The sequence below is a fragment of the Tachypleus tridentatus genome, chromosome 13, assembly GCF_004210375.1.
Source record: "Tachypleus tridentatus isolate NWPU-2018 chromosome 13, ASM421037v1, whole genome shotgun sequence".
Taxonomy (NCBI): domain Eukaryota; kingdom Metazoa; phylum Arthropoda; class Merostomata; order Xiphosura; family Limulidae; genus Tachypleus; species Tachypleus tridentatus.
In genome coordinates, this window is record NC_134837.1 from 250751873 (window position 1) to 250823961 (window position 72089).

General features: G+C 33.6%; 2 protein-coding genes across 6 annotated transcripts in view; both read right to left on the minus strand.

The window, feature by feature from the left end:
• Nucleotides 1-11906: 11906 nt before the first annotated feature.
• LOC143236509 (uncharacterized) lies at nt 11907-50284 on the minus strand. The gene is made up of 15 exons (XM_076474807.1): nt 49872-50284; nt 47129-47286; nt 45706-45828; nt 44712-44792; nt 41771-41942; nt 36202-36356; nt 32962-33079; nt 31688-31951; nt 29673-29762; nt 26174-26391; nt 23907-25794; nt 23145-23250; nt 21045-22453; nt 16029-18906; nt 11907-14540 (listed from the first exon to the last, which is right to left on the minus strand). Exons 3-15 carry the CDS (start codon nt 45784-45786, stop codon nt 13949-13951), a joined length of 8052 nt encoding a protein of 2683 aa, XP_076330922.1. The 5' UTR covers nt 45787-45828; nt 47129-47286; nt 49872-50284; the 3' UTR covers nt 11907-13948.
• A 12707-nt stretch (nt 50285-62991) lies between these two features.
• LOC143239319 (atos homolog protein A-like) overlaps nt 62992-72089 on the minus strand; it is an 11654-nt gene continuing 2556 nt past the window's right edge. For 2 of the 5 annotated variants that reach the window (XM_076480284.1, XM_076480281.1), the window contains 5 exons: nt 70066-70263; nt 68716-68829; nt 68015-68141; nt 66592-66869; nt 62992-63332 (listed from right to left, as the gene is read on the minus strand). In XM_076480284.1, coding sequence (XP_076336399.1) covers nt 68818-68829; nt 70066-70263 — 210 coding nt within the window. In that variant the 3' untranslated portion in view covers nt 62992-63332; nt 66592-66869; nt 68015-68141; nt 68716-68817. Of the gene's footprint in view, nt 63333-66591; nt 66870-68014; nt 68158-68715; nt 68830-70065; nt 70264-72089 lie in introns of all 5 variants that reach the window. The other 3 variants (XM_076480282.1, XM_076480283.1, XM_076480285.1) reach the window with 3 other exon arrangements.

Consider the following 72089-nt stretch of genomic DNA (forward strand, 5'->3'; position numbering starts at 1 on the left):
TTCCTAATGTGCTACTCAGACACATCTTCAGAAGGTTTATACAATTAATGATGTGAAAAAGTTGGGTTAGTGTCTTATTTATCTGAACATTTTTCTACACGTACACACACATGCATTATATTTACATATACGAATAGTAACATATATCAGGTCAACCCATAAGTAATGTCCGAACATTTATTACAGAAAACGCATCATTATTTCTGTCTTTGTAGAAGGCTTTAATGACTAAAATATGTAATGGGACGTAATTTATTGATGCATGCACATAGGTATGTTAATATACAAGTTGAGTATGTATTGAACCGATTTTGGAGCCTCACCATGTCGTTGTAACCCAAGTCGCAAGGGCTGTTCATTCTCCGTCTTATGATCGTGCGTATTTACAATAGTCCTGTAGTGAAACTTCCATTGCCAAAACCTCCGTTGTACGGCTGCCATTTCCAAAACGCACTTTCCTAGTTTACAAAGACGAGGTTTGCCGGCGCCCATATTATGAGTCCGATTTCACAGAAATTTATAGGTCCTGTGCCAAAATGTCTTCGTATGGAATAGTATGAATACCTGTTTCATTCTCCAGCTGCTTAAGTTATGCGACAATTGAACAGTTGTGTTGTAGAAGTATATGATGTCCACACGGCATGTATCATTTTTTTTCAGACAGAGATCCTTCTTGATTGTGATGCGTAGTGTTGTTGGAGCACGTGGGTGGCATTTCTCACTAACTGGTGCAAGACGATGCACTTGTCAATATTTGGGTACGACTTGTTGCAGGTCTTTTATTAAATAGTCCCAGTTCCCAAGTTGATTTTTTTCAATTTAATTAAATAAAAGTATCTGCTCGTTTTGAAAACTAAATTTCCAACCTAAGCAATCTTTATTACCTGAAAAATTGAATATTTTGCTTCAGAAGGGCTGTTCTATGCCATTCCCAAACACGATCAGTTTTAGATGTCATCCCACAACCTACGTCACGTTAAGTGATATCAATATGTATTCGTAACGTATGCCGTTCCACCATGTCTTTATATTAGTAGCATGGTCCAAATCATTTTATTGTAACGTAACATACTCGACTCTCTGTGGTCATTGCACTGTTTGGTTCAGACGGCCACTAGGCAGTTTCACAACTTTTCAAGTTTATTATCATGACCGTGGTTTATGTTAGCATCTTCCGTGTGTTATATTTAATGTTTTATTCTGGGTGATATCCAGATTTCTGCACGTTCGTCTTCTCAGGGTTTAATGTATATTATCTGTTGTGAATACAAATTTATTGAAAGTAATGTTTCTAAACAAACGTAAAAGTGGATTAAAAAGGTTTGGTTATTTGACTGGATGGCATCTAGTGTATACAAGAAGTTAAATTACATTGACATTGCACAAATTAGCAAAGTAGCGTATTTAATTGTCAACTTACCAAAACTGTTTCATACCAACAGCAAAGCATTCTTTGTTTTCACCTTCATCGAACGTAACCATTTGGAACTATGAGTAATTGTGTATGTTTGAGTATGATTAGAAAAACGACTCTTATTGCCGTTAGTTGGTCAAATTTTAAAGTCCACCACTTTGGTTAGCATTACTTTACTGGGCATCTGCTGTCGTTGTCTACACAATACCTTTAGTTGTAAGTGTATATAAGATGTATACAGACTTGTAGTGAGGGTACTCATCACAATACCTTTAGTTGTAAGTGTATATAAGATGTATACAGACTTGTAGTGAGGGTACTCATCACAATACCTTTAGTTGTAAGTGTATATAAGATATATACAGACTTGTAGTGAGGGTACTCATCACAATACCTTTAGTTGTAAGTGTATATAAGATGTATACAGACTTGTAGTGAGGGTACTCATCACAATACCTTTAGTTGTAAGTGTATATAAGATATATACAGACTTGTAGTGAGGGTACTCATCACAATACCTTTAGTTGTAAGTGTATATAAGATGTATACAGACTTGTAGTGAGGGTACTCATCACAATACCTTTAGTTGTAAGTGTATATAAGATGTATACAGACTTGTAGCTAGGGTACTCATTAAAATCTATGCTGTTTGTTATATTGATGGATTGGTTTGGTCTGCCTACAGCCAAAGAAAGGTTTAGTTAGAAAGTTTGTTCTTTCAACTTGGAAAAGGTTAATGTTTATAGGTTTGTTCTGTTTACGGACTGTTTAACTTAATAGGTTTGTTTGTTTTTGAATTTCACACAAAGCTACACGAAGGCTATTGACGCTAACCGTTTCTAATTTAGCAGTGTAAAACTAGATAAAAGGCAGCTGGTCATCACCACTCACCGCCAACTCTTCAGTTACTCTTTTACCAACGAATAGAATAACATGTCTCCAGGGCTGAAAGGTTGAGCATGTCTGGTGTGACGGGGATTCGAATCCGCGACCCTCAGATTACGAGTCGAACGCCCTAACCACCTGGCCATGCCGGACCTAATAGGTTTGTTTGTTCTGTCTATAGAGTAAGAAAAGTTAAAGTTAATAGGTTTTTGTTGTTGTTGTTTTCTATTTACAACCTAAAAATGGTTAAGTTAATAGTTTTTTTGGTACTGTTTATAGGCTACGTCAGTATTTGTTGTTTTTTGTACTATCAACAGCAGGGGTGGGCATCTTCATGGCCACTGTCCACATGTAGCCAGTGGATAGCACAATTGTGACCAGCTTGAGTTTAGGAATCAACTTTTTTTTCGCAAATTTAGCAATCAGCAACTATACTGCCCTACGTCATCGCTAATGTCGCGCACTTCATGACTGCCACAGACTTCGCCCATTTTGTAACGTCAGTTTGGTTTAGATGTTTGTTATCGAGTATGCGTTGTTTTGCATGCGCTTGCAAACATATCTTTATTGTGCAACTTTCAAGTATTTAAATATATTTTGTTTTTAATCCCATAATATGAATAAGTGGATAATTCGAAAACGAAAGAATCCTGATGATGGTGAACACTCAGAAAATAAAGACAATTTAATTTATTCTGGCATTACTGTCGATAAGAGAATGACGCGTGACTGGAAAAGAATTTGATGAATGTTTGGAGTTGAAATTTGCAGTGATTGAAGCAAATAATAAGCCAGTGTGTCTTCTGTGTAACAACATTTTTGGGAATAATAAAGTATACAATTTTAAGCAACACTTTAACAATTTTCACAACCAATTTGATGTAAAATTTCCAGTTGATAGTAAAAATAATATGAATAAAATTAACCGTCTGAAAGCACAACATCATGAACAAAAGGAAAACATACAAATATTTTTTATCATCGATAGAACTAGTTACATTAGCTAGTTATAAAGTAGCTTAGATTCTAGCTCAAAATAGTAAATCATTTTCTGATGCTGAATTAGTAAAAGAAATATTGATTGTGGTCATTGAAACTCTGTTGGAGAATTATGATTCAAAAATAAAATATTATATTCTTCAAAAGGTAAATAATTTGTAATTAAGTCGAAGAACAGTTGTCCACAGAATGCTAGAGTTAGCGAGAGACATAGAAAATCAGTTGCTTGAACAACTATAAGACTGTTTGTGTTTTTTAACACTAGATGAGTCAACAGATGTTAATGACACTGCACAGTTGATATTTTGGGTTCAATATGTAACTTCAGATCTTCAAGTGAACTACAAGATCGAACATGTGGTAAAACATCTTTGAAAAAATTATTGAAATGTCAAAAAAAATTCAATTTGTATTTTAAAAAACTGATTTCTGTCTTAACAGACCGTGCTCCCGCCATGACTGGGGCAAAATTAGGATTTATTTCACTTTTGAAGCAGTATTTCATTGAAAATAATGTGAAGTCCACGCTGCCATCTTTCCATTGTATTTTGCATCAGGAAAAGTTATGTGCTCAAATGTCTAAAAGTGATGAATTGAAAAATATGATGGACATTATTGTAAAAATTATGAATTATATTAGAAGTGGAAGCTCTCTCATCCATCGACAGTTTGTTGAGTCTTTGAAGAAAATCAATGACTGTAATTTTGATGATTTTACTGATTTTGCAAATGTAAGATGGTTAAGTAGAGGAAAAGTCTTAGCACGATTTACTTCCTTATTTCCTCAAATAAAACAGTATCTTGTTGAAAAAGGTAAGATTGAAATTTTCCCTAAAATTGAAACTTTGTCATGGCAGTGTGATTTGCACTTTCTATGCGACATGATGGTAAACATGAATAATTTGAATACGAAGCTTCAGGGAAGAGGTAAAATAATAAGCAAGCAATTACAGTCTGTTCATGAATTTCAATTAAAGCTAAACCTCCTTGCGGAACAAATACAAAAAAAAAATGATTTGACACATTTTGCAAAGTTGAACAGTTTTCTATAACAAGGACTATAATTTCTCTAATGCTTAAGATGATTTCTACGTAAACTGGACCAAAATCTATCTCAAAAATTTGAAATTGATATTTGAAATTTTGCATGATCCATTTTAATTTGACTTAGGAAATTTCAGTAAGGAAATTACATCTTTTTTGTCTTTGGGTAAGTGTGGATTTGAAGACGAGATCCTTACCCTGCAAAATGTAGAACACATAAAAGGTAAACAAAAATGTTATATCAGAGAGATGTGGCTCTCTATTCTGATAAATGAGAGTCTTTCAAATTTAAAGATAGCAATTTTAAAATTATTTTCCATGTTTGGATCCACATGGGTTTGTGAGTCAACATTTTCTACGCTAGATTTTCTCAAGTCTAGATACAGATCTTGGCTTACTAACATAAGTTTAGAGGTAGATATAAGATGGTCATTGAGCATAGATATTAAGTCAAATTTTACAAAACTTGTTGATGAAAATCCCCATCAATTTTTACATTGAAGATTAGTTGGGATTCAATTATTTTGATTAAACTTACATTTTTATTTTAATAGTGTGGCCAACGTTGTTTTCATTAACCACAGTTGTGGTCATTATGAAAAATAAGTTGCCCACCCCTGGTCTACTGTCTTCAGTAGCTCGCGGTAATAAACACTATATCAAAGTTACTTCGCGCCTAGTTGACTAAGAAGACCAACAGTAACATGTTTTGAGACTGTAAGAAATTCCTTTTTCTGTTGTTTTTCTCTGAAATGTCGCACAGCGAAGGTTTATTACGTTCGACATCCAGAAAGAGCGACTTCCTAGTATGGCAAGAATCCAGTTATTTCTACGTAAACTTACCTTCAATTTAACAAAAAAAACAACGAGAAAGAAAGATAATGTTTTTCCAGAACAGGAGATATAGGACTCACTATTACCGGTAACATTCTCGTTCTCACGATCAAACGAGAAAGGTGTAACCAGCTAAAGCAGTTAAGGCCATTTACTTAAGGCGTAGTCAAAATAGTAGAGGGTTCTGGGAACGAGTGTATTTGCCTGAGGAAACGTCGTGTCTGACTGATGACGTTCTTGTGCCCTATAATCTGCTAAATTTGTAACTTTAAATCTTTTCTAGAAGGTTTTTCTTGGCATACTGACATTTATTTTTGGTCATAAACGGATCAGTACTTGATATGTCGAAGGACAAGAGAAAGACAGTTAAAGATTGTTATACGTCATTCCAAGGTGCTCTGCCGGCCGTTTCCAATGACGATAATAAAATTCTAGTAATAATAGCAGTGAACCATCTTTCCAAACGAGGGTGGGTCAAACTAGAGCTGTCTTTTTCACTTTTTTTTTTTTTCGAGAGTATAAAAGGAATAGATTTTTCCCTCATTCGCACAATACTTTAGCAGAAATTAAATTGTTTCATTGTTACCATGGAAACTCTTATAAGTTAATTGAATCTCACCATAAAATAGTTTCAAATTGTATTACATGTAGATAGTTTGTTTTTCAATTTCGCACAAAGCTACTCGTGGGCTACCTATGCCAGCCGTCCCTGATTTAGCAGTGTAAGACTAGAGGGAAGGCAGCCAGTTATCACCACCCACCGTAAACGAATAGTGGGATTAACCGTCACATTATGACGCCCTCACGGCTGAAAGAGCGAATATGTTTGGTGTGACGGGGATTTGAAACCGCGACCATGCCGGGCCGATTAAAATGTCTTCAGAAAATCTTATATGGTTAATATTCTTGAGTTAAACTTCAATCTCTCGCATACCAAAACTCATTTTAAAAAATGTTCCTTGCAGAACTAATGAAATATAAGTTATTTAATATCTTTATATTGCGCAGTTTTTGCTTTTGCAGAAAATTATTAAGAAAATCCTATTAAAACAATTTTATGAGTGGCATCAACAATGAAAATGATTTTTTTTTCATTAGATTTAGTCTGTCTACAGGTATTGCGTGTGTATGTTTTCTTATAGCAAAGCCACAGAAGGCTATCTGCTGAGTCCACCGAGGGGAAGCGATCCGCTGATTTTAGTGTTATACATCCGCAGACTTACCTCTGTTCCAGCGGGGAATTATTAGGACTGCATTGTATACGTTATACGCTAAAACAGATAATTCATTTATATTAATATCTATCGACAAAGCTAAAATCATTGAATAAACTGTCGTGATATTAATAATCTCTGAATGAAAATTGATTATATTTATTGCATTGCTTTAACTGGTTCACAGTTTAATCTGACACTTTGTACCATATTCTTCGTACTGTTTTGACTAGATCGCAGTCTAATCAAATACTAATTATCAGTTCAACCAGGTACTTTTACCGTGATTCTCGTATTATTTTAACTGGTTCCCAATTTAACACCAGGCATTTAGCACCATATTTCCGTACTGTTTTGACTAGATCGCAATTTAATCAGGCGTTAAGTATCAGTTTAACAAGGAACTTAGTATCATGATTCTCGTATTGTTTTAACTGGTTTGTAGTTTAACCAGGCTCTCAGTATCATGTTGTTGTTTTTTTTATGCTTTGTGACTAGGTGATAACTCATCCAAGCACTTAGCAATATAACTTTTACACTGTTTTGACTGAATCTGATACCAGATATATATTGCAATCATGACTTGATACTGTTTCGCTATAATGTCTGTAGCTATAATAGTTTGACTAACCTTTCGAGATCAGTTTGTCGAGGATCGTGATAATGTACTGCACCAGAAAATGACAACTTTTTTCGTTGTAAATCTGATATCAGTTGTCCATCATAATACGTACAATTAAAACAAAAACCTACAAAAATCTAAAGCAATATTTTTGTCCATTAAAAGTTTATGAGTTTCTTCTATTATACGTTTTACGTTTCTCTTCAATAAAGCTGGTTTAACAGTTTATGTGTCAGTGAATATGGTGAAAGATTAATTTGCTTTGCCTCTGAGAATACTGTACGTGTTATAAAGTAACTACATAATGTAGCTAAACAGGTTTCCTTTTTATCTTAAATGGTTATTTTCTTTTATTTTGTAACATGGGATGTTGGCAACGTACTATAGGTGCTCTCGTAGTCGTGGTTAAAAAAAAGTCTTTTACAACAATATTACCTACCTTACTGTGATTGGCTGCATGTAAAGAGACAGGCGTATTTCTCGAATCTCCAAAAATTCATCTTTTTCTAGAACGTTAAAACCCGAAGAGGATATTTTAGGAACTTTAAGTGTTTTACTTATCCTTTATATTAAACCTAATATTTCGTTAAATACAACATTTCATAGGGGAAAAAAAAAAGCTTCCTCTTATGGCTATTTCGTTAAACAAAAATTAAGTTTTGGTTTGTTTGTAATTTCCCGCGAAGCTACACGAGGGCAATCTGCACTAGCCATCCATAATTTAGCAGTGTAAGACTAGAGGGAATTCAGCTAGTCAACACCACCCACCGCCAACTCTTGGGCTACTCTTTTACCAACGAATATAGTGGGATTGACCGTCACTTTATAACGCTCCCATGGCTGAAAGAGTTAGCATGTTTGATGTTTTAGACAAAGAAATGTATGTAAGCACACGTTACCACCCAAAAATTGTATTCACTTTCTTGCTGTGATTTATTTAAGTTATAATGTATTCTGGGTAACAATAAAATATCACAGTGCTATATCTTCAGGAACGTGACATTATAATTTTCAGATATAACTCGTAAAATTCGGGGTCTAACTAGATTATAAATATTGTGCCGGGCCTGACTATTTATTTATATCTCCTTCTCACCAAGGAATTCTTGGTGTAGTGTAGAGAGGTGTTTGTTTGTTATGTTTGAAGCTAAGCATAAAGCAACACAACTGGTATCGAAACCTGGATTCTAGCGTTGTAAGTCCGCAGACATACCGCTGTGCTACTAGGGTCTAAAGTGTATGCATGTGTGTCATACTTTCATAGTCTGTCCAGATTCATCCCAATGTCAACTGAGACCCTGCAATCTATCTCGATTTCTCCCACTGGATGCTAAAATTGTACAATCTGTCCAGATCATTTCCAATGACTGCTAGGTTCTTATATCGTTTATATATATATATATATATATATATAGTCTGTTTTTACAGGTGGAGCTCTTTTGCGAATTAAAACAGTTTTAATTAAATAACCTTGTTCGCAAGTTTGGAGATTGAGCTTGTGAACAAATTTCGCTCATCGTGTAAAAATTATCTTTACCTCTTTTTACTTTCCATGTTTCGTAATGATCGGCTTAAAGAAACAAATAGGTTTATGCATTATCAAAATCTGAACATGAGCAGACGACATATATATCTCACAGGTGGTAAGTTTTCGGTGTAGCTAACAGGTACCGAAGTTAGAGAAAGCAAGAACGTGTGCAGGCCTGGCATGACCAGGTGGGTTAAGGCAATCGACTCGTAATCTAAGGATCGCGGGTTCGATTCCCGGGCGCACCAAACATGCACGCCCTTTCAGCCGTGGGGGCGTTATAATGTGACGGTCAATCCCACTATTCGTTGGTAAAAGAGTAGCCCAAGAGTTGGCGGTGGGTGGTGATGACTAGCTGCTTTTCCTCTAGTCTTACACTGCTAAATTAGGGATGGCGAGCACAGATAGCCCTTGAGTAGCTTTGTGCGAAATTCCAAAACAAACAAACAAACAACAGCATATCACTGGTAGGTGGTGCGTGAAAATACTTCTACGTATTGTTGAGAACTGTCGAATTTAGTGAACTTCTAGAAAGTGCACATAATCTACTGTCTTCGTGTCATTGTCAAAAGGAAAATTCACGGGGTTTATTGGTCGAAACAAGCGTAAAACAGTGGAGAAACTTTATTTTCAAAAGTGGGTTTATTCCACTTAATTTCTTTAATGCTACTATTGCTATAGTAACCACTGGTTATACGAGTACATTATTGAAAAATAAAAGTTTTAGTACCAATAAGTTGCAAGAAGACATTTATCCGTCTTTGAAAAAAAGGTTAGGGGAGCATGCCCCGTGTCTTGTATGTTCGTATCTTCGCGGGGATGCGAACCCGCGACCCTCGGATTACGAGTCGCACGCCTTAACACGCTTAGCCTTGCCGGGCCATATTCTGTACAATGTACAAGTTAATAATTTACATAACATAAAGAAACTTTAAAATAAGACTGAACTAAACTTTAAACGTATATGCAAAAACTGCTCGTTTGGGTTGTTCGCTCTTCTATGTAAAATATTTTCTCAACCCAAATGAGCCGTTTTTGCATATATATTTCTCTACAAGTGGGTTTTCTCGACATCACTGATTAAACTTTAAATGAACTGGGAAGAAAACTAATGTATTTACTACGTATATCAATAACTTATACAAATATTGCAGTTTCCACAATAAACGTCGTCGTTTCTGCGACCTTGACCTTTGTCGTTTTCATCGCAATTTCTAAGGTCTGTATTTTACCAGATGTTACTTACAGCGCCCTCACAATTAAGTTTTGTATTTTATTAGATATTATTCACGTCGCACAATTGCGGATTGCTTTTGCTAATAGAGTTATGAAATCTGTAAGTGAAATAGCTATTTAGACGTATTCTATTTTGAAAGTCAGGCCTATCGATGAACATTGGCAACGCTAACATTGAAACAAGAAGAAATAAATAATTTGATGTATTGGACTTTCCATTATTATTTTTACTGAATAATGCATAAGAATCGATAGTGTTTCAAATTACAGCCAACATATTAATGAAGTGACGTACCGGGGAAATAAAATTAGCTATTTTCACTCAACAGTGTTTCAGTAATAATATTTTTAATTATCTTTTTATGTTGGAGAAAAAATGTTTGGTCTATATGCATATTTCTTAAGTTTTGTAATCAGTGGTTATTTCTTTCTATTGTCTTTTATGTTTGTTGTTAAGCGCAAAGCTACAGAATGGGCTATCTGTATTCTGTTCACCACAGATATTGAAAACTCGGTTTTCAGCGTTATGAGCTTTCAAGCTTGCTACAAAAACAGTGGGTGTAACTCTTTCATGTAATAGAACCTAATGTTGTAACTAAAATAAATGTAGTTTGAAATTTCTAAAGCTAGTTTGACACTTATGAAATATAACAAAAATTTGACCGTAAGATTATAACGCCCCCGCGTCTGAAAGGGCAAGCATGTTTGGTGAGACTGGAATTTGAACCCGCGACCCTCAGGTTACGAGTCGAACTCCTTAACCCACCTGGCCATCCCAGGCCTAGATGGAAGGTAGCTAGTCATCACCACCCACTCGCCAACTCTTTTACCAACGAACAGTGATATTTACTGGGGAATTATAACGCTCTCACGGTTTAAAAGCGTGCATGTTTGATGTGACGGGAATTCGAATCCGCAACCGTCAGATTAAGAGTCGAGCGCCTCCTAACCCCCTGATCATACTGGGCCTAGTGGCTTGAGTATTGCTATATATCTTATAGGTTGATTCGGTTAATTTAAGTGGTCTACGGTTTCTCTACTCTTATAGGAGCTTTGAATGTTTTATATATTTTAAAATTCAATCTTGGTTTGATGCTTTCTCAGTTTCATTTCCGCTACGTATCCACACCCTTGAGTAGAGCATCACGACTTAGTTTTTATGTTAGCAGCTTTATAACATAAATGTTGTGATCAGGTTGGTTTACTTGGTTTTCTTTCTAACAGACTTTCTTTTTTCCGAGCTTTAAAATAAACAGAGGAAAATACAACATAAGTGAGACAGATTGAGCCTGAAATGGTACGTAGATTCGACAATGTCATTATAAAAAGTATTAACAACAGACAACAGGATAAAGTCTTGTATCGTTCTGCAGTTCTGGAAAACAGAATATCAGATTTTATGTAAAAGTCTGTTCATACAGGTAAAATACTGTGTATCTGTTCTTTAATTTCCCGTTTTACTTGTGTTTATTGTGAAGTCGCTTTGCACTCTGAGTTATTAGTTTATTTGATTGACTTTCATTCTTTATTGTGTTTAGTTACACCTTGGGCCATCCTCCACCTCCTTTAGGGTGGTTCAACAGCAAGTCTGAGGCCTTACAACACTAAACATCAGATTTTGATATCTGCAGTGAACACGGATCAGATAGCCCGTTGTGCGGGTTTGTGTCTTATAACACGCCTGCCTTTGGATCGTTTTTTTTTTTAAAAGAATTTTCGTTCAAAGTTACACTAAAGGACTATATGTTCCCTTGACATCACGTGTTCTTATTTTTTATGGTAGATTATTTCACAAATACATCTTTACTTTTGTGTTTTTTTCCAGTTATTGTCGAAACCCTGGAACCAAACAAAACATGCTTAACCTTGGACCTGGAGTGGTTTATGGTTGCCAAATCAAAATATTCTGAAAATTATGTTTAACTGAATTATTTATACAGAATTATGTTGTATAAAGTAACTTTCCGCCTCTTACACTTTCACGTACTCTGCATCAAATCTAGGTTATTTACTGTAAAATAAATCTTACAAAGAAACTAACTAAACTGAAAGAATGTTAATAACAGGTGAAGTTTCTTTTAAAAAAACTACATTATTCATGCCATCTTTTATTTATACAATACTTGTAACAGAAATTCAAAATAATAAAAATAACACGGATAACAAGAGAGAATACGAATTACAGCAGACAATTAACAAAAAATTTAACTTCAAAATAACTGAATACAAAAAAGGCTGTACATTATTCCAAAAACTTAAACATCAGATAATTATATTTTGTAAATAGAACTGTCTCAACAATAAACAGTCACAGCATTTTCAACAAGTGAATTCAAACTAAATATGAAAGAAAATTTAAAAGATGAAGATGGAAACATAAAAAAAAACAGTACGTAACCAATGGAAACAAAACCTTTCATGCAAGTGTCGACTAGAAATATCCAACTTTTTAAGGAACTACAATACCCACATCAAGAAAAATTTAAATTAATTATGACAACAAATGTTAAGGTAACAACTGGTAATTTTTGATTTACAAATACAGACATACACAAAGAATATTTGGACGTGCAATACCATTTTCTCTTGTAAAACTGAGCTTTTTCCAGTCTTTTGCCACAGTACAATAAGTACATTTTTTATTCAGCAAATTAGACAAATTTTTTCTGAATATTTACGTAAAAATACCATAAGTTAAGAAATAAATTTAAGTGAAACATTTTTTTTCTTCCAATAACGTACAAAATTTAATGTTTTAAGGCCAGTCAGTTCCACTCATACAAAGAATTGCATTATTTACAGTAGCTCTTTTAAGAAAGACAGAAAAAAAAACGTGCGAGAAAACGTATAATTTATATTTTTAAATAACTGTTTCAGGTTGATCTATATTCCTGTGTCTTCACATGCACATTACCAGCTGTAATGACAAGTTTTATTCTGTAGACATTTCTCAAAACAACAAACACTGCATAGTGTTGACAACGTACATCTATACAAGAGTAAAATATTTTCTTGAATAATTTGAGGTCTGCGAGCCAATTACTTGGCTAATATTAAGTTGTACTAAACTATTTTAGATAGCAATATACAAAATATTATACTGACAAGTATATAACATTATATTTCACAATACAGAAACCTTAACCCTCGTTTACATAAACCTGAGTATTCCAGGATTAACTTACGTCAGAACACAAGTTCAACGTTGGTTAAAAAATACAAAATTAATATATGAAAGAAACTGCAAGTTATCACACACATAAAATTATAGGAATGGGAGAAAAGCATTAAAAGTCACTTCAGGACGAATTTCGTGAAATAATTTAAAAAAACTCTTATTTTTGCAAAAAATAATATGACTGTTAAATTACAATTTCTGCAAATACATATTACAACGTAAAAAATGTTTTAACTATATTTCTGTTAACTTGAAATTATGTTGTTTTATTTTACTTACTTTACAACAGAATATATATTTTAAAACAAACATTCAATATTGGATCATAAAATTCAGCTTTAACACATCTTTTTTTTTCAGGTTTTACACAAAAAAAACTGGCAAATTTAACAAAATGTTGACCCCTTAACCATAGCAAAAAACAAACAAATAGGGCATTCAACAACCTACGAACTTTAGTACACAACTAACCATACGTTGCTTTTTTTAACGTCATAAACCTGTCATATTTTCCACGTGTTGAAACACAGATCAAAATTCTACAGGCTGAAGCACTCTGTTAAACCTTAAGTGTTGAAAATTGGGTCATGTGACATTAACACTAATTGGCAGGCAAATATTATTCATATCTGGAAGCCAATTTGAATATTTAAGATACAAAATATTATTAACATCGTTTTAAATTAATAAAAACATAGCGTTTGCAGACTAGAAATATTAAGTAAAACTCTCATAGTTCTTTAAGCTTTTAGGGTTAAGACGTTTAACAAATTTCATTAATCAGCCTGACGTAGTTGCCATTATGTAACATTCTAGGGCTTTCTGCACTACTATATTTACACTGTAGAATAAAGTTATACCTTACCACTTAAAATATACATACAGAATTTGACCTAATAATGTATTGACAATACAACATTTGCTTCCAATCACTGGCTCTTTATCAACATTCATAACATAATCTTTTTGAAAAATCATTTGGCTGTTGTTATGATTACATATCCACAGGTCTTTGTTGAGCCAGTTTCACTGATGATGGAGTATAGTTGAAAGGTGGAACCACTGCTGAAGTAGGCCCAGCCCTTGAACTGCTAAAGAATGAAAGCCGTCCATATCGTTGGTCAGAGTCGAACACTTTTCTCCCAACCGAAGTTGGAGAAAGATAAACTTCAGGACTTTGCATATAATGTGCAGCGTTTGGTGATCTGAAAGCTTTTTCTTCAACATGTTCAGTCCGTTCCTCAGTTCCTTCTGAAAAAGGCATTATTTTAACTTCATTACGCCTAATGTGTCTATCTGCAGAAGATACTCTAGACATGTCACAAGCAACAGCTCGTTCATCAATAACCTCACTAGCAGAATTTATAGTTGAAGAGGCAAAAAAAGGTGGGTTCTTCTTGGTTAATGCCTTATTCCTAATGTTAATACTTTGCACATTAGATTCTTCATTTTGGTATTTGATTGGGTCACCAGATGTCAGTTGAGAGCTGTGTGAAGTTTCTTGGTTCACAGAGGAAAGCTTCTCATATGTTGAACTTCTACTTAAACCAGGGGTAACAGGAAACACAGAATCAGATGACTGAGCCCTGACAAGAAACAAGAACAAAAGTACATATAACCATGTTATCCACTAAACGTTTTTTTTTGGTTTTTTTTTTCATTTCTACTTGATGTAAAATTTGTCTCTTTAGCTGTCAGCTCATTGTCATCATGGGTGTTTAGATTGTCAAAATGTTTTGCATGCAAAAGTTTTGTTAATTTTGATTGAAGATTTGTGGTTGTTAAACCACTTTCATATAGTTGTTCTGATTTCGCCTACATACTGAAAGTTACATTTTTAGCATTGGATTAAACAAATAGCCTTTTTTTTTTTGTTAATACTGAAGTTGTTATCCAGTTGACATCACCCCCACAGTAACAAGTGCTGCCAAGCCTGTACGTTCATGGTGCAGACCAACGAATTGTTATTTTTTCTAAGATGAACAACAGGAACTCCAGTGAAATAGATTTTATCCAATCATTAAGTTAAAGGAGGTAAATGTTTATTTAGTATCTAAGGTAGGTTTTTTTTTAATTTTTCACATGAAAATATTGTTAGTTTTGTAAATTTGTTAAATCACAGTGATTCAATGTTGTAACACATGAAATTCTGGTGGTACAGTTACACTGGTGTGTGTGTGAGATACGATTTTTGTCACTAGGATATATCACGACTTGTGAAAAATGCATCAAAATTTATTATTGGATTTTGTATTACATTTAGTGCTTTTCTAAACTGAAATGAGATTTTATATAAGAATGTACTGTGTTAAGTCTAAAGTTTTCAACCAGTCAATGTGATATAGTTTTTGTGTTTTTATAATGTGTATTTAATTTTAAGGCTACTTCATCTTAATAGATTTCATGACACGTTTCACGTAAAAGTTTACATACACATTAAAGATTGTGTTCAAATCAGATGAAACCAACTATTATTTAAAAGTTGTTAAGAGTTAATAAACAGTTCTAACACTAAGTATTTTTGTCTGTTCTGATGATCTTTCAATATAAGAGATCACTATATTTGTAGTAGGTTTTAAAATTATTTCTTTTGTTTTGTTCAATAAAATGGTTGGGATACCCATTACCTTTCAAGGTTTTTACAATATGTTAGATTATTTTAATCTTATCTGATTCATTTCAACAAAGATTTTAAAACCTTACCATTAACATTTTAACAACTATAGCTTTGTGAGAATTAGAATTGTGAGAGTTAATTCATTTTCATGCAAATATAACTTTGTATGCATAGTGTATCTATGAAAAAGTACAATAAGCTATGGATACAATGAACTCAAATTCTAAGGATCCTTTAAAGGCCCTTGGTGGATAGCTAGAATTCCTGATTATAGATTAATGCACTATGATGCAATCATCAATCGCCCATTTAAAGTGTATCCCTATGTAACCTTTGAATTTTAAAGTAGTCACACAAAGAGATAGTGATTTACTGATTTACAACATTACTATTTCTGCATCTCTTTACTGATGTAAATTCTCAGTGTTGACTTCATTATGATGCTCTGTAAACACACCTGGTGGGGAAAGGTCTTCTTGTAGATTGTGGTATTGATAAAGACCCACTGTTGTTTTTTGATCCAAATGAACTTTTCTTCTCAGCTGATTTTGTACCAGCATCGGATCTCTTCCACATGGATGCAATCTTACTTCTCACTTCTCTTCTTTTTCTAGGATTACCTGTGTGAAGTGAAAGCGTTCCTGAAGAAGATGAAGAAGAAAGACTCCCATTACTTGTAGAATAAGTACCCAAGACAGGATGACTGTACCTACTGTTAACACTTGAACTTCTGTTCACAAAGCTTTTTAAGCTTACAGGTCTTTTAATACTTTTAACAACATTCCTTGTCCCTGAAGGTTCACTTGACTGAATTTGACTTCCAGGACAAGAATAATTAGAATTTCCCTCTTCTATAGTTTTGCCAATTTCCTGAGAACTCTTGCTTTTACATTGCAATCTTCTAACGTTATCTGAAACTTCAGATTTTCTTGATGTAGTCTGTTGTACATTTGCAGTTTTCATGGGTGATATTTGGGGTGCATCTTGAGTTGGTTTATCTTTGGTGAAGGTGCCTTGTTTAACCAAGGGTTTTGGTTTAGATATTTCAGTATCTTGTTCATTTTCTCCACATGTTTTGGTGATATTTTTATCTTTAAGAGTAGTATTTTTTATTTCATGAGAGTCTGTGGAGAGTAAACTTTTAGATTTCTCAGGTTTTGATACTGTTGGTAAATTTGTCTTTAGTGGTAAAGAAAACAACTCCAGATTATACTGAAATCCACATTTATGGTTAGTAGTAACAGCCAAGGTTCTAGTTGGTCTCACAGAAGGAGAGACTGACCTTGTGGCCCTTACTGTCATTGAGTGGTTTGCATCTTTCTTATTACCACCACCACTATCAACAGCTCTTGGTAACCTAATTGGAAGCATGCTTTTACCAACCTTTAAAAATCTTTGTCTTGATGTAGTTTCTTTTCTTGCTCTTATTTGTTTCAGTATTTCTTTGGTTAGTGGTTGGTTAGGAAATGTACGTTTTTCATCAACCTCCAGTTCTTCCATCGGTCCTTCTTCTGAATCATTGGAAACTAATGACAAAGTTTCATCTTCCAGCATGGTATCTTGAGATTCAGCCTCATCAGTAACTGTTTGATTTTCTTGCATTTTATTCAGTGTACAAACTACTAATGTTGCATTTACCTTTAAAGCTTCTTCCTCAACTTTGGATATCGAAAGATCTGATTTTATGTTTTCCGTGAGACCATCTTCCATCAGTGTTCCTTTGTTATCAGATACAGATTCACATTCATCAAGGACATAAGTTAAATTTTCTGTACTACCATCTTGCTCATCTTGTAAAGAATGCAGAAGAGGAACTTTCAGTGTCTCAGTAGAAGGAAAATGTGTATGAACATCATCTTGTGGAAGATCATCAACTAGTTCCATGTCAGATACTACACTGTCAGAGCCAAAGTCAGTAACATCTTCTGCTGTTACTTCCACTATATCCTGGTAAAATGAAGGTGGCTTCACTTGGTCTATTATCTCAGAGTTGTAACTGCTTTTCATACTTCCTGTCATGATGGTGTTCAATTCCTTAGAATACATTTGAACCACAGATGCTGCAGCATTCAAACGGTCAAGAATGTCATTATCTTTTGTGCATTGCACTTCATTGGTGAATTGTGATCTGTTTTCTAATACATCAGAACTAATACTGTTTAGACTCTCACAACTTCCAACAAGTGATATGTCATCCATAAAGGAAGGAGGATTCACGTTTTCCAAGATCTCGGAAATTGTGCTTCCTTTCATGCTGAGGCTGTCTATAGAATCTGCGAGTAGAGATGTCTTGTTCTGGTCCGATTCATATGCATCAACTTTATTTGCTTCTGAACTGGTACACGACATTTCCCAAACATTTTCTTGCTTATTTTTGTCTTTCTGCATTTTGGATGCTTTGTTAGTCACTCTGGAGTCTTCTCTTATCAGATCTTCATTCTTTGAAGAATAGGAAACAATATCGGAAAGGCCACTACTCATCATACTCAAAGATCCTAAATCAATAAATATAGATGGAGGTTTGGCATTATCAATATCTGACATGCAACTGATAGTGCTCTGTGTTAAGTCATCCTGTACTTCACCTTCCACCCTCTCTACAATCTTTAAAGCCTCACACTGAAGAGCTGTTAACTCTTCTGTCCTAGTAAGAGAGCATTCCATAGTTGATAAGTTTATTTTTTCTTTCTCTTGAAAAACATTATTTACCTGTTTTGCCATTTCCTCAGATGCTAGACTAGAAATAGTAAGTGTGTGAATCTGTTTTTTTTGTTGTACATGCTCATTGTGTTTTACCTTTCCATACATTGTTGAGTCTGCATCAATATCTCCATTTAGCTGTATTTCCTTTATATTTTGATCTAAGTTTTTAAGCTTTCCTCCTTCGGATTCTTTTGTTAGCTTGTTGTCATAATTTTTTACAATGGATGATGACTTGTACCCTTTAAAACCTGACTTGTCTTTAGGAATTCCTGAAATCATATGGGTTTGCAATAAAGGTTGTCCAGAACAAACAGCTTCATCAACAGATTGAACATTTGAAGACTTCGTGAAACAATTTCTTGAAAAACAAGTAGGGATTTCTTTATTCTGAAAATATGATGTTTTGTCCTGGTGCACTTCCTCAGTACTTTTGTTCTTCTTAAATGATAAGGGACATATTTCTTTTGTTAAATACTGGGAAACTGTCCTTTGTCTCTCCTTAGAGACTGACACAGGCTTTAGGTTACCAGAGGTTGGAATGTCCTTTGATGTAGAAACTTCCTGTTTTAAATTGGCTGGAATCACAGGTCTGTATGAAAACTGTGACATACTGTCATCTGGGCTTGTTGTACCTAGGAAAAAAGTATGTTTAAAATATAAAGAATAAAAGTGATATACATTGAAAAGTTTAGTTTTAATACAAAAGTATTATATAGAAAATACAAATTTCACTTACATTTCCAATTTTGACAACATGTCTAACTAGGTGTTTAAAACAAATACAAAAACCAATTGATATAATTTCCTAAGTTTATTGTAACTGGTTTAAAGTATAAGGATTTCTCTCTCTCCATACAATAGTCAGTGAGTGTAAATATATTATCTTTTTAAACTTTTTCAATGTAAAACAACAATTTCTTACTGAAGTAGCAGCTGAATTATTGAACCATATAACAAAATCAGAAATACCGGTTTGAAATACGAACCAGGTAAAAATAAATTGTAGTTTCTTCAATTTTACCTATACGTGCATAGTTTGTTAGCTCTCAAAGGTTCTTCACTTATCTTTTAGTATTATAATTTAAACAGAATATACTGATAAATTTTATATAAAACATATACAAAGCTCTTTAATAACTGTCTTCTTTGTCTCTAATAGAAAATATATAACATGTTGAACATTTTTTTCACTGACCAAATTTCTGTCAAAAGTTAGAAAATGGAATGGATGAAACACATTTGGCTTTGGCTCAGTTTTTTTCAACAACTTTTATGATTTAATAGCATAAGACTATAATAATAAACATGCTGTTAAATTTTAACAGCAGCTTTTGATTTGAAAATTAATATTGAAAAATTAACCATCATTTCTTACAAAGTACATCGATCCAAACTAGTATGTTAAAGTGTTACACACATTATACTGTTTCTCATTTGTAAGTGCACTCACATAAGAACAAGAGCTCTGGATTTTAATAACAATGGAACAAAGCAAGTGAGGCATCACTAGATATTTGGATGCCTTGAACAAGTAACTGTAATAATAAATAAAAAATAGTGAAGTATAAGAAAACTTGTTCATAGCAATTATGTTTATAGAATAAAAACAGCTCAAGGAGACACACCAAGAAACTTGTTGCCATGTGATTAATTTATAGCTAGTTTATTAAAGGCTTTGCTTTATTTTAACTATAAACAATCTAGTCAGTGCCTGTGTTCTCCACTCACCCACTACATCCTCACTTCAATTAAATAAATCATATAACAGCAAGAAGTATCAGTCAAACTCCAAGGGCTAAACTGAGAGAATCCACTCAGTCTGCCTGCAAGTCAGCCCATGATCACATTACATAAGACATAAAAAATAGTGTAACATGAAAGTGACTTTCAATATGTTTGTAGTTTCTAAACTTCATGATGTAAAGTAAAGAAGGAAGTTTACAACATAATTTTACAATGCTAAAATCAGGGGTTCGATTCCCCTTGATGGACTCAACAGATAGCCTGATGTGGCTTTGCTATAAGAAAACACACACTCACACAACGTAATTTAAGAAAACAAATCCCATTTTTCATCTTTAGAGAAAAACATATAAACTATGTTACCACTGTTATTGCATGTACGCAAACAAACAACAGTAGATATTACCTTCACACACTCACACTTTAAAATTTTACTAAAATTCTAGCTCAGTGTTATTTCATGTGTATTTGATTGTTTTGTGGATGGATCTTTGCCACTTTAGTCTCCCATTTTCTCTACAGTATTCAATAACAATAATCGCAAAGACTTGTAACCTTTGGTTATGTTTCGATAAAACCACTCAATCCACTATTCCTATAACAAATATATAAAAAACTGTGATGAAATTTTCATAAAATTTTGTAATTCATTGCTGGTTGTTCAGATTTTGACAGAAATGAATTACGAAAAATGTGGGTTACCTTGGACATATGATTAGTTACATCCATTAAAGCATTTACAGCAAACCTGAATTTAAGAGAAAACATTGTCAGTTTTATAAAATGACACACAATTAGTGTATGTTGTTTCAACATAATCTCAATGTAATTTAAGTTTCTTCAAGTACAGGTAAGAGTAAATGAAGTAGAACAACCAAAATCTGAAAACACTTAAAAGAGAATTGGGTTTACCTTTCTAAAAACACTAACATTTTATATGTAATTTTTATGTAACTCACCAGACAGAACATATTTATCATTTTGATGAGTAGAATAACTGTTCAATCTGTGTTCTTCTGCTCTTCACCACGAGAGCTGAGAAAGTCATTTCTAGTGAATGTTACAGGTGTTCCTTCGACCACATGAGCTTGATGCGAGTCATGGAATGAAGACTTTACATCAACTCTAGAAGATGACACTAAGTTTTTAGCTGGCTTAACAGAGCTTCTTCTAGATGCATGGGACTGATGAGGATAATGATGTTTTTCCTCTTTCATATCTGAATGAACCCTTCTGTTGAGACAGCAATGACTGTGTTTTGGTTTCACCGACTTTGGGGGAACATAGCGTGGAGTTTGACGTACACCTTCCGGGTTTGAAGCTTCAGATGTTGCAGCATAAGAAGATTTTAGAGTTTTGACTAAAATGTGAGGTAGTTTTGATTTGGTTGTTACAGGGGAACTCTCGACAACCACAGAACTAATAGCTTCTGAAGATAAAGGAGGTTGAAGATTAGGCATTAAAGACTGAATACACCGGAACAAAACCATGTCACTATCATCGGAAAAAGCATTATTACCTGATTGATTATCATACTTAGAGAAACTATGTGAATGGTTGCCTTTCTTTTCAAATGCACGAATTTCACCTGTGTCAGTAAAGGTGGTAGCATTTGAAAGGTTCGTGGAAATATTTTCAGTTTTGTACACTTTAAAACAGTCCTCACTAAACCTGTTGTGAGTATAATGAAGGTTAGTAGTTTTGTCACTAGATTGTGCTGCTCCAAAAGAAACTAGAGGTTTTGGGATAGTTGTTACATGATGACTAAGCCTTGTATCATTTGATTTAATAGGAATACTACTTGGTTTTGGATGATTTGATGATGATCCAAGACTACTGATATGGCTGTGAATCCTGATAGTATTTTGACAGTTCAAACCATTATTATTTGGCATTCCAGAACTGTTGGGAGCTCCAAGATTATCCTCCTTTTTAATTTCAAGTCTGTCTGTATCATCAATCATTTCTTTCTTTTCTGCAGCAGAATAGACATCTTGGTGTGTAAAGATTTGATCTGGGATGTGCTGTTGGGTGGTGATGAAATTTCTAAACACATTGTCCACCGTTTCACAGGAAACTTCAGCCGTCTCTAGAATTTGTTTTTCTCTTGGTTCCTGCACTGAAGCTGAGTGACTGTTATCATATCTTAAGGAGCTTAAACATGTAGCTCTGGAAGATTCATCTAGAGTTCCTCCTATAAGTAAGTTTATCCCTTCTTTTTGTGTGGCGATTTGTTCTTTCTTCTCAGGGTCCTCTTGGCAGATATTTGGATTATTGCACACAAAAGATGATGATTGTGTGTGAAAGATAGTTGTTCCTGAGCAAGGAATACAAAATGCTTCTGGTAAGTCAAATAGAGCTGCTTTAGGGATAGGAGAATGAGCAGATGGCATAGTGTGACTGGGGAATCTTGAAAAAGCTTTACTAGTACTATGCCTGTAATATAGATAATACAAGTGTTGCTACAAATTTTTCAATACCAAATGTTTTTATGATTTATAATTTTAGTTGATTATTTAAAGGTTTTAATTAAACTATTCTTAATCAACAACAAACTAGAATTTATTTTATTCAAACAAAATTATATCTACCTACATAGAATGGTTATGACAGTAAATCTGTCTGTTTAGAAGTAATAAATACATTTTCCAAAATCTTCTTTCCCTCTCCCTCTTACATGCAGTAGCAAAGGTTTTACCATTAACTGTGACATTAAATGATATTGGACAGTAGAACAAACTAATTTCACTTTTAATCTACACCCAAAAAAGACATCACAGCAATTTAAACTGTAGTATCTATGATATTAATCCAAGTACTGTCATAGTAATATTCGTTTTAAAACTGATTAAGCTGAGAAAAAAAACAAACATAACTAGACCACAAAACTTCTGGCTATACTCTGACTAAAGAGCATGAATATCATCCAGTCGTCTTCAAAAACAAAAAATGAAATCAAATGATTATGTGATAATTCATTTTTACTGCATATTACATTCTTCCTTGAGGTGCAATTTTTAACCCTTAAATACATATTACAGAATTATAAAAATACTACTGATCATGATTACATAATTAATGTAGTTTCTGGTTTTCTTTACTTAATAATAAATGTTATTCCTCTTACCTAACTTCACTAACAAATGGGCTACGGTCATTCTGAATGGAATGTTGATTTGAAGCACTTACGGAACCCAAAGAACTAGATCTTGAGAACACTACTGCAGTTGCTTCTGCTCCAAATATAACCGTTTTCAGAAATGAGGAGGAAAAAAACAAGCAGCAATAAATATAGGAAAAAAACAAACTTTGTCCTTAACTGTAATAATTTGGTGAAGAAAACAACAAACTAAAGTGTTCAAGATAACTAGTTACAAATCTAAAAACATGCTCTTGGACAAAGGAATGAAGACAACACAAAAATATTTAAAAAAATAAAACACACAGGAATATACCATCAAAACCAATTCAAAACTTGTAATTACAAAGTAAAATCCAAATATGTTATTTTATTGAATGAAATTACTTTTTGTGACAGCTGAATCCCAAATCATACATATATCATGAGAATTATAGAAAATCATTACAAAAATATTAAAACTGAGTTAAAATCACACTGAAGGTAAGAATACTCTGAAATAAAATAAGTTCTGGCACAGTCTTCACCAAAATGTGGTATTATATTTTACTGTAAGGGTTAATTTTCACATTAATGTAACCCTCTCCAAATCAACTTTTTTTTCTTTAACAGTATGAACAAAGTATAGTACAAAAAAACTTTCAGCCTTCCATGGTAAACATTTCTGTAAATTTGTCCTTGTTCCTTTTTAATTACTCCATGTGTTGCAAAACAATACTGGAAATGCATGCTATATAAAACTATGGTTACCTTTTTTGTCATTTTGACAGACATGAGAGTTCTCTTCGTAGTCATTCTTCAGCTCCTGGTCAACAAAATGATGGTTGACATTCTTGCTGCAAACTTTTCTTACAGGATTAACAACAGGTTCAGAATCAAGGTAATCTTGAAAGCCTGCAACTGACGAAGCTGTTGAAAAATTCAATGACCCTTCAGTACAATACGACTTAAGTGAGTAATCATTATTTGATGGCTGTTTGTACCTATCCTGAAACACTCCAGATTTGGGTGAAACTAAAAATGGCTCTCCATACTCCTCAGCTTCTTCTAAAATTTCTCCATCGTTTTGGATGAAATCTGTTGGCTGGTCCTTGAGACCCAGATTCAACTCCGAGAAGTTTTGCAGTTTATGTACTGGTTTGAAAACAGCTATTTCTGTATCAGAGCTACAACACACTGAATAAGGGCAAACTATTTGTTGCTCTTCATGTTTTATTGTATTTTTGGACTTATTAAGTTGTGAAGGTTGTGCGAGTGCATTCATAATTTCATTAGTGTGTTTTAGACTGGAATTAATTACATTATCACAAGAACTGTCATGTTCAGCATCACTTGATTCCCTATTCTTAACTAATTTTGAAGATTTTGGTAACAGACTAGAAGAGATAGATGTTCCACAGTCATCCTCTGTAACAGATAAATGATCTTCCCAGCAAGTGCATTTTCCATCGTATCGAGGTCCAGAGAGTTCACTTTCTGGTGGTGAAACAGGAGTCTCCTCTTGAGGTCCTGATGATGTAAAAATGTCTGATGTGAGGTTATACAACTGGCCTTCAGATTCTAAATGGTGTTTTATATTGTTATAGTCTGTTCTTGAAAGGTTTTCTTCTAACCACTGTACTTCTGAATCTTTTTCAATGAAATCCAAATAAGACCCATCTTTTTTGGAAGAAGAAAACACTTTTGTATTATCCACTCCCTGACTAAACTCTGACTGTGAACTTCCGAGACTGTCATGACTTTTGGAGCAAGGAAGTGAATGTCTGCTGGTGGAAAGTTGTCCTGCAACACTGTTACACATTTGTGTCGGAAAATGAATAAAATGCTTTGTAGTGCTTGCATTCTGTTTATTGGAACTCAAAAGGAATTTACCAACCAACTGAGAATGGCATGTTGGACTTGTTTTGGGACTGTCTATGTTGTCATACGTTTCTGATAAACTTTGATCTATTTCAGATTCTAAAGCTTTCATTTTTCGAACATGTAATGAGGGCATCTTGTCAATTTTGGATTTAAAATGACTGCATTCTGAACTTGTCGAGGAATTCAGAGAAGTCACAGAAGATTTTAAGGAAAGAAGATTTTTAAGAGCAGCTGAACTTCCCATTGATATCATTTTATGCTTAGAATGAATCAAGTTCCGAAGCATTCCAACAGCTCCCATTTCCCAAAGTGTTCTTTGATCTTCAGAACAACGAGCAGACAGGTTCCACAAGGTACCACATGCATTACTAACAACTGTCAGACTAGGAGATTTTAGGTGCTGCAGAAGAATTTGTATGGCATTGTGTTTTCTTAAGATCATACGATAGTCTTCTCGAACAGCAATGTGACTAGAAATGTTCCTAAGAATGCCACCCCCATTCTCTATGATTGCCAACACCTTTGAAGGGCTTTTATAGGTCAGAGTACTGACCAAAAAAGCTAATGCACCATCTATTGCACAGATTTCAGCTTTGTTACTACTACTATGGGCCGAGAGATTCCAGAGAGCTGACAATATACTCTTTAATGTAGATTCTTTGTTCGCTTCAATAGCAGCTTTCACAAGGGTACTGACACTCCCAGCCTCCCGCAAAGTTTGTTTACTTATAGCATCAGCCCTCCATGAAAGGTTACGTAGGACGCTAGCTGTGACCTAGTCAAGAGGAGCCATTATTGATAAGTTAACATATACAAAATGAACATGCTTTTACTATAACTCCATTTAACTACCTATCACTTTAAAAATATAAAGAAAAAAATATATATATCAGCAGTTAATTAAACAGAATGAGAAAAAATCATAAACATTTGATAAATATTTACATTTATTCCAACATTTTAACTCAATTTTCAAGAATCTAAATTTCATTATCTAAGTAGCTAAGAAAAGATAATATACAAATCAATAAATATTCAGTGATTTATTGTTAAAACATTTTCACATTCCTTACTTAAAATAAATCTTCTGCTAAGAGAAAACACGAAATTTCCTTCTAAAAGAAATAAAGAACGAGCACATTCTATGTTCCCACCTGCCGAAGATCTTCTGATGATGAATGTAGCTGAGCCACTAAAGCATGTATGAATGCTGTCTTTGAACAGAGAAGAGCTTTATTTGTGCCATCACCAAAAGTGAGGTTGGTTAATGCCATGCAAGCATAACGTCTCAAAGTCACGCAATAGGGGTCACTTGTATTACCATGAACTTCATGATCAACTTGGATAAGTTCTGCTATGGCATGAAGGCCTCCTAGTAAAAGATATTAGAAATTAGCAGCAAGCAAGTACAAAGTATATATACATAAACCCCCACAAGGAAGGTTTAGTACGTTATATTGAAAAGATTTAACATGTAAGTCAACAAGTAATGTGACAACCACAACTGACACAAACTCATGGTAGAACCACATTTTGACACTGTTTGACATATTACACATAATTCGTCCTTTCAATCACAAAACATTTATACACTCAAGTCATCGAAGAGGGATTTAGAATTTACAATACAGGAATATTCCTTGTATTTAATGGTACTGGAAACAAAGAAAACCATCCAGAAAGAGAGCTGCAACAAGTCGTCCCACAGATTCGCTAAAGAAAGTGTAGCATCATGTAACAAGTTAGAAGCCACTAACACAAAGGTCAGTGACAAATGCTTTCCATAAGTTCCATGAAATTATGCAACAGAAGCAAAAAATATGTCCATACTGAATAGACTCACAAGTCAAATATACACAGGTTGCTTACACAATATATTTGTTCAATTATAGCATACCATACAGAGTTGGAGAATGAAAATAGTATTTGTGCTACTTGTACTTTTAATATTTCAACCTCACAATAGAGCCTTTTACAATGGATTCACACTGTGAAACTATTGACAAGACACATAATCATCTCATCAAGCATGAGCACACATGATGATATGGAGTGTAGGATGTTGCAAGAATCCCAAATCATTTTAACATATTGTATCCAGCCTCTGTATACATACCATACTGTGCCCACAGACTACAAATATCCATTTGACCACAAAAAGAAAAATATCCATATGCCAACTTAACAGCTCTATACAGATAAGTTAAAATGATTTTGCAACAAACAAACATTTCAGTGGTATTTTGGTTTAATATACACAACCTAATAATAAGTAAATAAATACTCTCAAGTAACTACAACACATTAATAGACGTATAGCTCAGTAAATACCAAAGAATACAATAGAGCCTTTTACAATGGATTCACACTGTGAAACTATTGACAAGACACATAATCATCTCATCAAGCATGAGCACACATGATGATATGGAGTGTAGGATGTTGCAAGACTTCCAAATCATTTTAACATATTGTATCCAGCCTCTGTATACATACCACACTGTGCCCACAGACTCTACAAATATCCATTTGATCACAAAAAGAAAAATATCCATATGCCAACTTAACAGCTCTATACAGATAAGTTAAAATGATTTTGCAACAAACAAATAAATACTCTCAAATAACTACAACACATTAATAGACATATGGCTCAGTGAAGACCAAAGAATACTGGATGTCGTGCCAAGAACAAGAACATGCTATACAGAGGAATAATGGGAGGGAAGTCAACGTAAGTGAGAAGTTGCAAAATCTATTGAAACACCAATAGTTAAAATGAATACAGTAAGAATGTTATTCCAGTCATGTCCGAAACAAGCAATTTCTACTTGGGTCAGGTGCTTGAAACCAACAAAACGACTCTTCATGCACTGATGAAGAGTGACTCGTGTCAAATGGCTGCTACTATTGCAGTACAAATACAAATTTACCACAATACATTCTTCATAGCAAAGGTTGCATTGGTTAAGTACATAGATGAAGGCAACTCCTTCCAGGTTGCATTGTATGTTTACAGCAGTGAATATCACAATTCCTACCTCTAAGACATTTGAAAATTTTCAAGTCAAGTCCAAATTCACATAATTCTCAGAAAGTGGTTGCACCCGAGTTTTGAATAAACTGTATACAAGCCACAACAAAATCTGATGATATTTTCGTTGAGATGCGAGGTGCCATTTGGGAAACTGGATAGTAACAACTGATCATATATATGAAGGGAGAGTCATTTCTGCTCAATACATCACAATTCTTAAGTAAAGTCTTCTTCCTGTCTGTGCCAGTTACCAGCTCACTAAACAAGATAGTGTTTTTGTGCACAATGGTTTTTTTTCCTTCTTATTTAGTATAGGTAACTAAAGACTGGCTTAAAAGTTAATGTATTACTGCTCTCTTGCAGTTCATCCTTGATTATTCATTGTAAAAACATCTGAAACAACTAACTTCTAGGACTCCAACATCCAAATTCCTTGCTAGAAGTGCAAGTGCAACTGCAATCCCACAAGTAAAAAATTTATTTCTTGCAAATAATGCCTTAAATTTTGCAAATCACAGATCCACTAAGTACCAATAGAAACCTTGTACCCTATATGTTTCATGTTTGTTTAATTAATAAAAATAGAGTGGCACTCAGTAGAATGCATACCTCTGCCATAAGCAGCCCTAAAATATATGAAACTGTATCCTTACATCTGTCGTTGTCAATGAACTCACACCATTTCAGTATGGCAATGAGAAATAATATTCTACACATGTGCCCACTAAGTTTCATGAAAATCCAACCATTTTGGATTGAGTTACAGAAAAACAGTAGTGTGAACAAACATAGGTCCTCACGTTAATAGAGAAAGAATTCCTTTTTTAACCTACATGACCTTGATCCTCCACCAACTAATCACTTTTAAGTTGGATAATAGTCTAAACATATCCCAACTTTCATCCAAATGCATTCAGCCATTTTCGAGCAATCTTTGACACACACTCAAACAAATACACATTTGAAGAAAATATACATTATTCTTGAAGTTGTCTGTAACAGTCTTTAAAATTGTAAATATGATAATTAATAAAAAGATAGGAATAATAAGTATAACAGGAAATACAATTTTCTTCTGGTAGTTAGCAGAAAAGAAAAACAAATGATATCATTTAATGAAAGCAAATATAATGTATATATTTTGATTGCTTGTTTTTAAGCACAAAGCTAAACAACAGGCTATCTATCCATGCTGTGCCCACCAAGAGTATCAAAACATGGGTTTTAGTGATACAAGCCTTCAGATTAACCACTGAATCAGAGGGAGGGTTATAATATATACCACCTAAAATATAAAACATCATAAACTGAAGTATAAGTTACATTATCCACTTTGACCTTTATAAGTTTTTCTATGACCTACATCTGCAACACACACAACCTCACCAGTTTTAGAAATAAAACTGGTAAGCACACACACACACACAGAGACCCAGAGATGCTAGGCTAAACATGAAATGTCAGGAACTATGCAAGATTAAAGTAACATTGTTTTTTGTTGGGTTTTTTTCCTCTTAAATAGAAATAAATGCATTTTTTTACCTTTATTTTCATCTTTAGCAATTCAACCTAAAAACTTAATGAATGAAATAAATATTTTCTTCACCAAAAATTACCTAGTTGGCACATAGCATATCTGTGTTCTTTATCAAAAGAAAGTTTCATAAGAGCAGCAATAGCTGGTCCGGGATGTTGATTTGAAGCCTCTAAAGAAGAAAATACAATTATTGCAACAAATATTTCCTCATTGCTTCTTGAACAAACACATATACAAAACCTTAAACAGCATGTCTTGACTAATTTCTCAAACCTTAAAAGTCCAGTTGTAATAGTTCATGAGCTCAGGAAACTTTGCTTGTATTCTCTACAAAACAAAAACTATTTTGGAAGGTTTTTAAACTTGCAAAAAAAAATCAAAAAAAAAAATAAACATGTAATTGTATTAACCTAGTAACTTCCATTATCTCACGAGTAATTAATAAAAATTAGTACTTTGCAAGAAAAAGCTGTCTACATGACCACTACAGATCATGGTAACTTAGGGGAGGTGCAACTGCTTTATCCCAGGGGTTAAAAAACATTCTTAAAAGTTGAAATGAATTTAATGTAAACCAATATTAAAGTTACCTTCACGTACACATAGAATCTATTAACCCTGTCTCTACAAGTCTTCCTTTGGTTGTGAATCAAAGGCCATGTCATCACATTTGTACTCGCATTTAAAATTGTGTTGAACTACAATTTTAGGAATGTAGATCAACAAGTTTGGTAACAAATTTTAGATTATAATTCAAATGTTAGTATTACAGATTAGCTACTTTCTTAACTTAAAAGTAAGTATTAAAATAACACACCTAAGTATCACTTGTGTGTCACATCAGTATACTGAATGCAGCATTGGCTCAAATTAAATGTTTATGATGTCAAAACACAAAGTCTATAGTTTCTTACAGGTTAGAAACCCAATTTACAGATATCATCAAGCTATAACATAAAATAAGAACATCCTATCTCTTCTATATGTTGAGATATCATATTTACTGAATCAAAGTGGTCATGCCACCTACGTCCATTTTTAAAAAGAATTGCTTATGTACATGAACTTCTGTCAGAATGTCCCCCCAGTGGCTTTCTCAGCCTCTCTGAAGTACTTGAGTAGCAATCTTGTTCTTCTGATGCTATATTCCGAGGGGTAAGGTAAGACTTCAGTGAGCCTGAAATTTCATTTTCTTACACCTAAATAAAGTTACTAAGCTTGATACATTAGTGGAATTCTGTAGTACTGATACAGTAATTTATAATTTTTTGGTTATCTTAAAATATGTACAACCCTCTAAAAATTTGTTTCATTTCACCTCCTTCACATATAAAATTTGATAAGGCTTAGCAAAGCAGCCTATGGCAAGCAGCAAATAAGTGCAAAGTTCATAACTAGAAGAGATAACTCTTTGCTAAACTTCTTTATTTACTGCTCTGTGTTTAAGAAAAATAAGTTTAAGAACTTAATTATGAATAGTATTTATGTATATCTATAATGAATTATATCAGAAATGACTGTATTTTACAAAATACTAGGCCACTAAAACACAGCCAAGACAGGTCACTTTGTAAATGTTAATTTTATATTTTTGGATATGTTAACATAAATGCACGTGAGCCAAACCATTGCAACTTCTGTAATGTTAACCAGGCATGGCTGAAAGGCCAGTAAATAAAAATAATAAATATATATAAAAATGTGTGATGTCATGAAAGTTAAGCTCTTTAGACTATAAATATTTCTGTTTTTGCATTATAATATGTAGTGATTCTGGAACAAAAAAAGCATAATTTTATATTTATTTCTTAATTCTTTACAGTGGTTACAAGTTGGGTCAAATTGACCAAACCCATGCAGTTACAATAGTGAAAATAACGGATAAAATATGAAGTTGTTTTTTTTTTAAATACATTTGACAACTGTTTAGAGTTTATAATTATTTCACATGTGAAATCTTAATATATGTTCTAATGTATAATAGTTTCTTTAATATAAAAATGAAAATTACTTTCCATGTTACATAGTCAACATTTTGAAATAAAAAATTTTAAACAAATGTTTCATCAAAGCCATACTACACAAAATTCATACCACAAGTGCTATGGTTTGCACCATTTACTACAATATCTCTCAGATTATCACAGTACTCTCTGATTTGCTCCAGCAAACGGAGGACTCTTGCTTCCCGGCGACCTCTTTTGTCATCAGGGTGAGAATAAACAATGTTGTGCAAAACCTGACTAGCTTGTTTCCGAGTTTTATGTATCCTCTGTCTGATTATATTAGTGTCTTGTTCATCAGAGCGGGTAGTCTTCTCATTGCCATGTAATAACTGAACTAACAGAGGAAGACATCCTGTAAAGAATGTGAAGTTTAAATCAGTATATAATAATGAAAAATGCATTCACCCTGCTGTGAATGACTGTACCTAAAATATAGCTTTAGTCATCATAATGTTTAAGTCAAGAAATAATTTTTATGTAGACAATACAAGAGTTTTGATACTTTTAAACATGTGTAACAAGACTTAACTATGTGTCTTACTAAATATTAACATTAGCAGTATTATTCCTACAACCATTTAAAGTAAAGGTACACTAACTTCAAAACTACAATAAAGAAGTACATCTAAACAACAGTCAATTTTTAATCTGTTAGCTTATGCACATTGCTGACAATTTTATGTATTATAAAGAATATAAATATGCTACCAATTGATTCTTAAGAAGTTACATCTCAATTTGTAAGGGCTGTCAAATATACATTTATGAAGAATACATTTGAGTGCATTTATTTTCAGGCTTTCTAACCTAAAATAAATAATAATGTACTTCATCTGCAATTTCTTTTATTAATTCAAAAGATTTACGATGCAAATATGATTTTATTTCACAAAAAAAATAAATAAATGACTAAACAAAGATAAATTAACCTAGAAAACTTCTCCAAGTTCAATAACAAGTAAATACCTCAAAATTAAAAATGAAAATGCCAGATTTATTTTGACATCTGATAATATTTTCACAAACAAAAACTCAGTGGTGTGAGAATTATTTTAAACATACAAAATATGCCAGGTTTCAAACACAAGAGACATTAACCTACACAGAAATTATCTAACATTAGTTATGCATGAAAGGTTTAGATTTTTTTAATTCACATTAATTTTTGTGACATATTTTTGATGTTTAAATTATGTGCATGGAAATATTTCGAAAAAAATTACAAAAGCAAACAAGATTTGTGCTACTAAACAAATATTTTGAAATAAAATTATTTTTATTAGCTTAATGTTGGCATCTTGTTTAACAAATTTGTTCTTAATAAGTGATAAAACAGGAAAAATCGAGAATGTCAAGGTGTACCTGCTTGTCTCATTACAATACAGTTTTCTTTTGAACTAGACATAAGTAACAGCTTCTGACTCACATCCTCCTTGTTATGAGCACCAATCATTGATAATAAACTGTGCACCATCTCCACCTAATAAGAAAAATTTAAAAGAAACTCAAGCTAAAGCAAGCAATAGGCACATTATGTAATAGTTCTTAAAATACAATTTGAGTAACAGGAACCCAAATAAATACAGTGGTTTGCAAGTGCTTGGAATATCACTTGTGCAATATCCTTCTAACAGAAATTAGTGATTATCAATTTTATATATATGTTCCATTAACACACTAATTACAATAATTTTATTGAATACATACAACTGTCTTTACACACTTTGGTTTATAACCTTCTGAATTAAAAAAATATATAAAATAAACTTAGAATTATGCATCTCTTGTTAAGGTGTATAGACTTCATAAATTAACAAACAGAGAAAGCAGATTTAAGCATTCATTAATTTTAGTATCCTTATGAAATAATGAGGAATTATACAATCCAAGGTATTTTCCATTCTGTGCATTTTCAGGAATAAAAAGCAAAACTCTGATAAGGAAGGCAATTTGTGTCTGTTCTTGAAACTGACAACATACTGGACACTAACTGAATAGTGGTGGTGTCCATGACACTCTCATGCTATAGTGTCATATTACACTCTTGCACTACAATGTCATATTACATGCACTTGCATCTTGTCACCAACACTCTTACACTACAATGTTGTATTACACACATTTTCATGATGTCACTGATACGTTTAGAGTAGTTTTGTGTGTTACTGACACTTACACAATTGTTCTGCTCAAGTAACACCCAAGGTAAGCACAATAAAGATCAAATCATTTATTCACCTAATATCAATTTCTTTTCATACAATTCACTAACAGTAAGGGTCCATACACTGCATTATATTGAGTAATTTTAGGTTTCTAACTGTTACAACATTCACTGTTAAATACACAAAATACCTTGGTAATAACTAATTGGATTGATTGCAACACTTGACAGTTATTTTGCTTACATGTTTTGTGCGAGTCGTTTATTATTATAATCTCTGTGACAAATTATATCACAAAACCATGAGCAAAATGATGAATCAATGGTTTAGAATAGCATGTTTTAGAAAGCTAATGGGGTACAACCTGAACCCTTTCAGTAACCATACAGTTAAAAACTTTAAATACACCAATGAACTTAATTTCTAAGTTTTCAATAACAAGGACTCAAAATGAATTTATTAAAAAGTATTTATTCTGGTGATTACTGTGTGTCTGATAAAATTGAGAATCTTGTTATGAAACAATTTTAACAAAATCTACAGATAACTAATGCATCTTTTGTTTATTTCATGACTGGTAAAAATTATTGAATTGTTTTTTCCCACAAATAAAAAAATTAAAATAGAATAACTTTCTAAATAATACAAGTTGAGTCATCATCCTGAACTAGATGGCTAAAAATGTTTTCTTAATACTAACAATTCCTAAGTAAAACCATAAGTTAAAAGCAAATTCACAGCCAAGAGATTTATGATGTTTACTGTCTCTTTCTTATAGGAAAGCCATATTGGGCTATCTGCTGAGCCCACCAAGGGGAATCAAATCCCTGATTTTAGTGTCGTAAATCCGCAGACTTAACACTGTACTAGCAGAGGGCAGATGTTTACCGAACAAATTCAACAAATTTACATGAATGACCCTATTGGTCCATATATCAATTTCATTTTTATAAAAACATTGAGAAACGCTTAAATTTAAGCATATAAGTAATAAATTAAATATGTGCATCATTTCTTGAAAAATTACTTAACATTTAATAGCATGAAGGTTTTTCTGTGTTTTACCCGACATAAAACACAAAGACACATGACTACACCTAAACCGAAAATGCAGAAACAGAAAAATACCAACAAAAGATATGAAGGTATTCAACACATTTTATATCAAACAATATACATTCTTATCTTTGAAAGAATACTACGGTTTGGTAAATTCAAGGTAAATCACACACAAAGCAAACTTCCTAGTCCAAACCATTTATAACTAGCTGAATCTTATATAGATATGATTAGTTAGTCACATAACATATGAAAAGGAAGCTTTCCTACAATTCCAGTAATGTACAACTACAGGTTAACTGAAATCACTACACTGCTATCTGTAGAGAGAACTACAGAGAAATTAAAATGTTCCATATTGTTCTGCAATGTTATCCCTGTAAGTAGTCATTTAATTTAGAAAAGTTCTATTTTGTTGCTTGGTAACAATAATACACAAGCCATGTGTATCTAATATCAAAGTCAGCCCTGAAAAAGCTAATGAAAGCTGTTCGATTTGGCCAGCTGTTCCACATCACCTCAAAAAATGTTTCTAATATAAATCACAACTCTACATATCTCATACCAATGCAAGTGAAAGAGCTTAGCAGTGTGTTTGAGATCATGTAAAAATAAAATAGTTATGTTTCTTTTTGTTTTACTGAAAAAGGCAAATCTAATACAATACCAGCTATTATTTATTTCAAGAAGGTAAAATAAAAAAACTCATTGCATTGTTTTATTCACATATGAATAATATATAATTATTGTAACAATCCCCAACAATGCTTTACTATATAGTCTTTCTCCAAAATCAAAATGCCTAAACCTGTCTGATGACATTTACAAGACCTTACAAATGTTGAAAAACAATAAATATTTAGACAGTTAGAAAGTCTCTTTTTCTCTGTCTGTCTGTCTGTCTGTGGGTCTGTGTGTGTTGTTCTTTAATGATAGTTTATCATCAATAAAGGGAAAACAATGATCAAATCAAGCTACCTATGTAGATTAAAACAAAAAATAATATAATTAACTTAGTATGCCATTATAACTGAATGCATGCTTTGTTATAAAACCAAAACTCACACTAATTATGGTTAAACTGATTTATCAGTTTAATACCTTAGCTGGTATCATATTTTCATTCGTAATCCTAACAGTACCTCACAAGGGAGATGCAAAAATTGATCCTCATAATAAAACATGTACACATAAATAAAATATTTTATCCAATACTGTTAACGAAACTAACTTTAAAGAAAAAAAGAATACAACTTTCTTATGAGTAAGATATAAACAAGCAAAACTCCCCACCATAAGAGCAGGGCTGTTTATGCTACTGTTTATATATTCATTAGTAAATTTAAAACAGAAGAATTACATGCTAAAAGTCTTCTACCTTAGTTTCCTGTTGCTGAGCAGACAAGGATCTTGTTATAGGTGGTGTACTGGAAGCTGTAGAGCTAAAGCTCATAATACTGGAAGTTTCCCGATTCAAATCAGAACCAACAGAACTACTTTCACCTACATTACATGGTCCACTGTTCCACATCACTGCAAGTAAGAAAACTGTCTTAAGTTTTATAGTTTGAGAATTAAAATGAATTTTAAATGAATTTTTACTCTAAAATACTGAAAGCTTTGCTTGGTGAATTTTGACTCATGTTGTGAACAAAACATTGCTAAAACTATGATTTTTACATTGCCTCCCAACTTATGCTATTAACAAGTCACATAAGAGTTAAGTTACCACTTATTTGACATATGTTGTATATTAGTAAAAATCATAACTTCCAATAAGATATATAGATATGCAGAAATAACTTCAGTAATCACAATTTCTCATCATCTCTACAGATGTTACACATTTAGAAGAAACAAGATTGTGTACTGGTTGTATCAATAAATATCAAAATAGAAAAAAAAAAAACAATTAGTGGATTGTTCTTTCTTTAAAACCAAGTACTTTTCATCTTTCTTAAATAATTGAAGAAAAAATAAAATACTTTTTGTAGATTTAGTCCTTTCTACCTAATTATTCAAAATATTTTGCAATATTTTATAAGTTTTTGATGTTACAAAGGTCAAGCATTTTGCCAAAACTACAAAAAATGCAAAATTTGTTTTTTATCGATTCCTTTACCAAAAACATTAAAACATAAAGGATAAAATGAAATACTTGTAAAAGATGAATCAAAAATCCCGATTTTCCGCAATGTGATGAAGTAGGTATGAAGTACTGACTAACCACTGACAAAAGGTGTTTAAGCTTATTTGTAACCATTTATTAGATGATATGATACTATGATATAAAGGTCAAATAAAGGTAATCCAAAATTCTAAACCTAGGATAAAGTAACTATTTTCCTATATTGAAAATGTATTTCCAATAGTTAATTACGTCCTCTCATAAGATTAGTTATTCTTGTTCAGTGCTGCCCTCTACATTCAAACCTTTTGAAGCATGCCACAAGCCTTCTGCTCCTTCCCAACATGTCTTTCATGTAAATCAGCATGTGTCACCTCTTATTCAATAGTAGCATGGCATGTCCACATGATGCATGGTGCTCCCTCTACCAAACATGACACAAACAGAGCAACTGGAGGAGGAAGACAGACAACTTCTGGTGATTGGTTCACCAGAATCCAAAACCTCAACACTGGGAGCTGACTTACATGTGAAGATAAGATGAGGGGCTCTCAATCAAAGAGGTAAACTGCAATTATGACACCTCAGCTCTAGTGTGTATGTACTGTGTATCAGCAGGCTATGTGACCCGGTAAAGCAATAGCTCCACACCACTGTTTGTGTAAAGGAATCAGGAGGCCACATCATCCTGTAAAGTGATGGTTTAGCTCCTGCAAGTGTAGATTGTATTATAAGACCATGTTAATCAAGAAGGTAATGGCTCAACTCCAGTGTTTGTGTAAGTGTTATAAGAAAGCCACATCATCTCTGCATATGATGGGTCAACCTTGGTGAATGTGCAAAGTGAGAGAGCAAAAGTGAGCATGGTGTACAGGGTGAATTTACAATTAATGAATACCTGGTCAGACACTACGCACCACTGAGTGGAATACATGTGAAAAGCAGTGAGATAAGGGCCCCTTAGAGGTAAAAAAAAGAGTGAATAAACTTTACCTGGTAAAGTCACACCAAAGTCTAAAGAATGACCACATATGGTAGATGAAACCCTGACAAGAAGGAAACTACAAGATGTTATAAACAGGGGAGATTAACATACAAGGAATGGTCCACACGTCATAATGCAGGATTTCCTGTACTGGATGATGAAGACGAGAAGCAAAAGAAACAGTAACGGGTAAGATGGGATGGAAGGACAACTAAATCAAATCTAGGAAATAGAATAAGCCATTAAAACCAAAAGGTAAAGGAAGAAGGTGAAAATCAAAAAGGAATGATAATTACCAGGGGTAAAGAGTCAGAATCATGTATCCTAGGAGATAACAAAACATTTTCTAGAGGAATAAAGCGTCCTAACTAGACACATTAGCCTATCCAGATTCTTTGAAGGGTAAAGATGGGAAAAATAAAGAAGGGAAATAAGGGGAAAGAAAGAAGAGCCCTCCCAAGCAGGAGGAAAAACTAACCACATAAAAGAAAGACTGGTAGTTGAAAATGGGTACATGAATTTTCAATGGTAAACAAACCTGAACATCAATGTCCACAGGCAATGAGAAGAAATTATGTAATATGGAAAAGATGCAACACTGAACATTAGAAAGTGATTGAAATGGGGGTAAAGTACGGAAATTACTGACCACATGAATGACTCAATCCAGAAAAGTAGGACACCAGTGGGAGTGATATAACCTGAAGGAACACCTAGCATGGGAAGAACGAGGGAAATAGAAACACTATGAAATTGAAAAAATGAAAGATGTAGGATAAAGATTGTCTGATATCCAGAAGGCAAGGATAACAAAGACCCACAGTCAAAGAACCAGATAAATATTTCTGCCACAAAAGCCAGGGTAGGCCAGTTAGCAGGTAAGCCCTGTGACAGTATAACAACTGTGGATGATCAGTTGCTATTTTCTGTACACCAGGTAAAATGGACTGATTGGAGTTAGCTAACAAGGAAGTGACACAAAGTGTGAAACCAAACATTTTGACAAGAGCCATATAAAGAAGTTGGTGTGAAGATACAGAACATGACGGTTTTAATGTAAAACATGTGACTGAGGTAAATTAAGGAGAAACAGATGAGGAACACAGGGTAAAGAGGAACAGTCAACACAATCTTGAAAATCAAGACTGATCTAGTCTATAGGGAGTATTCATGATGAGTTGACAAGGAGTGGAGTGGACAACAAATTACCCAAAGAAGTAACAGGATGGATAGGACACACAAATATACTTGTGGGACCAATCCAGACAGTCTTTTAGGAAAGGAGAAAGGTAATAAGGGTAGAAAGAAGATCTCGATCAAGATTCTATTGTTCATAAAACACCCTCTGAAGGGATCATGAATGGGCATAACAGAGTGTGACCAGTGATGTCATGGAAGACTAATCCCTAAAACAAATACAACTTTACAAGCAGTAACTGAACAAGCCAAATGGGCATGATCAACAAGAACTCCATTATACTAAGTCAGGAAGGACAAGGAAGAGCTTAACAGATATACTGAATTGAAAAAGACTTTCAACTAAACAAGACAGTGAGTGGGTGAGAGGAAGAACAGCACATTACAGTCATCACAGAACATAGCTGACAAGTAATAGTGGATGATTCCAATTCAGAAGGAATCAGAAGAAGTCATACAGCCATGTTATAATAAAATCAGAGACTCTGTGAATGGAGATGACATTCAAAAGCCTGAACAATTGTACCAAATAAATAAGGTGCTGAAGCAAGTCTGAAGGAAGAGCCTCAAATGGAATAGCCAACCCAAGTGTTACAAACTATAGATAAAGATGAGAAAAAGGTGTTATCATTATACGAGACAAGCATAGGGGATATCCATAAATAGTATCCATAATCAAGGAGAAAACACCCATCTAAGTGAAAGAAGGGACTCCTAGGCAAGCATATTAATATGAAAAGGCTGAACCAAGAGCAATCAATTACCAGTCACCAATCCCTGGTTGTCTTAGGGACAATGAAAAGGCAGGCAGGAAAAAAAACCAGAAAGGATGGGAAACAGGTTCAATTTCTTGATGCCATAGCAACTACCAACCAGTTACTGACAAAAGCTGGTTGGTCAGAGCAGCTCAAGGAGGAGAGAAGGAAATGGAGAAACAAGAAACCAGAGGTGGTAATTTTTGTTACAATACTTATAAGGGTGGAATGTTGGTGGGCTGATCATCACACACAAGGCCCAATAATTTCTGGGGCTGTATCAAAGACAAAGGGGACCATAAGATAAATCAAGGGTAAACAGAACCCAGCCAATATAGCACTATGACCTGCAATGCCCCAATAACAAAAAAAACTATGTATTTGAAACCAAGAGATACACATAATTCAAGAACCTTCCCCCAAATACGTAATGAGAACTCCAAGAACTACTGATATAATATTAATAGACAGCCTGATGGGAGAAAAGGACAAAATACATTTAACATGAAATTGAATATAAAGAAAGAGGAAAAACTAATAGTAACAAGTGAAAATTATGTGAATAATAATGAAATGACATAGAGAAAACATCAGAAACTTGACACACAATTCCATGAATACTGAAATAGGCCTAGGAGACACCATAGGACAGGAATGGTAATAATCAGCATATTCTAAAGACAGAAAAAAACAAATTCCTCATCAATCAACAAGGGCTCAGAAGTGTTAGTGGGAGCCAAGAAGAAAGCTGGAGATAAAGGATGTCTATATAACATTCAATCTCCCAATGCATAAAAGTGAATCAGTCTATCATCAGATCACCAATACCTGAGGCCTATAAACCTGAGTTGGTAACATGAACTCTGGAACTCATTGCATAAAAATTACACCAAGTATGAATGCATAAAAAAGCAACTTGAATGAAGTGATAAAAACTAATATAACAATAGAGTTGCACAAATCAAATTAAGGTGAAAATTAACCACTTGTGACAAGTGTAACATAAAAAGAAAAGTTCACATATATAGGGCAGCATTGAATGAGGATAGCTAATCTTGTGACAGAGGTAAGTACCACATCACAAATACACCAGTATAAAAAGTTCTAATACATAATGATATTACTCCAAAAACGTTATTTTCCTTATAGGTTTTGCATAAATTTGAATGACATATATCAAAAATACATTACTTTAACACAGGATGAATTATAAAATTATGAAATACACACACACCAGCAGCAGCATTTTGTATGCATTTTTAAGGGCAAATCCACATCTGGATATCTCGTGATGACGAGAAGCCAACTTGAAGTAAAAATACATCTCAGGACAACAAGTATGGGTATCAACACTTTTACCAATAAAGCAGAGAACAATGTGTCAACGTTCTTTGTTTACCTGAAGATGACCTCAGAAGGATGAAACGTATTCCTCTATTATATTTTAGTAAAAGTGTTAATACCCATATTTGGCTATCTACTGTGTCTACTGAGGATAATTTTAGAATTGCAAATCCAAAACTTACCACTGTCCTGCCTAGAAATGACAGCATTTGAATGACCTAAATTTGATCTTTATATCATGAAATCATGTCAGATAACAAATGACCCCCACTATGTCTAAACATTCTAATATCAGCAGTTTTTTTTATATTCAACATTTACTTCACAACTAAAGGGATGATCAAAATTTTTAAAACACACCCTGTAATATTTCACCAGATGAAAGCTAAACTGGAATGTCAAATTGTATTGTAATCTCTAACAACTTATCAGTATATTTTAAATAAATAAAATAGAGAGAGAATGAGATTAGAAAAACCTACAACCAGTTTAACTTTTAAAAATCTTAACAAAACCAAAATTCAGAGGCTGAGCAAACCTCTATCAATAGTCCAGTCTCCTTGATAAACAGAAGACAAATTGTTGCTGGAATCTTCCAAGGACAATGATCCTGATTCCTTCAACTCCATGACAGTACCTTCTTCACAGCTGTTACACTCAGTGTGATATTTTGAGGTGAATCTATGATTCATGCTTCTGTTATTTCCATACTGTTACAAACAAAATAAAAATAAGTTTTTTTTGTATGTCTTTGTACTTTCATACAACTTAATATTTAACTTTTTCCTTTTTTACAACAAGAAGATGAATTAATAATCAGTGATGTCAAGTAAACCCACTTGTAGAGAAATGTATATGTAAAAACGGCTCGTTTGGGTTGAGAAAATATTTTACATAGAGGCGCAAACAACGTTTTGACCTTCTTCGGTCATCGTCAGGTTCACAAAGAAAGAAAGAGGTAACTGACCAGAAGCTGACCACATGTTTGAAAGGGGTTGTGTAAATGAGTGTCAGAATGTAGAGGGCGTGCTTAGATGTTTGAATATATAATTTTATATTATTTATTTTATTATTTATGTTCACTTCTCTACATAAAATATTTTCTCAACCCAAACAAGCTGTTTTTACATGTATAAAGAAGATGAATTACTTATTTATTATGCTTTAAAAATATTTTTGATCAAATCTATTTCAAATGCAAAATTTCTTAATTACTGAGAAATTAGTTAGGACTAAAACCTTTTTTGCTGTTATAAGAACTAAAATGACAATTTACATTTTCAGTGGTTTCAAAACCCACCTAATCAGCAAAATAAAGAAAATAGAAAAAAAAAACACACTACAAGCTGATATTTTCTTTCTCCTAGTAATTTCCAAATGAATTTATAAGAATAGTCAAAAACTTAAAACATTAACATTAGCTCTGAATTAGTACTATTGACTTCCAGTTCTTACATCATACAGAATTATTTGTAGGCTATGTAACAGGAGTATTATACCTCAAGCTTCAACCATTGAAGGGTTCCACATGAACCATAGGATTCATTTAACATTACACTACCAGTTAATTTAATCACACTAATATTCAGAAAATACGTAATTATTTGTCATTGTTTTATTTTATCACTGATATGCCAGTACACAATTTTGAAAATAACTAAAACCTAGGAAGAAATACGACACATTATGCATACAATTGGACATGTATTTTGCCTGTCTGTTTTAAAGCTAAAGATGATTGATTGTATAACACAATACTAAAATAATTTCAGGATATATGAATTTGACCATGCCCTCCCTTTCTTGCATGTGTATAAGATAACTGTTACTTTAATTACCAATGCATCATTTAAGATAAAACTTCCACTTAATGTATTCTGGTTAATTATTGTTTTTAATTTATTTTAGTAAAAATAATATGGTTATCAGTTTTGTTTACAACAGCTATTTGTAGCTTACCAGCCCAAAAATTACTCAAAAAAAAAAAAAAAAAAGTGTAACTTTGTAACAACTACTTTGATACAGTTAGGCTTCATTCATTTCCACAATAAACAAAAAACTGGATTTAGTTATATTTCAAATCTTTTAAAGTCATTATAATTTCTAGCTCTTTTTAGTTATATATTAATACAAAAAATGTGTAAACGAATGGTTGTAAGAAAACTCTTTTCTCCAGTTACCATTACAAGCCAGCTATTACAACTGTTCCTATTCCATCTTTGTCTAATACTTTTTCCCACTTTTTTTTTTAACTTTAGTTCATTAACGTTTTACACTTAATAAGACAGACAGTTTCTGAAATTTTATTATTCAAATATAAATGTAACTTCTCAAACTACAAATTAAATGAGCATTTGGTCAATACAATTCTCATTAGAACTAGAGTTGATAATATATTACCTACAAGCATTGTCGCGTGCGCGCGTGTTCTTACAGCAAAGCCACATGGGGCTATCTGCTGTGTCCACCAAAGGAAATCAAACCTTTGATTTTAGCATTGTAAATCTGCAGACATCCACTGTATCACTGGAGAACACATTGTTTAGTGTAGCATAAAATAACTCATTAATTAAAATTATGATTAAATTGATTAATGTCATGTAAATATTCAAATAACTGAAATTACTGCTTCTGATTATGACAGTTCTCAATTATGTAAAGGCTCGGCATGGCCAGGCATGTTAAGGCATTCAACTCCTAATCCGAGGGTCTCAGGTTCAAAACCCTGTCACACCAAACGTGCTCGTCCTTTCAGCCGTGGGGGCATTATAATGAAACGGTCAATCCCATTATTCGTTGGTAAAAGAGTAGCCTAAGAGTTGATGATGGGTAGTGATGACTAACTGCCTTCCCTCTAGTCTTACACTGCTAAATTAGAGACGGCTAGTGCAGATAGCCCTCGTGTAGCTTTGTGTGAAAAACAAACAATTATGTACGCTTATTTCTTCTTCTCATTATTATGACATTCAAGTAATTCCAAATCTTTCAGCTGAATCCATTAATTTCATTAATCAAAAATAGCCTACTAACCAACATCAGCATTTCCTGTTATTGGTATCTATTATAACTATCCAATTCTCACGTGAGAATAATCATTTAACTAAATGTAGCTGATTCATGAACATGGCAAGTGATCACTTAACAAATTACATTAATTACCAAGCTCCAACTTGAATCAACAAGATTTGGCTTGCTAAAATGGTTTCAAATTTTCTTTTTTCTTCAGTAATTGTCAGCCAATTGGCTACAAATAATAACTAGTTTAAATAAAACTGATAACCATATTTCTTTTACTGTGTTAATCATTAAAGAGATATACTCTGGGATATTTTTTAACCTAAGCAGTGATAGAAACACCTTTATTTTGAATTCTTATTTAATTTATTTAAAGGATCCAATTAATTTAATTACATACACCTTCAAGTTTTTTTTGTTTTAATTATCACTCACAGATGAGCAAATTAAATGAAACATCCTACCTGCTGTCCTTCAGCAGGTGTTATGCATGGTTGTTCATCATTACCCACAACAGTATTGTCATTGCAATCTTCTGGAACCTTCTCAAAAATAAGAAGAAAAAAAAATTATTTATAAATTTCACATTCCAAATACAAAAAAGTACACCACAGTTATTTGAATTAAGAATGAGTTAGACTAGTTATGGCATTTTTGGATGTGTTGAAATACCATCAACTGAAAAAAAAAATGCCTTTTTATATACTTTAGTATTAGCTCTAGAATTATAAAAATAAACAATTTAATAATTCCAAAAAATAAAGTAATTCAATAAAGATAAAAACTCTTCCACATCTACCATTCATTATTCAAATAAATGTGTTAAATACATTTGCTGTAAAATTGAAAAATAAAAATTATGACCATATTTATTTCTACAAATTATTTTCCAAATATACCACTAAATTCATTTTTTCAATTAAAAAAATATATTAAAAAATTATGATAAGAATCAAATATTTTCAAATTTAAAAATAGAAACATTCAGTTATTTTTCCCAGCTGTGACATTGCAGCTCATAAAATGGCTCAAAAATTTTCAAGTACAAACTTTTAGCTCATAGCTCAATCATCTCTGGACCAATTTCAGATCCGATTACAGTTTTGGACTCAGAAGGTCAAACCCTTTTAAATGATGTATTAGACCATACCCAAGATCTCATATATTAATTTACTCTAATCCTGCATGAAATAATTTTAATTTGAGGGTGGGTATCCTGATAACTAATATAATCAAACCAGGTATATGTGTGCCACACACCTGATATTGCTGGTTCACAAAAATATACCTAATAAAAGTGTAAAAAAGGTTTTCCAGAATAATTTATCCTAATCCTGCCCAAAAACATTTCAAGTACCACAGCTACTGAAGGTTTCCTCCTGTTCTTTTCCTGACACACATGGCAAAATATCAAGATCTTAGTAATATGCACACTTTAGCAATGAGCCAAAAACGTACTTGGGTTATTACTGTTGTCTGTGAAAGTGAAGAACCAGCTTGATGTATGTTATCAGCTTCAACTTCCCGACGTCTGACCATTTTGTTATTCGAAAAACCTTGTGAAGATCAAACTGTGAGATTCTATATAGGAAATGTTGCATTTTAATACAAGAAACGTATTATTTTGAAGAAATATTTCAATAAGTTTAAAGTAAAACTCATACTGGAAATCAGCAAGAAACATGGGCATTACTATATCCAAATCATGGGCATTACTATATCCAAATCATGGGCATTACTATATCCAAATCATGGACATTACTATATCCAAAACACAGACATTACTATATCCAAAACACAGACATTACTATATCCAAAACACAGACATTACTATATCCAAAACCATCAAATTAGAAAAGGCATCAATGGGGCAAGGTACTAAAATAAACAAATATATTTGTATAACATCACCATTCCATCTAACACTAAGTCATTTTGAAAACTTTATGACAAACTTATCTATTTTAAATTTAAATGAGTAATTACATTAAGATTAAGATTTACAAAAGGGAATATTTTCTTTCCTAGAAATTATGTGTAAAATAAATTATCTTTAAAAATAACAGTTGTCTTTTCAAACCTAAAGATTTTTGGTAGTGTTAAGTTTTCTAATGTCTTACACAGATAAGTGAATAAAGTTCAATTGCAACCAATTTCATTTTAAATTTTGTAAATCAAACTTTCTAGCAAATATAACTGACTGTAGAAAATTCTTTCATTTTTAAGAATATATATGAAGCTTGGCTTAAACCACTAAGCCTTGTTTGCTTAAAAATGAAAAGATTTTTTTTTTTTTTAATTTCTAGATAATAACTACAAACTTTAACTTACATACTGGGTGACAAAAAGAAAAGATCTTTGTATCCTAAAGACAACTGGTGTGGGTATTAAAGCTTTAATTAAAATACAGAACTTTTCAACCTTCTTAGGTTATCTTCAGGTTAACAAAGAGAGTTTGCAATGCTTTTCTTGGAATGATATTTGTGATCAAAAGTGTCCCCTTTTGACAATATCATTCACTTTTCATTTTCTGCATACAGTAAATTACATGCTATCATGAGATAGTAATTACAAACATAACTCTCTCCCTGCCATAGGCATATATATTATTTTAACTGGATTTTATCAATTTCAATTTTCATATAAATAATAGAATAAAAACAAATGTCTCGGGTGGTTGTTTTTTTTCCACTGTTTATCTTCATACATTACAAGTATGTAAAGCTAAAAAGATTATGTAATCATAACATTGCAGTTTGAATTGAAACAACTGATCTACCAAAATTCTCTATTATTTTATATTATTCATAAATGTGGTCTGACAGCTAATATTAATTCATGATAATTCAAAACATTATTTGCACATTTATTAAAACCTTACACATTTATAGTTACAGCTTATTCTGACAATACCACTGCTTCCTGGAAGAGCACAGAAGTAATCCCTTATAATTCCTGATCTTCACACCTTCCTTGTCGAAATTCATTTAGAAGAAATGGTCTGACAAATTAAGTATCTCTTCTTGAGTTGAAAAACAACTGAAAACAAAGAATAAAACTGATGAAAATTAGAGATGTAAAAAATATTCTACTACTATCTAGCACCTAGCCTAGTAAAGGAGTGAACTACTAGTGGTTTCTTTACCTATACCAGCCATTTTTAAATATATAATTTTCTCTACAAGTGGGTTTTCTCATCACCTTGGATTCTTTTGTTCAAGTGGTAAGTTAGTAGAATGTCTAGTGTGCTTCACCATGCTAGCTAGGTCCAAGTTATCAACTCACGCTGGCATTCCATTAACAGGTGCTTTACAGAGCTGTCTAGGTCCAAGTTCTCAATTCACACTAATGTTCTATTAATAGGTCTTTACAATTCTAACTATGTCCAAGTCCTCAACTCGCACTGGTATTCTATTGACAAGTGCTTTACCAAGCTAGCTTGGTTCAATTCCTCAACTTCCACTATTATTCTATTGACAGGTCCTTTACAGAGCTATCTAGGTTCAAGTCATCAACTCACATTAATGTTCTATTAACAGATGCTTTACCAAGCTAGCCAGGTTCAAGTCATTAACTCACACTAATGTTCTATTAACAAATGCTTTACCAAGCTAACTAGATTCAAATCATCAGCTCACACTGATGTTCTATTAACAATTGCTTTACCAAGCTAACTAGATTCAAATCATCAGCTCACATTGATGTTCTATTAACAAGTGCTTTACCAAGCTAACTAGATTCAAGAGACATAAATAAATGTTATCCTGACTGTCAAAATATCTTTAAGATGTTTAAATGACATATTTCATAAATTAAAATGCCCAGTACTTAAAAGTTAAGAATTAAAAGTATTCATAGTTCTAACAAAGCTCTAGTAGCAATTTATTTTTATAAAATATTTGGTACCATGATGAAGCTTTAGAATAGTAACAATGACAATCACCTTCTTGTTCCAACTGACACAAAAATAAAATGAAATGAGAGTACTTTATTCACCACTAGATGTCACTAGAGGCATAAACCCAATGAAGAAAAAGATGGGATAGAAATACCATTATCAGATTCAGCAGCACTACATCTACTATCCCTGTTTAAGTCTAGGTTACCTGTAAAAGTTAAAAAACAGAATTCACGTGAACTCTTATCTAGATTTAACACCCAATGTCTGCAGGTCAGGAAGATATATTTGATGGTTTAACACCTGAACTAAATCTTTCCAGCACATTCTCTCTTTTTAATTCTGAGTAGATATTTGAACTTCTTACAATATCTCAAATCTGAATTGCTACAAGTGTGGCCAAGTTTCACTAGTTTTCAGGCTGTAAGAAAGTAAAACCCAACATCCCACATAAAACATGATAAAGTTCACTCAGGTTATGCCATACAAGACCAGGTTTTTCAACTCTATAAAGCCATTTTCTCTTAGTTTTTGAGAGTTCTATTGATAGAGTTGGCTAAGAAAAGTTGAAAAAAGCCTGCTCAGGTGAATAAATGCAGTATCTTGTGTAAGAAAATAACAGTCCACCTAATACCCTCAACTCTCCATCTTTATGGTTGAACACTACAGAGAGACAAGTTCTTTTGGCAAAGAAATGGGAATTTTTGGGTTTAACAGATTGAGCCCTTTATCAGAATATATTTTATCTGGTTCTAACTTAAATAACAGAAACTGTGATACCCACTGTGGCATACCAAATCCCTAAATTATGCTTCATTGATTCAGAGACCAGGTATTAAATTCACACATGCAAATTTGTTTTAAGTGAAGACTATATGGTACTTGCAAGTTGTTAATAAAACAAACATTTACTACTAATGTAAACACTGCACAGCCACCAACATAAATCTCAAATTAGTTGTTGATTACATTAGCTGAAGCCTAGTGGGCAGAATCAGGAGACAAAAATACATGTTAGAGCATGTTTGTAACCTTATACAACTACCAGCTACAAACATGGTATCACATAACACAGTGCACGACAATATGTTACTCTTACACTCCCTTAATAAGATGATATAAACAATAGACATCAGCAGCTACAAAATGTGCTTTTTATGAAACTGGTTTATTCAACACCATTGTTTTGATAATTTTACAGTTTTATGGTACAAAATTAGATTGTTTTGAGCATTGATAATAATAAACATTTTCTTTAAGCATGCATGCACAATGTTAAAATTAAATGCAAAAATTGGAAAACTTTGTATTTCCAAATATAATAAAATCATAGTTTCCAAACAGATACTTAAGTGTTCCCCCCTTATCTCATGCACTTTACAAACCATAATTACTTCTTTATCATGAATACAACTACCAAATATTATCTGTTGTGATGGTTATTTTATTGTTTTATAGAGAATTAAAGGAATCATAATTAAATTTATAACATCATATTACTTATAAGTATATCATATCAGATTATGTTTATTAATTTCTATTTCTTTAAATTATCTTTAAGACCGTATTTGTACTGCTCATCAATATCATCTTAAGTTATACTTACAAATAATCTGTGTAACGGTGCATCTTATTAGTTCATAAAATAAAGTTTTCATTTTGTTACAACGTAAACACCCAACCCTTTCCAAAAAAACAGTCTTCATTTTGTACCAAAGTGAATTACCTTTTTGCTGCTGTTCTTCTATTTGTTGTAAAACAACAACAACAAAACTTGAATTTCAAGATTCTTTGTTGCAGAGTGTTAATGTTAGGCATACATGACAGAGGAAAGTTCCATACACGTGAATAATTATAATGACAATCATAATGGACATAACCCTCTAACACCAGCACCAAATAACACTTTGCAACACACTGTTTTCAGAATGGTATGATGTAATAATACTCACGAAACGAAAATATATTTTCTATTCATAACAATCCTACGACGATCACAACGCACAACTACAATATTATCAGGTGGTAAGTCAGAAAGCAACGTTTGTAGCAAACAACTTCGTCAGTCACGTGATTTTATCGATCTCAAACCTCACCTCCGCCAATGCAGCATTTTCCTCTAACTATCCAAACCAACCCGCAAGGCGTAATACAACAGTACATCACCTAACGTCACAGATATTTCCAGCCTCTACATTACAGCCTCGTAGACAGAAAGTTGTCCAGCTCGAAATCGTATAAATGCTGAAACAATTGGACCAAAATTCATCAGACTCTAACTATACACAAGTAACATAAATTATAAATTTGTAATATAGTAAATGGTATGTTCGATGAACATATCTAATTGAAAAAAATAATCTCCACTTATAGATCAATACTTGAATGCGTCTGAAACAGACTGGAGCCGTCTCGTGAGATGGTAAACCCGAGCATTCTAATGGAGAGGGTACAAAGAGAAATTGTACAGATTGTACAACATATATCATACACGAAATATGAAACATATTTTTTCGCTTCCATACACTACTTGAACACTTTAATTTTGTGTACTTTTCGAATTAAACCAAAAGCAAGTATATGCGTCTTATCGACGATCGTGGTTCTACTTGTATTTTAAAAAAATAAGAAAAATATTTCATATTACAACTGCCCCCAGTGGCTCAGCAGTAAGCGGAATGCAGAAAACGCTAAAAAACCGGGTTTCGATAGCACATCATGTAGCTTTTGTGCTTAACAATATGCAAATAAATTACAACTACGAAATAGAAAGGCTTGTTTTTTTCAAAACATGAATACCAGAGCCAGTTAACGAACTACAAAAACAACATACACTCTCTCCAAACGATAAAACCGAATGGTGAATATACACACGCAAAACAGGCCCAAAGTTTCATATTATAATTTTTCTGCGCCATTAATACTAACTTCTAATCAGAACAAGTAACTTATTTAGGGCAGACTTAAAAATCAAGCTGGTAATGATTACATCTTATTTAATATACTCTTCTTACGTCGTTACAAAGATTAAGAAGCATTTTACCATCAATTAGGTGCATTTTCGGCGCTAAACGTAGCTAAGCCTTCGAGGTGTAACACTTCTAAGGCTTAGCTACATTTAGCGCCGTTAAGTAGCTAACGATTCGTATTAAAGTATTTGTAAATATGTATGTATGTGTCCTAGCATATATAAACAAAAGTAAAACAGACGTGTGTGTATTTAGACGCCTTATATTCATACTGAAAATAACACTCTAATTAAAATAGTGTGTTTTATTCTCATTTTCTACTGTCGAACTAGCTGTGATCCGATCTCACAACAATTCACATGGTACTAATTAACATTTAATTCAGAGATAATCTTGTGTAACCGGAAATGGTCTTTAGTGAGTAACATTTGGTTCTATCATCAGTCCTCATAATGTCAATGTATTTTGAAGTTACTATCTTAATTTATGACACTGAATTTCAGAGATTAGAGTAGTAACAGTAACAAAAGAAAGAAATCTAAAGAACTATTATTTAAAAATTAAAAAAAGGTTTGGTATTCGATGTTATTTATAATTAAATTAGACCAGTTGGTTCTCATTATAGAATATTTTAAGTGTTACCTAAAATACATAAATGAAACTGTCTCATTAGATCAACTGTGTCAAGTTTAGTATTTTCACTTATAAATTAGTAGGTTTGTTTAATTTGTCTTTTTGGTAGTTTTATCTCATGTAACTAATGAATTTACGCTTACAAAAATACGTTTTGTATTTTTCAAAAAGTGTATATAAACTGGTTTTTCAAGAACCAGTTTATACTGCCAGTCCTGACATTCAGTCCTAATACAAAAATTTATCATTAAATTATGTAATTGAGTTAGATAGTAATTTAATTTTTCCAAATTTAGATGTAAGGTGTAAAACCGGAATTTATAAAACTATAAGAATTTGTCACCAAAGTGTTTTTTTGTTGTTGTTTTTTTAATGGGTGTCATAAGAACAACGTGATGAGGTGTCTATGGGTTCAAGTATTGCACCGTGTTTGGCTATTTTATTTTTAAGTTACAGCAAGGAAAAGTGGTTAACAAGTTGTCCGGAAAAGTTTAAATAACTATACTATGGAAGATATGTTGATGACACTTTTGTGTTTGCCCCTGCTGGTATAGCATTGAGTCTACGGATTTACAACACTAAAATCAGGGGGTTCGATTCCACTCGGTGGGCTCAGCAGATAGCCCGATGTGGCTTTGCTGTAAGAAAAAACACACACACACTTTTGTATCTTTTAAGAGTAAACTTGATATTCGGGAATTTCAAAATTATCTGAACAATTAGCATAACAATATTATATTTACAGTTGAAGAACAAACAACTAATAGCTTACCTTCTTTAGATAATAAGACTGTTAATTTAAGTAAAAGTTTTAACACTAAATGCTATCGTAAGTCAACCTGTACAGAATAATATTTTCATTTTGGTGGTTTTAACCTTTTGGATTTGAAAATAACCTAATTCGTAACTTAATTCATTGGGTTTATAACATAGTTTTCTCTTTTTATGAAAAAATACAAGGCATAAAGGTTGTTTTACAAAAAAAAAAATAGTTTTCCTATACAATAAATCGTTAGTGTTAATAGGAATTAATTAAAAGTTGTGGACACTTCAAAAATTAGTTAATGGGTTGAAAACAAAGAAATTGTTCATTGCATTCTACCATTTACTGGTAACCATTCTATAGAATGAAGATGGAGAAATGAAATCCATTCTGAATAATAAACTTTACCTACATATTAAGCTCAGAACTGTCTTTGCACTAATGTTTCATTTAAGTAATTATTTTAAATATAAAAACGGGACTCCTTCTTATAATTATGTTGTTTTAAATTAAGAACAAAGCTACACAATGGGCTATCTATGCTCTTCCCACTACGGGTATCGAAACCCAGATTATAGCGTTTTAAGTCCGCAGACATACTGCTGAGCCACTGGGGGACAATTATAACGAATCCCTCTTAAGTGATATATAAATTTATATATAACTGCGGTTATGTAGGTTCCACAATACGTTGTCTAAGTTCAGGCATTAAAGAGCATGCGCAAAACACAGCACATAATCAGTCATCCAGCCTTCGTAGTTGTTTACAGGGCTGTGACATAAATATCGTATCAAAACTTATTACCATATTGAGAAGCGAGTATAGTAACGAAAAGTAACGCACTACAGAAATTTGTGGATACAAAAACGCGTCCTTAATTAAATGTTAATCAAGCAGCACCACCTCTGTTTCTAAAACTAAAAACGGTTTTACATTACACTTACTCTCCCCAATAAGCTTACACGTTGTGTTGAATACTTATGATAATTATATGCGACGGGAAGTGTTCATTAAACTACGATTATTTACATCTGTTCACTCCTGATAAAAAAAAAAAGACTTCTTTATCTTCTAATATCCTTTATACTATTTGAGTATCATGAACAAAAGTACATATATACTATTATAACTTGTTATTTTATTATTAGAAGTATATGTAAAAAGTGATAGGCTAAGGAGAAATCCAAAAAATCAAGACCCAACATGACATACGAGGGCTGTTCAAAAAATACGCGGACTGTTTGAATTGCGCGGCTCCAGTTGGTTCCAGGGGAATCCGCTTGGTGTCGCTAGGTTCGCACAGATCAGCTGATTACGACGCCATTTCCCGATTGCAGATATCTTCATTTGTGTATTAGCTACGCGGTTTTAAGTGAAGTGCGATTTTTTTCGTTTGGCGGATTTCAGAATGAATGACCTGAAGGAGCAACAACTTGCTGTGAAATTTTGTGTTAAACTTGGAAAATCTGCGACTGAAACTTTTGCTATGCTTAACACGGCTTACGGTGATGTTGCTATGAAGCGTACGGCATGTTTCAAGTAACATGAACGTTTTAAGGATGGTCGACAGTCCATTGAAGATGATGAGCGTCCTGGACGTCCTTCCACGTCAACTGACGACCCACACGTCGACAAAATCAACACTCTGGTGCGGGCAAATCGACGTCTGACTGTCAGGGAGCTTGCTGAAGAGTGTGGGATATCAGTTGGATCTTGTTACGAGATTTTGACCGAAAAATTGAAGATGCACTGCGTTGCTGCGAAATTCAGCCCTCAGAACTCGTGAGTTTTTGGCCAAAGACTCGATCACTATTCCTCCCACCCCTACTCACCTGACCTTGCTCCTTACGATTTTTTCTTGTTCCCCAAACTCAAAAGACCCTTGAAAGGAAGAAGATTTGAGACGATTCCCGAGATTAAGGCAAATGCGACGAAGGAGCTGGAGGACATTACAAAAGAAGCGTACCAGGACTGTTTCAACAAGTGGAAACACCGTTGGGATAAGTGTGTGCGTTGGGGAGGAGAGTACTTTGAAGGAGTCCCAGACCTGTAACTTCTAAATAAAGTACATTTTGTTTTATGACGCCAGTCCGCGTATTTTTTTGAACAGCCCTCGTATGTATATGTCCAACCCTCACAGTAGCACGGACATTTGGCAGAGTTTTCCCAACAAGGTCACTCAGCAGGTTCTCGCGAGGTGAATAACATCCCAAACACGTACTATAACAAATAAGAGTGTGTGTGTGTTTTTTTTCTTATAGCAAAGCCACATAGGGCTATCTGCTCAGCCCACCGAGGGGAATCGAACCCTGATTTTAGCGTTCTAAATCCGGAGACATACCGCTGTACTAGCGGGGGGCGGACAAAAAGGAAAAAGAAAGACTTAGAGTATTACTTGTTTAACTAAGAAGAGTAACAGGAGAGAAACTTATTTTTATCCTTGTCTGCTGAGGCCTGGCATGGCCAAGCGCGTAAGGCGTGCTAAACGTGCTCGCCCTCTCAGCCGTGGGGGTGTATAATGTGACAGTCAATCCCACTATTCGTTGGTAAAACACTAGCCCAAGAGTTGGCAGTGGGTGGTGATGACTAGCTGCCTTCCCTCTAGTCTTACACTGCTAAATTAGGGACGGCTAGCACAGATAGCCCTCGAGTAGCTTTGTGTGAAATTCCAAACAAACAAAACCTTGTCTGCTTGGCCAAGCACGTAAGGCGTGCTACTCGTAATCCGCGGGTTCGCGCCCGCGTCGCGCTAAACATGCTCGCCCTCCCAGCCGTGGGGGTGCATAATGTGACGGTCAATCCCACTATTCGTTGGTAGAAGAGTAGCCCAAGAGTTGGCGGTGGATGGTGATGACTAGCTGCCTTCCCTCTAGTCTTACACTGCTAAATTAGGGACGGCTAGCACAGATAGCCCTCGAGTAGCTTTGTGCGAAATTCCCAAACAAACAAACAAATCCTTGTCTGATGTTTATATTGTTTAAACTTTAAAACATTTAATTGTTTCTGGTTAATATTATTACGATATTGCCGTAATACAACTCTAAATGTAGTTCTAGGTTTAGTGGATATGCTGATTTTCAGTTGGTTGGGGTTTGTTATGAAAAAACAAATTGCGAAATCTTAGTTTACTGGTTGTTTTTTGTTGTTGTTTTTCTAGACGGGAGTAAAACTATTGTTAATCTTAACAAACATGACTGCCTCAATCATGGTTCATGGGCAATCTGACGAATATGATAACGTCCCAGTGCCCGACACCGCACATAAGATCTTCTGTGAGGGACAACAAAGTCGGTCTCGCCCAGTATTATACCTGTAAGGTCCTAACCGGCCTAATAAGCCCTTGTACTGAACAAAAGGTCTTGTTAGCGTTCGATATAGCAGCGACAATATGGTTGACAGATTGTGTTACTTATCCTTGGCTTTTGCTCATAGGTTCTTAAACTAATATTTTCGATACACGGGTATTGAAACCCGATTTTGAGGGTCGCAAACATTTATGCTTACCTTTAAACCACTTGTGTACCCCTGTTCCAGAACCAAAAAATTAGTTTGCTGATTCGCTAGTTATTTTGAATGTTAGTGAGGTTCGGTTTGTTTTGAATTTCGCGCAAAGCTACACGAGGGCTATCTGCACTAGCCATCCATAATTTGGCAGTGTTAGATTAAAGGGAAGGTAGCTAGTCATCACCACCCACCGCCAACTCTTCTACCAACGAATAGTGGGATTGATCGTCACCTTATAATACCCCCACGGCTCACAGGGCAAGCATGTTTGGTGTGAGAGGGATTTGAACCACCTTTGGATTAGGAGTCGAGTGCCTTAACCACCTTGCCCCGCTGGGTCGAATGTTAGTGAGAGAAAATTATAATTGGAGTCAGAATAAAATTATAATCCCCCACCAAACATGCTCCCTCCCCTTTCAGCCGTAAAATGAAAACAAACAAACAAATACTATTCATCCTCTCCTTAATTCTGATTTTTAAATTATCTAAATAAAATTTATAATACATACACTTCACTATCATAATCTAATCTACACCACAAGAGTTGTTGTGGATGTAACTAATAATATAATTTTATTATAAACAGCTATTAGTTGTTGCTAAGCGCAAAGTACACATAGGGCTATCCGCTCTCTGTTTGTTTTGAATTTCGCACAAAGCTACTGGAGGGCTATCTGTGCTAGCCGTCCCTAATTTTGCAGTTTAAAACTAGAGGGAAGGCAGCTATTCATCACCACCCACCGCCAACTCTTGGGCTACTCTTTTACCAACGAATAGTGGGATTGACCGTCACATTATAACGCCGCCATGGCTATAATGGCGAGCATGTTTGGCGCGGCGGGGATGCGAACCCGCGACCCTCGGATTACAAGTCGCACGTGGCCATGCCGGGCCATCCGTTCTCTCACAGCACGTGTATCGAAACCTACTTTTTAGTGATATGAGTCCTCTGTGCCACGTTCTTAGACTACAACTGTGTCTGTCACATACCATCTAGCCCGATGAACCCAAGTATTGTGTGACAGGTCTCATCGTCACTGAATATAACAGATACAGAGTAGTTTACATATTGTTATATATGGTTTTGTTTCGCTTATAGAATCGTTATTTTATACATTTTGACAAGCTCTCCAGGTAGATTTCAGTTCTCAGAATTCCCCAAATCCCGCGCTCTAGCTTTTAATCTATGAAAGGTAAGGGGTGCTTTTTCAGGCTGTGTATACATCATCTGTCATAAAAAGTAAGACAAATGTATCACCATATAATATATTCAATTTTTTAATATCATAAACAGTATCATCAAATAATCACCAAACACGGCTGTGATTAGTTTCACTGAAACATAGGCGGTCTTACAATAGATACTGATAAAACAATACTAGTGTTTTAACAGTTTCTCCAAACAGTTTCCAATTACCAGCTGGCTAATATCAATAGCTGTGTTATTAACCCCTCCTTTTCAGTACGATCTCGGTCTTAAGTTTCTGTAATTTAAATTTTGGTTTTATTATGAAACTTTTCAATGGGACTTGAATGAATGACAACTGCTAAACAGATAACAACAAATACTGATAAAATAGTTCATTTTAATATATACGTAATGTATAGACAAACACGTTGAGAAAATATTTCTATATTTGATGTTTATTTTGTTTTGTTTTGAATTACGAGATGAGTTCCTTAACCATCTGGCCATGCCAGGCCCAAGTTTATTTTGATTTTTGTGTTTTGGTAATAATAATTGTCACAGTGTCTACATATGCATTTATTAAAGTTCAGTTAAACAGATTAAGCTGATCAAATATCCTCGATAGAAAATTTTTCAAATTTAACTTCTCTATTTAGTTAGCGGCTTCTATCCAATAATACTCAAAAGGTTACGTGGCAAATAGCGCAATTATTAAATTAAGACAAAAAAAAAAGTAAAATATTACCTTTCAACTTTAATAAAGCGATTCATTTCTTATTAGGCCCGGCATGGTTCGGTGTTTATGGCGCTCAACTCGCAATTAGTTGGTTCGAATTCCCGTCACCCCAAATATGCTCGCTCTTTCATCGGTGGGGGCGTTATAATGTCCTGCCTTCCCTTTAGTCTTACACTGCTAAATTTGGGCGGCTAGAGCAGATAGCCCTCGTTTAGCTTTGTGCAATTCCAAACCAAAACATTTCTAAAGCGCTCAGGTTACAGGTTTTTATCATTGTATATTGAAAATATCATTCGAATATGAGGTTTATTTTCCAAAATAAGTATTCATAGATATTTACATGAAAAAATATTAAATTTGATGGTGCAGTCACATAACTTATATTTGAAATAATTTTGAAACAGGAGTTGAACTACTAATATAAATGATAATTATTGCACGAAGAAAGAAGAATCAAGCAACAAATTTATTGCTCGATTAATTAATTTAGAGTCCTGTTTCAGCACATTTATCAATGCGCCGTTTAGGTGGTACGGTTTTGTTTGTTTGTGTCTGAATTTCGCGCAAAGCTACACGAGAGCTATATGCATACGCCGTCCCTAATATAGCAATGTAAGACTAGCAGGAAGGCTGCTGGTCATCACCACCCACCGCCAATTCTTGACTATTATTTTATTAACGAATAGTTGGATTGAGCGTTACATTATAACGCCCCACCGCTACAAGGGCAAGCATGCTTAGTGTGACGGGGATTGGAACCCTCGACCCTCAGATTACGAGTTTAACGTCCCTAACCACCTGGTCATGCCGGGCCAGATAGTATGGTGCCGTTTCTGATTTGGAACTACCAACCACGGAAAAGTTGGATTTGGTTGTTCTTAAGTGCAAAGCTACAAAATGGCTATCTGTGCTCTGTCCATAACAAGTATCGAAGCCCGATTTTTAGTGCTGTGACCCTATAGATATACTGTTGAGCTACTTGTAGACAACCGACAGCCATTTGTAATTTACTTCATTTTTTAAAATATTCTACTGTTTTACTTTTTTAAAAACACCAACTATTCAGTGAAATTAAAATGATTTTAATATTGTTATCACTATAAGCTTATGGAATTTGAAAACCTATGAAATCAAAACTAATCTTTGTAAAAGTTCTTGAATTTTGTACTTCTGATTGTAACAAAAACAGATAATAATAATAAAAGTTATCCGTATCAAACTTTACATATTGTTGTGAATTACTTATTCCAGGACTTCGGTAACAATAAAAACAAATAAATTAGTAAAACAGAAAAATAAATAAAATGCTTTTGTGTTCTAATGACACTTTACAAGATTTATTCATATGTCTGCTAGAATTGTACCAATAGGATCTTTTATCTCCAACTGTGAAGTACTATTTCTCAAAGAGCCTGACGTTTAGAGAATTGTAATCTTAACCAGTTAGTCGCGGGAAAACGAACAAAAAACAACGTATACCATGCTCGCCCTTTCAGCCATGTGGTTGTTATAAATGTGTTGTTCCTTAATCCTACTGCTCGTTCGAAAAAGAGTTAGTCAAGAAGAAGCAAGCGATAGATAGATAGAGTAGTAACATCCAACTTAATATAGTTTAAATAGTGCTTGTCCATTCTCTTTTCAGTCGGGAAGCTTGGCCTCGGTTTCACCTTTTCCTGTTCCTTCAAACTACATGCTATTTTAATTAACGGTATCATTCAGAAAGCACGAGGACTGGACTTTACAGTTATTGTTTCGTTTGATATTTTTCACTAAAAAAATCGCAAATACCTCAAACATGGTTTATAAACATGCAGTTAGAAGTTACTTCTAACAACTTATATTTTGAGATTCTTGGTTCGAGATAATCGATTAAAGCCTGGATCGCAAAGACTTATTCAAACATATTTGTCATGCATAGCCATTTTTTAGAACTAAATGTTAAAACACAAATGTTTTACATCTCGTGTTTCAACAGAACAAATAATTACTAAAATATTGGGTTATACTGCACACATAGAAAATATCCGTATTCCGAGTTGTACATTTTCAACGGTTTAATTTATATGTTAGCTATAGGGCGCATTACGTTAAGAACAAGTAAGTTTATCAAACCAGTCATAGAAAGTTAACTATTACGTCAAGAATCTAGTAACTTCCACTAATGTTGTTGTTGTTTTTTTGAATTTCACACAAAGCTACTCGAGGGCTATCTGTGCTAGCCGTCCTTAATTTAGCAGTGTAAGACTAGAAGGAAAGCAACTAGTCATCACAACCCACTGCCAACTCTTGGGCTACTCTTTTACCAACGAATAGTGGGATTGACCTAACATTATAACGCCCCCACGGCTGGGAGGGCGAGCATGTTTCGCGCGACGGGGATGCAAACCCGCGACCCTCAGATTGCGAGTCGCACGCCTTAACGTGCTTGGCCATGCCGGGCCTAACTTCCACTAATATCTAGATTGGTATATTAGTTATAAATACAAGTTATGAATAATGAAGTATTACGTTCACTGACTGAGAAATTAATAAAGTATTCATTGTATGCAAAATGTAATTGCTGCTGACAAAAAAAAAAAAACTGATGGAGTAAAGTTACTTAGCAAGATTTAGTGATCTTGTTAATTAGTCAGTTTTATCAAAGTTTCTGTATACTGTTATTAGTACACTAAGCTTACGGTAGTTTCCAAATTTATGTTAAAAAGTTGTTTGTTACTACAGTATACAACACGTCAAAAAAGTGAATGTAGCTTGTAACAAACGTTATTAAAGAAGTTAATTCGTTGTCGTTGCAGGGAGAAGGCTTGTTGTAGTTTTTTTTATAAATAATCCTAAAGAGCCACCTATTGACAGATATAATACAATAACACGATAATTTTGACTGAAGATATTTTTATTAAATTAACTAGTGTAAAGCTGTAGCGTTTTATAACAGTGCACTTAGTTAATCACACTTAACATAAAAAATGTGTTATGTACTTTTCTTGTTAACACATACTCCGCATTAAGCACTACTACCAAACATCACAACTATTTTTATGAAGGATGACAAAGCTAATCTGAGATAACCCTCCACTGTTCATGGATGTCAAGTTCCAAAACCACATTTAAATAGATTAAAGATACAAAAGTCCATGAGAAATGCCTGGAAAAACTTAGCAGGAATGTTATCCAGTGGGATTACACAATTTCAGTTCTTTTTATTGTTTTTCTCATAAACACCCTTTATTTGAAGATGGCCTTCATAACTTTATTGATGCAAATAGATATGTTCAGCTTAAGATAGCACATTTCTTTTACATAGTCTTATCTATATTTTGACCTTTTTATCTGTAAAAGCATCTTAATATTATGCTTTTTTTTTCTGTATGAAAATATATTGAAATGGATACAGAGACATTCTGGCATGCATTGTATAGCATTACTATTGTGGCTAATTTGCATATTATAAAATAAAGAAATATCTTGTGTTCCTAATAACTTCTACAAACATGACTGATTGTACCTGAAACTGGGTCCAGACTCTGTTGGGATGTAATGAATTAGCCTGAACAAAGGAAAACCTCCAAAAATTAATTATCACAATTTATTTTTATTTGTCAACATTTAAAGAATATATGCTTCCTCAACTGCAACAATTGGGAGAATTATATTTTGATTCCATAGACTTTGCACATGAGGAGCATTACTTTTGATTTGATTGTGGTGTGGTTTTAGAACTTGATTCCACAAATGCTCTGCTTTGCAAGATTTTCTGGTTTTGTTAAAAATATTGTAGATTGTTCTTTCAAATGTCGTGTCTTAGTTAAACAACGTAAAAACAATCTTGCCATCGTTTCTCTGAATGAGTTGCAACATTTCACTCCAATCGTATCACATAAGAGTATACTCAGTTTTGGAGTAACATGTTAACATTTAAAAATAAACAGGGTATTTTAAAGAACAGGAAATAAAAAACATTTATTCCACAAGAGCACCAGGTTTATTGATTTAAAGACACATTAGACATGAAGATTGAGATGAGCCAAGCCAACTTGTTCCTCCAAATCTACAAAAGGAGTAACAGACTTTTCATTTATGATTAACAATGTTAATATGAAAAGAAGGCATGTTAGGACAGAAAGGTGTTCCGAGATTAATCTGATTATGTCCAGCACCAGGGATGGGTGGAAATTATGTTTTCACCCATGCATGTTTACTTGAAAACAACCAAATGTATTTGGATAAAAGTTGGTATTAATTTGAACTATTAATCAACTTAAGTGAGTTTGTTTTGTATTGTCAAGATCACGGAAATAAATTAAAAAAAAAATATCCCTACCTATTAACATGGAACCAACTTTTCACACTGTTTTTGTTCTACAACTCATTCAAAATTAATCAAATTAACCAGCCCTGTATTAGATGAGTTACACCAACTATACTTTCAAATTAGCAAAGAGTGTCTTCACAATATATGGCAAGCAAATACATCAGACTGAAAAGTTAGAGTTCAAAGCAACATTTGTGTGAAGAATGAAATAGCTTTGTATACCTTAACAATTATAAATTACATTTAGGTAAAATCCTAGCTGCATGTCTTTGTTCTTTTAATTTTTTCTATCCTAACACAAATTATTGCAAAATTAGTAATGTAGAATAATGTAAAATGTTGAAAACATCAATACCATAATACAATAGTGTATAATGCACAATAGTGAATGACACTACACACTAACCTCAACCATGCACGTAGGGTTAGCAGAAAATTTAATCGGACTAACCTTTATTAAAATTTTAAATGTTCTTAAGCTCACTCTGGTTGACACAGAAACTATTGGTTTGATAACATTTCTCACACACACACAGTGTACTCTGCAATACACAATTTGATGGTGACATCATAACTCAACCAAATCACATTATATTACTTATGATTCTCTCCAATTTACTCTGGTGTCTTATAGCTCCCCTTATCCTTGATTGCAGTCATTAAAAAGAGAAATAGAAGTGTGGAAAGTGTTATTCCAATGTTGTGTTTTGCTTGTTTTATTTGAATATGATTTCACGTTTTGCGTAATGATAAATAGGGCAGTATCAAATGATACACTGATATACACTCAGCCTTGTGCTTTCTCCATAGACTTTTGAGTAACTACACATACACAAATATACCACATTTTATTAATGAAGGGCATGTTTTGTACAATACACTAGATAACAGGACTGTTCTTCTCAATATGCTTCAACAAAAGGCTCATATTCACCATATTTGAGACTTTGGGAAAACAACTTAAAACATTATATCATTAAGGCACAATTCCAGCTGATATTCCAACAATCCTGCAAGTTCTGTGTGTTCCTGTTCACTTGTGATCAGACTCAAATATATAACCTGATGTCTCATAAACATCTAGAAAAAGAAAAAAACTCAAATTAAAACTGGATAATAGAACTGGGTGACAAAAAGAAAAGGACCAATTGGTTTTGAATATCAACGACAATAGGATGAGAATTAATGTGAAGCAATTTCAAGGCTGGTAGAGAGCTAATTGAATCAGTATAAATAGTCAAATTTGTATACTGCATTGCTTTTACATGATCTATGGCAAGAGAAATGAACACAAAAACAGTAGAGGGGATCCTGTGTGCAACCACTGAACCACAACATAACATGGCAGAGCCCACAATCACCTGATTTCAAACCATCAGTATAAATGGGAATTAAATATGTTCGGCAAATGGAAGACCGTACTTCCAATCGGGAGTATCTGACTTCCTGAGGTGACTCAAAGCAAGGTCACATTTATGGATGGAAATAAGCCATGGTTGGATGGGCTGACCAGTGGAGACAGCAATGTCATCCAAGGGCAAACCCAATTCAGCTAGCTACACCTGGATATGTAGACCAAAAGGAACAATGGCAGACCATCTATCCTGAAAAAACATGCCCACTGAAGAAAAAAAACAACCCCAGGTGGGATGCTGTGGTAAGGAATAAAGTTTTGAAGCATACAGTAAAGACAGTTGCAAATGGCAAAGGCCTAGAATAGGTTCATGAAACTCAATGTACAAACTCTGGACTGGAGAAGTGCCAGATCTGGTTGAAAATAACCAGAAGAATAACAAGAGAAACAGGAGAGAGATGGTGTAGTAGTATGAAAAACAAGCTTCAGTTCCACTAGTGTAAAGGGACAATTATAGTCAGAAACGATCAGCCTGAAAGGAAAGAAGCAATTGCTCTGTCCGGTCTTAATAGCTAAAAAATTGAGGAATGAAGCAGAAGTGCTAGGTATGTATGAGGAAAGCTTTTGCTGAGAGTATTGGTGATACTCTTGGCATCTTCAACTTCCTGGTCATTGGAGAGCAAGATCAAAAATAGAGCAGAAGTATACTGCCCAATGACCTTCCAAATTTTGTTCCATATGACTTTGGAGCTGGTAGTAGAAGAGATGCTAGACATGAACTTAATCTAAGATTCTGCCTGGCTCTGATGTCCTACTTGCCAAGCATGTGCACAGCCCACTGAAAAGCAATGCAGTTTAAAAGTGTGGGGAACCTACAAAAAGTATCCCAGGCCAATTTTTGAGCCTTCCATGCCATGTAGCGGTAATGATTCCACCATGGACGAAGGAAAGCATGTCCATTGGGTAGCTGCCAGGATAATAGTCAGTCACTGCTGCCACTCAAGTCATCTATCAATGGCTTACAGATGATGGCAAGTACAAGTTCCAAGAGAGCAGGGAAAAGGGTCAAATTAACCTGGTCCAACTTCCACCAAAGCATGCAGGTCAGGTGGCATCATCCATGGCCAGACTTCCTCAAAATTATAGGAAAATGATTACTGTAGCATGGGTCAATGTGAACCCCAAAGAGAAATGAGAGAAGTGATGAAGAGCATATAGAGAGTTCAATAGCAGTAAAATATTGACCAAGTACATGAAAATAAGCATAAGAACCAGCATTGAAGAATGAAAGGTTATGATTCAAGAGCATATGCTCTATAGAACAACCCCTCCCATCAATATCAACACTACCCCAGAGGGCATTATATCCATTAAAATTCCCTAGGATTAAAAAGGTGGACTGTAACTGTTCAATGAGAGAATCAAGGCCCAACTGTCCATAGGTCTCTCCAGGAGACAGAAAGAAAGAACAAACAGTGAAAATATGACCCAAGGAAATGCAGATGGCTACGAGTGGCAAAAATAGAGCAGGCACATTCACCAGCAGTGCCACCCCTCCATGCACTTGTCTATCACACAACCTGTCAGAAATGTTTCCTGTAAGGAGAGACATGTACGATGATAAGAATCAATCAAATCCTTAATGTCATCTATATTCAAACAGAAACCTTGACAGTTCCAATGTATCAATTTGGCCATTTTTATTTAAATAGAGAAGTGGGTAGAGAACCTATCAGTTTACAACCATGCCATTTTTCTTTTTTAGGAGGAGGTCCTTTGAACTCCATGGATTCTACCCTGAATCAAGTGGGCAGGTCTCTCTCAGTAGATGTAGAGTCCAGCAACTGAGGTCGAGAATGAATGATTATTCATCATCTTGGGAACAAAGAAAGTGGACCCGAGCATACTCTAGAACCCGGGGCTAAAGGAAGTGAACTTGAGCAGTCACTTGAAGGATTGGTGGGTACATAGATTGGAGTGGACACTGATTTGTCTACTCTCTTAACCACAGAGCAAAAAGACTCTCCACATAGTTGGAGAACAATTATGTTGGAGGCACAGAAAGATCTGTCTGCTCCCACAGTGGAACAGAGTGTGGCAACATATGTCCGAGATAGAAGGAGGAGGAACAGTAACTTCCAAGCCTCAGAATATGAAATATTGTCTATAATTCTTAAACATAGTACCTCTTTCTCTTACATCCAATTAGGGCAAGACTGAAAGTATGAGGGGTGTGAATCACTAAAATTAACACAGTGTGGTTCCAATTTGCACTCAGTGTTGTGGTCTTTGCCAACACAATAAGTACATGTTAAAGATTCATGACAAGAGATCTTTAAATATCTGATGTTTCCAGTGCCAGTGGTTTGGAGAGGGTTGGTAATACATAACCATACCTCACAAGCATCCTGCCTTGATAATGGAAAGGTGGATGTAGCAATGTAAATGATAAAATAAGTACATTTGTATGTAGGATTATTCTGTCCTTCCAAGAGGAAATACAGCACACCACAGAAAAATTGGTTTGGAAAAACCAATAAAGATATCTGACTCGGGAATGTTTTTTAAATTCCTCTCAACTGTAACTCCTTTAGAAATATTCAAACTTGCATGGGGAATAATCTCAATGGATATATAATCTGTGGTCTTTGACTTCTAAAGTAGATTAGTGTGTTGTGGTGAAGATTTTTCCACCAGGATATCTTTTGAGTGCAGCTTCTTTACAGACTCGGGTGAGCCAGCAAGTCCTTCTAATTCATTTTGAATGATAAAGAGAAACATCTGCCCTGGATTTCTTAGACAATAAATGCACAATGAGAAATCAAAGTGTTGAGTCCTACTTTTAAGTGACTGTATAACAAATTCATCCAAATGTGGCCATTTGCCAATAATTTGTTTTTGTATTTTTTCTCCATTTTATCATTTTATTCATAAATGGGGATATTCATAATAAAATAAGAACATTTCTGTCCCCACTGTACTCACCCACAAGGGGATGCACTGCAGCAACACCAGAATTTCATGAGCATTATACTCAAATACCAGCATCAGAAACCTGGGGTGCCACCCCAAGGCTGGCTGCTTATAGTAATTTGAGGTCAAAGTCATGTGCCAGGGTTGAGCCCCTCAATCATCAGGATCTTTTCCTCCCCTTCACAGGTTGCTACCCATGACAAGCATGTAGGTCCCCTCACCACCTACAGGAATCCACAAAGAGAAGAAGTAGCAGAGGATGCATGAAAGTAATTCATTGGGCTTCAGTTCTGTAAAAATAATGATCAAAGCATACTTATTTCATAGATGCATTTAAACTACACAATCATATAGCAAACTACAAAGCCAATTCAGAACAAAAAATAACAGGACTGAGCATGTCTAAATGGAACCATCAAAAACCTTTAACCACTTTAAAATCAAGAGTTCAATATAATTAGGACACCTGGGTTGTAATCTTGACTTTAAACAATCCAAGACTCCTGAGAATTCTAATAATGGCTCGTTTTCACCAAGGAGACATGATTTTCAAAAGATAAGGTAACAAGGCTTGAGATTTCAAATTATAAAAATAACATCTTCATTAAAAATCTGTAATAATCATTTACAAATGGTCAAAATTCAAGACTTAATGTAACCCAGACACTGATGAAATACATCATATATTTATAGTATTTTTATGGTACATTAAAATTAAAAACTCTACCAAAGTCATATCTAAGATAGCATATGGGATTTGATTTTTGGGTAAATGCTACTTTCACAATGTAAGAACTTCCATAAAAGCACAACAGATCTGCACATGTAAAGGGTCCCATTTCTCAGTTGATATACATTGTCAAAATAATCTACCATTGTTTCTCAATAACAAAAAAGGAGTTGAGCATCAGCTGTGTTTAACTCTTTCACAGCCTCTCAAGAACAATTCTATGAACACATGTATAAGACACTTTGTAATCTCAGTTTTAGTCTTAAAGTGTGTAATTCAGCACCAAATGAGTTTCAAATTTCCCAAAGTTTAGTAGTTTCAGATGAGGAACGAGATATTCAAATATTCATCTTTTTGTTGTTTTTCTTTATGGTGTATGTAAAAATAAATTTAACACTGAAAGAGTTGTTTATAAATCTGATAATGAAAGAGTTAAGAGGATTCAAATAAATTAAAAAATGGAAAATATTTGGTATTATTATAACCAAAATAAAACTGCAAACTCAATCTCACAGTAAAAACTGAACTGCAACTTAGGCATGCTCCTTCAACATATTCATTAAAGCAAATACAACATTTTACAAATAAAATATCCTTTTGACCAAATACCATAATAGAGTGTAAGCTAAGAAAATGCAGTTATCATTTTCAAAAATAAAACCAAAAAATACTAAAACCTTTTAATAAACAAACTACTATACTCACAGGACTTGATGACAAAGGCATTCTTCTAGATTTGTAGAACACTAAACTAGTGGTATCATCATGAGATTTTCTAAAATTAGCCTTTACGTCTGCAGATGGTACTTTGCTACCGGTAGAATATTTCAGTCTGCAGCAAGAAGGCACTTGTTTCAGAGAAGGTATATAAAAAGTGTAGAAACCAGCAAAAAAGGAAAGCAAATATTAAAACAGAAATTTAAAAACAAAACAAAAAACAGAATCCCAGTAGTATTGCACCCATATTATCATAAAAACTGGAGTAAAAAAAACAACAACAACTGAACAACAGAATATTTGAATAAAAGAACACATGCATACAGGACATTGAATAAGGAAGCAGCATAATAAAAAAAATGGCAAATTAAAACAAAATTGAACAATATACATACATATATATATATATATATATATATATAGACACATATAAAATATGACAAAATGAAATACATATAGTACCCAATAGAAGGATTCCAACTGTTATAAAATCTTAATCACATCAGTTTGTTATGTGTACTTAAGGAACCAGTTGTCTAGCACCTGTAAAGTGGGTATATGTACATGCAAGCAGGATTGGTACATTTCTGACCGAAAAAACTATTTTACTACACAACAAATGAAAATCAGTTTTTCATAACACTAATCTTACAATTCTATTGGTTTGATAAACAAACTTCTTGACTTACCTGTATTGTACATTTTGTGGAGATTTTACCCCTGAAAGACTAAGCCTGGCACATAACTGTGAAAAATAATGAAACAAGAGCAAGCCTCGAGGTGTTATGTTTTCATATGGAACTCTACAACAACAATGGAAAACACACAACTAAATTTGTATTTTTAAACATTAAGTTATTAAAACAATTTAACATAAGTTAATATAAAAAGTACATAAGACATGCAAGTGCACAGTAAAAAATAACTTAGCTAAATTGAAAGTAAGTACTTCTATGTATGAGGTTAAAAACTTTGTACATAAGCAGTCATAAGTTTGAATATTATATGATTTCATCAGATAAAACATCATTTGTAATTCATTTAGCACACACTATTATTAAATCTTAGTTATTTAATGTTGTTGCATGTAGCTCCTTTCCTTGTATAGCTGCTCACACTCTTATTTTGTTGTTGTTGTTGTTATTATTATTTTATGGATATTGTATATGTCATCATTCCCAGATAATTTAGTTCTAATAAAAATAAATAAAAATTTCTCAAACCATTCCATGATCTTAATAAATTACATTAAAATATATAATAGATGAGGATATTTGGTTAAAATATACAAAGAGATTACCAGCCTCTATCCGTCTACAAATGTAAAAATGTATGGTGGGTTATTTCCACTAAAGGCTATTCTGACTACTACCTTTTAAGTAAAAATATTAGGGGTGACTTTTTCACACAATTGGCTACAAACATTGAAATACAGTAGGAAATGAGACATTGTGGGTATAAACATTCAATTCCTAACCCTTAACTGGATCTTCCATAACAGATACCTTGTTTGAAATTTGTGTTTCAACAATATCTGAAAGATAGAATACTCCCAATGCTTTTAGGTTAATTTGTTCTAAAATATAGAATCATAACAAGCATCTATTATGAACTTTGAAGAAATAAACGTGTACTTTTGGAGGTTTAGCATGCCTTTATTTAGATACAATTTTGCTTAGTTTTGGGGAATTAGGTACCACAGAATAACAGTTTTAATAAGGTGTTGCAGAAGGAGTAGTGTTATTTTATCCACTAACCAACAGAGTGTTCCATCTTACTCTGAATATTTTGTAAATATAGCAGAAAAGAATATATATACATATGCTGTTAAAATACAAGCAAATATTCTACTGTTTGGTAAGAAAGAAAAGTTGCACAACTCTTTTGTTTAAGTGTACTTCATATACTCTTGTTTAAATGTATCCGTAATTGTTATCCCAGTTATCGCTGGTTTCTATCCTTCTTTAATACAGATATTCCATTTTTAAGATGAAAAAGTGATGTTTCTAAATTGCACATACACGTAGTTTTAATCTTACATTTTTTGGCAGCATGTGGATGTTCCATTGCTCCAGTAGAACTGATGAAGTATGCATGTCACATGATGTTTTAATATCTAAATCTTCAATGTTCTCTGACTGCCAACAGCAAAGATGCATAATAACCTCTAAAGATATGGGAATGCCATTCCTCCAAAACAGCAGCATGTGCTTTGACAAAACAGCCTGTTGCTGGAACTAAAAAACAAAATTATAAAAATGAGCACACACCAAACAGAGAACTGTGTACAGTTCTAACAGAAAAGGTTGTTTGGAGAAAGGAATTTGTTTTTTTATTCCTTGACATAATTTTGATGAATCATTCAAATCTTTAGTGATGTACATGTGTACGATTTACTAGTGTGACCTTAAAATTTAGTTTTAATTATTATCTCTTTGGTTACTAAGAACAAAATTATTACCAAAAGAAATAAAATATACATCTATTGGTGATGCTTTATTGTTGGTCAGTGTTCAGTAAAACTTGTTATTTTATATTGCCACTGAAAACAATCAGTAACATTTACATTTCTTTTTGTGACAAACAATACTTTACTTCATTGTGATATATCTTATCTTTTATTTTTGAAACCTTAAACGGCATTAAATTAGTTATTTTTCCCTGTAAAGTAACTTTTTGTTGTTGAGTACAGAATGCACAAAACCAAAGTCTCTATACACCTCACAGTATTTTTTGTGGCATTCTGAAAACTTCTAAAAACACACAACTCTTTACAAACATTTTTGTTTGTGTTATAATGTAAGGAAATACAAGTTGGTTGAAACATTTTGATTTGACTTAAATATATTAACTGATCACATACTTTTTCTCATATGAACAACTAAACACGAATTGCATATTTAAAGGTTTTAACAATATATTGAAACAAATTTTATTTAAAAAATAAAATATTAGTAGATATTTTAACAAGCATAGAGTTGCTTTTATTTTTAAACCAAACACTACAATATTTCTTGATTTTGTTCCTAACCTTCTAATATCAGCTTTAGTTTTTATTTCAATAGTGAGACAGCTAATAAAAACCAACATTTTTGGTTTTGGTAAGTTGAGAACATTGTGATTTGAAAGACAAGGTTTCTCAGGGGAAATGTTATATGATGAATTAAGAAAAATAAATAAATAAAAGTCAAGAGTATCTTTTAATTTCTAAGGTTCCAGGAAGCAACAAAATAAGTTCACATTTTGCATGAATTTGCCATTAAATAAATAAATAAATAAATGTACTCCACTTTGTTTAGAAAGTGCATAAAGTTGTCTTAATATCCTAACCAAAAGAAATTTATTAAAAATGGTAAGAGCCACAAAATGAATGCTGTATGAAAAATAATTATGTAAAACATGCACCCTCAAAAAAGGGTGGAGGTAAAATACGTTTCTAGTCCTGATTTCTCCAAGCCCGTTCCCTGGCTGTGGTTTTAGATAGTAGATAGGGACAGTGGAAATCTCGTTAATCCATTCATTAATGGATTTAAATGGCAATTTCATTTAAATACAAAATTATTAGCCTAATATTAATAACCTTTCAAGTTGCTCTGGGGCCTATTAGGCCCCACTTTTCATAGGAGTGTTAAATGCTTGCAAGGAACTCAAATTGCAAGATTTTATTTGATTATAATAAATGTTTATGCCATATACTTCCGAGTGAGACAATTACAACTACCTTTTTTTATTACACATAGGCTGCATGGCACTCAATTGCAACTTATACATACAGAACAAGCATTTGTATAATAACTTCAAGTAATTAAATGTTACAACACTTTTCAGTTTCATTTTCATTACCCTCCCTGAGAGGGCAGCACTTATCTTCAGCTGAAACAGCTTTATTTTTCTAACAGGGTGGTTGACTTGTGAAGTGGGTTGCTCTCAGATGCAGTAAGTGCATTTAATTTAAGAGAACTAAGGAAAATTTGATAAATATTTGAATGATAAGGGTTGATTTTGAATTTCTTGATGTTTAGTTCAATTTAGTAGTTAGGATGACTTAGATAGACCAAAAGGT

Excerpts from the sequence above, each read along its gene's own strand:
- LOC143236509 (XM_076474807.1), bottom strand. The coding sequence starts at position 45,786 with ATGGTCAGACGTCGGGAAGTTGAAGCTGATAACATACATCAAGCTGGT. Across the intron at positions 36,357-41,770 it reads AGACTGGACTATTGATAGAG|TGATGTGGAACAGTGGACCA; the intron begins GTTTGCTCAGCC and ends TCTTACTTGCAG. Across the intron at positions 25,795-26,173 it reads CATCAGAAGATCTTCGGCAG|GTCACAGCTAGCGTCCTACG; the intron begins GTGGGAACATAG and ends CCTCTTGACTAG.